The sequence below is a fragment of the Benincasa hispida genome, chromosome 11 (genome assembly GCF_027475165.1).
Source record: "Benincasa hispida cultivar pf3 chromosome 11, pf3_genome.v1.1, whole genome shotgun sequence".
Taxonomy (NCBI): Eukaryota; Viridiplantae; Streptophyta; class Magnoliopsida; order Cucurbitales; family Cucurbitaceae; genus Benincasa; species Benincasa hispida.
Window position 1 is genome coordinate 2277133 of NC_143488.1, and position 60948 is coordinate 2338080.

The window sequence follows — 60948 nt, forward strand, 5'->3', positions numbered from 1 at the left end:
GGAGTGCGACACACTAAAAAAATGTTGGGAATGCGACCTAATTCTCTCATTAATTAATTGGATAAGAAGAAAATATCGTGACTATATATAAGGGGTAGCCCCCATTTAAATTCTCGTCTACTTCACATTAAATAAAAGGAAAAATCCTTTTAAATAAAATAAAATCAAATTATGATTTGACAGCAAAATTTTCTCTATAAATAGCTTAATTTCGGCCTCTCATTTTCTATGTGGTATTCCCTCTCCCTTTTCTTTTCTTTTCTTTATTATTTTTTTTGCTTTCTTTATTATTCTCTGTTTAGCTAACTTCTTTGCTTTCTTCTTTATTATTATTTTTTTTAGAAATTTTGCTGTAGGTATTTTTTTAAAAAAAAATTTGTTAATCGTAACATCTTTCCCAATGTTTCTTTTTCATTTTTAAGAAGTTTAATTTCTCTGTTTTAAGTATATCTTCTCTCTTCTATAGAAAGATATAACCTTTCTCTCTTTTTGTTTAACATATGTCATATTTTTCAATTTTGTAATTGTTGAGGTTGATGCCGTAAATCTCAGTGGGTCTTGTAGTTTGTAATTATAATGTACAAACTATTTATTTATTTAATAAAGTGTGAGGTATTTTATTTGACATTTAGTAGCATTAACTCACAAAACTAATAAACTAAGATCGAAAGTTATTTTCTGTAACTTAAGCATGTATGTGGAGACATACAAGTGGATTATGTTCAAGTAATAACCTAACGATATGTAGTAGATGGATAAGGTTGGGTACCTTTCCCGGTTGTTACAATATAAAGAACACATGCAATAGCGGAAGTGGAGATTGATAACATTCTAATTACATTAAAAAAAAAAAAAAACAAGAATAAGCATCCATAAAGGGATGGAAATTACAACCTTTATAGAATCCACCACAATTTTCCTTTCCGTGCTCGATCGACACCACCAACGGAAAATCCTTGCTATTCTCCGGTTGAAGAATACGATGGTGGGACCATTTTGTTAGTGAACTATAGGGAAATTCACTTTAGAAAGATAGAGAGTAAAGGAGATTTTTTTGGAGGAATTTAGGTCAAAGGTCAAAGAAGCATTACAAAATTCAAAAACCAAACTATTTATAGACAAATTACATGCAAAATCCTATCTTGCATGTCTTCCACCTCAAACACCACTAGCATGTAATCTTTAGGTGTCAAGCTTTGGAAGTGTCACTTCAAAGTCCACTTAGTTACCGTCCTAAAACGATTGCCTTTGGGTTCCGAACTCCATATGGGGAAGGAGCGTTGTTGTTTGCGAGGTCTCGATCATTTATATGAACCCACTTCTCATTCCATTTGTGGTAATTCTAAAGGCCGCAGTCTCTTCCACATTCGACAAGGTAAGTCAAGTAGTTCATGAGGAATCATCATTAGCATTAGCAGTCGGTGAAGCTTTTTCTAATGTTGTTCTTGATCATGGCACATATGTATTTGGATGGGTGCAGCTGCTCAAGAAGGAAAAAGTGCTAAAGCTTTAGCTGCTTATAAAACATTGTCTGAATAGCTCACTGAAATGCGGTTTCTAGCTCGGAGAAGAATCTTTCAATATGAACTACTTGACTTACTTTGCCAAATAGCTTGGCTTGATCTTTCTAAAATTCAAAAAATAGGATTCCTAGGGAATGTTACTCTCAGTTCCTTCTTCAAAGGGATCCTCATTTGTGCTCAATTACATCGTTCATCCTCTTTCAGTCGAGCTGCTTTGCCCTTCTCCCTATCGGTCGAGCTGCTTCGCTTCTCTCCCGCTTATTTCTTAGGGCGAGCTGCTTCACTCCATCTTACTCGTTTCCTTAAGCACTTTCGCCTTGTACAAGCGCTTAAAGCTCCTTGGGGTCGTGGCCACAACTATTTATTATAGTTGGCAAGGCTTGGAAGCAAGCTACCAACGCCTATCGGCGAGAACTAGGCTTGGCTTGGTTAGTAGTGCCCACCCCCTTGTCTTGGAGGCTCGCCAGCCCATGAATTCTTCAGAGTGGGCCGGTAGGCCGGGCGGATGGGGACCATCGAAGAAGTGCCTTGACGCGCCGCAACCACTACTTCTCCTCCTTTTATGCAATTATGAACTCCACGGAACTTTATCGATTCCAATGCAACTTATCCTTTTGGAGCTGACGTAACGAACTACGAGAGCCTCCCAATGAAGTCAACAGAAATCCTATCCGAATAAAAAAGAAAAATAAGACAATTTCATTAAGCAGTCGCCTGTTCTGGAATTTACAGTTCCATTCGAAGCATATAGATCCGTAAATGGATTTGTATGTATAGCGACTTCAGTCGTTCTCTTCGTTTCTCGAAAGTATCTTTTTTTTTGGGAACATGAACCAGAAATTATTATGTTCGCGATTCGTCATCCACTGATGCAGAAAATGCTCCAGTTTTCCATTCTCATATAAGGTCAAAAAGATTGGCAACTGGTCGACACGAAGTGATTTATCATGCTCAAAGATGAGTCAATCGTTCGTTAGGGACAGTTTATAGATCATAAAATTACCATAAATGGAATGAGAAGTGGGTCCATGTAAATGATCGATACCTCGCAAACAACAACGCTCCTTCCCCATATGGGTTTTAGGACATACAACCCAACAAAGACACTACGAATACGACCCGCTTTGTAGTTGTTTCAATTGTTGTAAAGTACTACAAATGATCTAATCTTGGTCATTCATGGAGATATGTGAGCAGGGGTATTCTATACAAAATGTTATTATAAGACCAGACCATGAAATAAATAGTCTCTTTATATAATACCATTGATAGAAGAAACTTACATTTCACTAGGATGACCATAGGTGACTTGACCTAAATCCTGAGTGATTTGTGAATTCTAGCCAATGAAGACGGTCCTTTGATTTTCATGGGTGAGAGTGGCCAGTTTGTTGACTTAATATGCCTATCATTTTAGGGATTCATCTGATTGGGGAGTTAGGAACGTAGCTACACAAGAAGGAATTTACTCATTCTCTATAGTTAGAGTAATTAAGTAGAGAAATTGCTCCCTTAAAGGCTGATTTCGGGGCTTGAACAATGTGGTACCACACTCTCTCTTGGCCCAAAAGGGGAAGTCATAATTGGACTGTGACTTATTGTTCATTAGAGGGATAAGTGGTACTTGAGAAGTTAGATGTAACTAAAAGAGCAAAACGGTATTTTTGGCCCAACTATACTTACAAGCAATTTGTGAAGGTTCAATGCACCGTTGATTAGTTATATCCAATGGACATAAAAATATATCTATAATGTGAAGAGTGCAACTGTCAGTCTTTAGTAGAGTCACCGACAGTTAATGAAAGTTGGTTAATTTAATTACAGAGTTTAATTAATTAATCAAGTACCATTAGAGCTTCAATCTATAGGTCCATAACGTCCCCTCTATAGCTCAACTAGGATAATAAGAATCAAATTAATTTTGGATTAATTTGAATAGTTCAAATTAATTGAAGGAATTAATTATATATGATATAATTAATATAAATTAGTTATATGTGATATAATTAATATAATGTATTTGGTACATTATAATATAAAGTTTTATTTGAGAGAAAGTAATTATTTATATATGATTCTAATATTAAATTATATGAATGTGTTCATATAAATACTATAGGTTAAATTTAATCTCAATTTGATTCATATTAAATACTATAGGTTAAATGAGAGAATAATAATCTGTAGGTTATATTATATATGATATAATATAAACTATAGGTTATGTGTTATATTTGATATAACATAAGGTTTGTTATATATCTTAAATTAGTTAATATATATATAATTAAATTATTTTTTAATTTAATATTAAATAATGGGGAGGGAGTTATTTTAACTCTCTCAACCGCTTCTCTTGTTTAAATGTGTTAGAAGTAGAAAGACTTTGAGATTTATTCCTTTTCTTCTTCACATAAGTGATTCTCCTTACATTTTTTACATAGAAAGAACTCTTTGCAAACTCTCCTCTCAAGAAACCAAAAATCCCTCTTTTTCAAATTAAAGCGAAGCCCACCCCTCTCATCGATTCTCACCCTCTGAGAATACAGAGGTAACACGTTGGTGGTGTCCTGTTGCATAGTACGTGATCTTCAAGGAAGAGTACCTTTCGTTGTATCCGTGCAATGTGTATGGAAGAATCGTAAAGATTTTGAGTCTTCAAGGGTAAGTAAAAGACTCTCCCTTTGTTTCTCTCTTTGTACTATGTAAAAGCATGTTGTTGGATTGAATGTTTATTGCACATAAATTTCCGTCTTCTTTCATTTATTATTGTTCTGTAAAATTAAATTAAGAGACAAGATGTATATCACGCATTCGTTAGGGCTTCCAAGCCTTCAATTAGTATCAGAGTCAGGTTGAGTCTCTTAATTTGTTTTCTGAACACTAAAATAACATTTAAGGTGGGTGCATTTAGATCTGCATGGTTGATGTATGTTCTATTATGGATGTTTTCGAAATTGGTATAGTTAGGCTACTTTCTGCTTTAAATTCCTTGTTTTGTAAGGCCCCATTGTATTTTAAGGGCATTAATTCATGTTATCGAGTCTGTATTAATGTCTGTGTCATTTGGGTCGTGATGCTGACTTCAATTTGGTGGAAATCAAAGTTTTTATGCATTCGGAAGAGGGCAGTAACCTAGAGCATAGTTGCGCCCTTGCACAGCATCGCGATGCTTGGGGAAAACTGCGCGGAGCACAACAGCTCTCTTCACAGAGTGCCATGGCGCTTGTCGGCTTTCTACCGAGTGCCCATGTGCTATGGCCATAGTGTTGCGGTGCTCCGACAAATTAGACCAGAGTGCAACAGTGCTCTCCCTAAGCGCTGCTACGCTCTGACGACGTGCACACGAATTTGAAAAGTTCGTAAAGATGTGCGTTCGAGCCCTAAGGAAAGCAAATTCCAACAGTTTTTTCTTATTATTTTATTTATTAATTATTAATTGTAATTATGATTTTTTTAGTTATTATAATTGTTATAATAATTAAAGTTAGGTATGCCAATTTCGACCCACAATTGCTATTTTATTTAATTGTACATGTGAAGTATGATTTTATATTTTTATATGCCATATTGTATGTCATATAGTAAAATCTCACCTTAGGATAAACATTATTCATGCATCATATTTATTATAAATGTTATATATATAGTTGCATGAATTTTATTTCAAGCATGCTCATGCATCATATAATATAAGAGATATGATATATGAATGCATGCATTAATAACATTACCATGTATCATTTATATTATAAATGTTATAATATATAGTTAATATGTATGGATATATGTTGATTTTTCACTACTTTAATATATAATTGTTATGTATGTATGCAATGAAAAATGAGATTGCATGTTGCATGATACTACTTTAGGTTAATTAAAAATGTTATAATTTTTTCAAGTATGTCGTTAGATGCAATCTTAGGTTTTAATTTATTCTTTATAATTGATATAAATAAGTGAAATTAGAAACTAAAATCTATAACAAAGAATTGCATGCTAACATAGGTTAAAATCATTTTTTAAATAGTTCAAAATATGATTCTCTATAGACCTATGATCACTATAGACCTATTTCTAGAGAGATTATAGATAAGTTTAATCTTTTAATCGGTTTAATAGGATTAAGTTGATTTAGAATAAAAGATTAAATTTGTAGCAAATGTATCTATAAGGGACCTTTGTCTGAGGACAATTATGTCTAGGCTAGGGCATTTAAAATGAGGGAAACGGAACATCCATACCTGAGAACTGACCTGGAATGTAAATTAGATAGTTTTACTACAAGAATGCAATGATTCATTAAAGTTTATTAAAACATTTAATGAACAATAATCAATATTGTATAACTATCCAAAGTAAATTTTACTTTTGGGCAAATTAAACAATTGCTTAGTAAAATAAGTAGCTGTATTTTTTTAAGCTAATTAATCCTAGGTAAAACACTAAGTGAAAGGAAAATGGGGTATATGAAACTTCATTTTTTCCATCATGTTTCTCCTTAAAAGTTCATACCGTGAGACCTATACTCGGCCTCGAGACACATTTGCTTGTGTCCCCCTATAGGGTAGTGTTTGTATAGGTCAATAGCAAGGTGAATGAAGAAAGTGTTTATAGTAAGTGAGAGTAGGACATATCTCAACACATCCCACGGTCTCTCTCATTAGTTTGGAGTAAACTTTCATCCTCGTTCTCGAGGAACCTTTGCTTCTTGTTGGATTTTATGTCCTAAAACTCGTAGTTTGTAAGTTAATAAATATATTCTGTTTTGTTTTTCGATAAATTTATTATTGAAATTGTAATCTTGAATCCAATAAGCTAAGGTTCTGAGGCTATTTAATGTAATTTGAACTTTATGTAGTGACATAAATGTGGATCAAGTTCAAATATATAGCCAAAATGGTTTATAGTATATGAATAAGGTTGGGCGCCTTATTCTGGGGACACTATGGATGCGGCCCACTTTGTAAATAGTACAAACGATGTGATCCTGAATCGTTCATATAGAGATATGTGAGTGGGGGTATCCTATGTAAAGAGTTTACATAAGACTGAACCATGAAATAGTCATTTTTTACGTTCTAAATGTCGTTTTATGTATAAAACTAACTATTTCGTTAATTGATGACTTAGGTAACTTAATCTTAATCCTGAGCTAACTATGAACTCTTGTTCACTCAAAATTATTCTTAGATTTTCATAGGTGAGGGCAGCTTAATATCCCTGGCCCAATAAGCCTCCCATTTCAGGGGTAAGATCGGGTGGATAGCTGGGAACATAGGGTGCAAGACGGAATTCATTCTTACCCATTATAGGGATAGTAGATAGGTTGTTCCCTTTAGTACTGAATCCAGGTCTTGAACAAGGGGCCTCACCCTCTCCTTGGCCCGAGAGGGATTTGGTTTATAGGTTGGACCTTAAACCAATTATTCATTAGAGGATCAGTGGAACTTAAGGAACAAGATGTAGTCTTGGGGGTAAAACAATTTTTATGACCCAACTGAGATTACGAACAACCTGTGAAGGATTAACTTACTCATCATGGTTATATCAAATGGACACAAATATATCTATAGTGAGGGGAGTGCAACTACGGGACTTTAGTGGAATGACCCGTTAGTTAACGAATGTTGATTAGCTCCGTCTAAAGAGTTTAGCTAGCTAATCTTGGATCGTTGGAGCCCATAATCTATAGGTCCATTAGGTTCCCCTACTAGCTCATATGGAATAAACTTAGAACAGTATGATAGAATAATTCGAATTGTTCGAATTATGTAGAGAGAGAGAAACCGACAAGTATATGTGATATAGTGGTCGGGGTTTTCAGCTTAGAGATAAATCTTTAATATTTAAATGTGATTTAAATATCAAGAATATGAAAATCTTCATATTCGGAAGCTCGAAAATGATGGAAATGATCAAAGATGTAAAAAGTCAAAGAGTTAACTTTTGACTTTGAAAAATCAAACTTTGACCGACCTTATATCCAAATTTATTTGAATTTCGAGAAAATGAATGCGGATTCATGCTCGAGAGGTCAAAATTAATCAACACGGAAAAAATCATAAAAAGTCATAAATGTTGACTTTTTGGTCAAAGTTTGACTTTGACCAAATGACTATTTTGCCCTTTGACTATAGTTAGTTGGAAAATCCAAACTTTTGTTGGATAATTCCACTAACAAAATAGTGGGCTAGGTGTTGGCCTATAGTGGAGACATTAACCCCACTAAGATAGTGGAATATAGGTGTTGGGTTTTTATGCATTTAGTTCATGCAATTGTTGCATGGATTTTTCTATAAATTGGGCTTTTATTTTGAATGAAAAGAGTTTTTGCAATTTTAGAAATTGATTTTCATATTTGGGCTGGAAAAATCACAACTTAAAAAAAAAAGAGAAAAACCCAAACCCACTCAAATTCCATCTTATTTTCCATCTCTTTTCTCTCTCTCGATTTTCTTCATCCATCGGGTCCCACAACTCGGTTTTGAGTCCAGAAGATAGTAGGTCAACTCTAGTGGTGGTCCGTTCATGTTTGGGTCGAGATTCGACGAGGAAAAGCATAGTTCGGGAGCCTTAAAGGTAGCATCTCATCATTTTTAATCACTGTTTTTCCTTCAATTGTATGCTATTATCCTTTAATTTAGAAGCAATTAGAGTGTAATTAAGTCCCAATTTTGTTGCGTATGTCTTGTATTCCATCACTTCTATCCCTCTACAAATGGCATTTGCATGAGATTTTACTCAAACTCTAAAATGGATAGGATTGCTTTAGTTTTTGCCCCAATCGATTTTTTCCTACGGTTAGCTCATTGGGGTGGAACTCTAAAATAAAAAATGAGGGGTTACACTTACAAGAAAAATGCTAAGTTAGTTAACAATTTTCTGGACCAAACAATGGTAATTAATAATTATAGGAACAACAGTTGTTCTAGTGTAATTATTGGTTGAGATAGTCTCAATTCAATGAAGGGGTAATGGTTCACCTATGGTGACTTTTACCCTACCCCATTGAAGCATCATTGCAAAACATATGTCATATAGGATGCATTAAATTATTTTGCTAAATTGATTGTTTTCAAATTGGTGATGCTTGTTTAACTAATATAAATAATTGTATGTTTCAGCAATTATCAAAATGGCATCCGCTACATTAAACATGCTTCCAGCTGAAAAATGAAACGAAGATAACTACGCTACCTTAAAAAAACACAATCAATAAAATTCTAATCATCGATGACCTATGCTTTCACGATGTGCTTAAATACATCTTCAATGCCCGCATGCCAGTAAGGTTCTCTGTTCGAGAACATGTTCTGAACATGATGGTCCACTTTAATGTGGTGAAGATGAATGAGTCTGTCATTAATGAAGCCAGTCAAGTTAGCTTCATTTTGAAAACTTTACCTGAAAGTTTCCTACAATTCTGTAGCAATACTGTTAGGAATAGGATTGACTACAAGCTAACCACCTTACTCAACGAGCTATAGACATACCAATCATTGATGAAAGTCAAGGAATAGAAGGGTAAGGCAAATGTTGCCTCGTCCTCAAAGAAGTTCTACAGAGGTTCGAACTCTGAAACTAAGTTTGTACCCTCTTCTTTTGGCACCAAAAAGTGGAAGAAGAATAAAGGTGACCAAGGGAAGGCTAAGCCACCAGTTGCTGCCTAAAAGGGCAAGAAAGGCAAGGTTGCAAAGGGAATACATTTCCATTGCAACTAGCAGAGACATTGGAAGAGGAATCGTCTCAAATACTTGGCAGAAAAGAAAAAGGCCAAGTTAGGTAAATACGATTTACATGTATTGAAAACTTGCTTAGTGGAGAATGGTGATTCTGCTTGGATAATAGATTTAGGCACCACTAACCATATTTGTTCTTCATTTCAGGGAATTGATTCCTGGCGATGACTAGCGGCTGGTGAGATGACGATGTAAGTTAGAATTGGGCACGTCGTCTCAGCGAAAGTTGTGGGAGGACTCTGGCTGTAAAGGTTGTAGGAGGAATTTGGCTTACTTTACAGAAATCCTATATTTTACTAGAAAATGTATTTGTAGCTCCTAATTTGAAAAGGAACATAATTTCCATAAAGTATTTAATAGAACAAAATTATTCTGTACATTTCTCTATAAAAATGACTTAGAAATTTTTTCTGCGAAGTTGGATGATAATCTTTATGTGCTAAGGCCGTTAGCAACAAAGGCCTTCATAAATACTGAACTGTTTAAAACTGCGGTAACTCAGAATAAAAGATAGAAAATTTCTTCTATAGAAAATGCCAATCTTTGGCACCTACGATTAGGACACATAAATCTCAATAGAATTGAGAGATTAGTTAAGAATGGACTTCTAAGTGAGTTAGAAGGAAATTTTTTACCTGTATGTGAGTCATGCCTCGAAGGCAAAATGACTAAGAGATCTTTAACTCAAAAGGTCAGGAGCCAAAGAGCCCTTAGAATTTGTACATTTGGACCTCTGTGGTTCTTTGAATGTTAAGGTAAGAAGAAGGTTTGAATATTTCATCACTTTCACTGATGATTATTCAAGGTATGGGTACATTTATTTAATGTAACATAACTTTGAAGCCCTTGAAAAATTCAAGGAGTACAAGGCTGAAGTTGAAAATGCATTAAGTAAAACAATTAAAACATTTCGATCTAATCGAGGGGGAAAGTATATGGATTTGAAATTCCAAGATTATTTGATAGAACATGGAATTGTATCTCAACTCTCAGTATCTGGTACACCTCAGCAGAATGGTATATCAAAAAGGAGAAATCGAACTCTGTTGGACATGATTCGGTCTATGATGAGTTACGCTTCCTTACCTGCTCGTTTTGGGGTTATGCAGTACAGACTGGAGCTTATATTTTGATTTGTGTTCCTTCTAAAAGTTTTATTGGAACCCTTAGAGTTATGGAATGGTTGTAAAGGTAGTTTGTGCCATTTCAAGATTTGGGGATGCTAAATACATGTGCTTGTCGTTAATCCTAAAAAGTTGGAACCTCATTCAAAATTGTGTATATTTGTATGTTACCCTAAAGGAACAAGAGGTGGTTACTTCTAGATCCTAAAGATAAGAAAGCTTTTTCGTCGACAGACACTACATTTTTAGAAGAGAACCATATAAGGGAGCATAAACCACGCAGTAGGATAGTGTTAACTAAACTTTCCACCAAAATTATTGAACCTTCAATAAGAGTTGTTGAAGAGCCAAGTACGTCGACAAGAGTTGTAGATATCCATCTATTTCAACCATTGAGGGAGCCTTAAAGTAGTGAAAGGGTTGTAAACCCACCTATATGTTATATAGGTTTAACATAAACCTTAACTGTCATATCTGATGGCGAAGTTGAGAATCCATTGTCTTACAAGAAGGCAATGGAGGATGTTGACAGAGATGAATGGATCAAATTTTATGGATTTGATCAAAATGTTGATGAGCCTTGTGCATACAAGAAAATCATCAACAGTTCAATAGCTCTCCTAGTGCTATATGTAGATGATATCCTACTCATTGAAAATGATTTAGGCCTACTGACTAAAATTAAATATTGGCTGACAACCCAATTCCAAATGAAAGATCTGGGAGAGGCACAGTTTTTTCTGGGCATTTAAATCTTTAGGGATTGAAAGAACAAAATGTTGATCTTATCTCAGGCATCATGCATTAAAAAGATGCTTGTCAAGTATTCGATGCAAAACTCCAAGACAGGTTTGCTACTTTTCATGCATGCAGTTTCTCTGTTTAAGGAGCAATGTCTTAAGACAATTAAAAAAAGTTAAGGAGATGAGACGGATCCCCTATGCATCAGTTGTTGGTAACTTGATGTATGCAATATTATGTACTAAACCTGACATCTACTATGTAGTGGTAATAGTCAATAGATATCAGTTGAATCCAGGATTAGATCATTGGACTATTGTTAAAACTATCGTCCAGTATCTTTGAGTTTGAGTTTAAGGATTCAATCCTTATAGGATACACATACTCTGATTTCTAGAATGATAGGGATTCCAATAAAACTGCTTCAGGATCAGTGTTCGCTCTTAACAGATGAATTGTAGTCTGGAAAAGCACCAAGCAAGGGTGCATTGCTTACTCCACAATGGAGGCAGAGTATGTAGCCACTTGTGAAGCTACTAAGAAGGTTGTCTGGCTCAAGAAGTTCTTGACTGATCTAGAAGTAGTTCTAGACATGTCAAAGCCCATCACCCTTTATTGTGATAATAGTGATATTGTGGCTTATTTAAGGGAGCTTAGGAGTCAAAAGTGTAGAAAGTACATCAAGAGGAAGTATCATATGATACGGGATATATGTATCGAGAGGATGTGATTGTCATGCCGATAGCTTCGACGCACAACGTTGTTGATCCATTTACGAAGGCCTTTATAGCTAAGGTGTCTGAGGGTCACCTGCAGAGTATGGGTTTATAGGATATGTCACATTTAGTCTAGGGCAAATGGGAGATTTTGTACTGGGCACGTATTGTATGCCCAAGTTTCTTATTTTATGTGTACTTGACACATATTGTATGCCTTAGTTTTGTTGGGTTGTACGTTCTAAAACTCACAGTTTTAATATTAAACATTTTCTATTATCAATAAAGATGTTATTGACATTTTTCAATAAAACTATTGTTGAATATGTAAATTGCACTTGTAAAGACTAAATCTAATAAACTAAGATCCATGGCTATTACATGAATAATTGAACTTTATGTGGAGACATAAAGATGGATTAAGTTCGAGTAAATAGCCAAAACGGTCTATAGTATATGAATAAGGTTAGGTACCTTATTCTGGTAACATTATCGGATGCGGCCCACTTTGTAGATAGTACAAACGGTGTGATCTTGAATCGTTCACGTGGAGACATGAGAAGTGGGGGCATCCTATGCAATGAGTTTGTATAAGATCGGACCAAGAAATAAGTCACTCTTACTTTATAATATTGTTTACTATTTAAAACTGACTGTTTTGAATAGATAACTAGGTAACTCAACCTTAATCCTGAGCTAACTATGAACTTCTGTTTATTCGGGATTATCCTTAGATTTTCATAGGTGAGGGTTGGCTTAACAACACCAGCTTAATAAGCCTTCCATTTCAGGGGTAAGACCAGGTAGATAGCTGGAGACATAAGATGCAAGATGGAAATTCATACCTACCTGATTTAGGGATAATGGAAAGGTTGTTCTCTTAAGTGCTAAATCCAGGTCTTGAACAAGAAGCCCCACCCTCTCATTGGCCCGAGAGGGACTTGGTTTAGTGATTGGATCACAAACCAATTGTTTATTAGAGGATCAGTGGAACTTAAGGAATAAGATGTAATTTCGGGGTAAAACAGCATTTGACCCAGCCGTGTGAAGGGTCGACTAACTAATTATGGTTAAATCAAGTAGATAGAAATATATCTACAGTGAATAGAGTGCAACTATCGAGCTATACTGGTGTGTCTCGGTAGTTAACGAATATTGATTAATTCGGTCTAAAGAGTTTAGCCAATTAATCTCAAATCGTTGGAGCTCATGATTTGTAGGTCCATAAGGTCCCACTACTAGCTCGTAAAACTTTAACACCTTGGATTAGTGAATTGAGTGTTTTTGAAATGTTCAAAATCGAAATTAAGTTTTCAATTTGAAATGTTCAAATTGAATTTAAGGATTACAATTTGAAGTGTTCAAATTTTCAATTAGGGTTTGAATTTGAAATGTTCAATTTCAAATTAGGATTTGGATTATTATATTTGATATAATTAACGTTTGATTTTGTTAAACGAAATTGGAGAGTTAAAATATTTAAATATTGATTTAAATATTAATTGCATGATAGGATTCATGTATGAATTAGATGTTTAATTAATTTAATATTAAATTTGTTTAATTAGTTATTTAAATTAAATCAATTCCAAACTAAGAAAAATCAATTTTGAAAATTGAATTTTAATTTAATTTAATTGAAAATTTCCAAGTTTTGGAAATTTCAGTGGATTTATCCACAATCCAATACCTAGACCACTTACCTTATTACTCTTTGATGTGTCAATGAGCTAAATTTCTAAGGGTTTGCATGTATGCGTTGAATACAGTCTTCAATTTGAGCTGATGATGCTGAAAAGAACTTCAGAATTTCTGTAAAAAATAGTTTATGCTAAAACCCTCTCCATTTCCCTTCACAATTTCACTTGAATTCTGAGTTCCACTACTCAAATCCAAGGTTGAAAATAGTGGAGAAGACACTCTTGGTGGTCTACTACTGATTTGAAGATCAAATTCGTGAAGAGCAGTTTGGATTTGGAGGATTCATCAAAGGTATAAGTTCTCAAACCCTCTTCTTTGGTAAGTTGTTATCTCGCATGCTTTTGGAACTCAAATTAAGTGTAATTAGAATGTTTATTGATTTTGATTGCTTTCGTTGCATGCTTGTACGTTACATCAATTTTGACTTTTATTTCATACATTCCAAAAAAAAACATGATTAAATTTAACACACCATTCTTGAACATGCACACTCCTTAGAGGAGGATTGAATTAGCTAAAGAAGGCGTATATACTCTGAAGTTCTAAAAGAAAAAACTAATATGAAACGTCTCCATGATCCACAACGAATAGGCAGAAACATTGAGATCTACAAAGGACAGAAAATGACGTGAATCCATAAAAGAAAAAAAAATTCTTGGGTTTTTTTGGCTAAGAAATAATAAGAAAGTGATAAAAGAGGTTTTAGAAGAAAAATTCAAGTCATTCTCAACAAAAAGAAAAATACAAGGATGCAATTGATACGCCAAAGTGGAAGATATATATAATTATTTAATTGAGTGTAAATTTAAACTTGTCAATTGCAAATTGAGACAAGGAGATTGAAAGAGCATGACAAAGCTTAGGAAATATTGGTGACAGAATTTGAATTTAGAAAGCAGCCCAACCAAGTATGACAAAAACTTTTCACCAATCACTTTTGTCTTTAGATTTGTTTTCTTCAATTCCACATGGGTTAGCTAATTGGTTTAGGTTCAAGTACTAGTCAATTTTCTTCGTCTTTTATGTGCTTTTGTTTGAAAGATCTTTGGTGTGTTTTAGGTTCTATTTTTGTGTTCTTTCATATTAGTTTTATATAATCATGTCTTTTTTTCTTTTTTTCACCGATGAATGTCTTTGTGACGTCGGAATACAAAGGAGTTACATGAATAAACTGAAACTACATCTAAATGAGAGGGATCTCGAGAATATTAAAATATAATTAAGAAACTACATCTAAAAAAGACTTAATAGCTACTATTTATGCCAACAAGGTACAAATTCATTTTCGGTAGATCAATCAAAGGAATAACTCAAATTTAAACAAGCTTAACTTGGAGCATTTCTATATTGGGTGATCTCTTGGAATTTTTTTTAGAACACATGCAAATAAGGACAAAGTATTCTAAATGGACTAGTGTCTTGGTCTGTCGGGATAATCCAGGGTCTGGGGCATTATTAATTGTATCAGAACAAAACGTCTCCAAGTAGGATGTAGCTTTTTGGGATAAATTAAGGTGAAAGTTGGTGGAATTGTAACATCTAAATAGGTAGAAGAGAAGTATATAAATGAACCAAAACCACATCTGAATGAGAGAGACTCTGAGGATATAAAAATATGATTAAAAAAGGCTCAAAGGAATTTATAACAACTACCTATACAAATAAAGTGAACCTTCTTTTCCAATGGCTCAATCATTGGAACTTCAAAGTTAAACATGCTTAGTCTGGAACAATTCTATGTCAGGTGATCTCCTGGTAATTTTTCTAGAATGCATGTGAGTGAATATAAAACATATTGAAACGATTGTGTGTTGATATGTAGAGACAAATTTTCACACTTAAAAATAGTTCAAGAGATGTCAGGTCGCATGGGTTGACATTAACACATCAATATATGCCACTTGCCACATAGTCTCTAAAACTCATATGCTAGCATTCTCTTAGTGGCATTTACAAAAAATTAGCCCCAAGAACTATATATTTAGAATTATTTCTTGAAAGTCGAGTTATTAATTATTTGTTTTTAAAACTTGGGGACCAAAAGATAATTAGGCTCCATCTAGGGACCAATATTTTACCCTTAATTAATTAGAAAATTACCAACCTTCCTCAAAATTCATTGGTTCGAATTTTTAATTTGTACATTCTCATTTGGATTTCAACACTCTTTTAAAAATAATATGGTTAACAAATAATTTGTCCATAATAAATTTTTAAAAAAGTAATAATTTAGTCTTTATTTTACCAATTTTATTATCGTACTTTTAGTTTTGTAATAATATAGTCATTAAACTTTAACATGCAACTATTCAGTTTCTTTACTTTCAAATTTGTAAAAATTTAATTCCTAATGTGAAAATTTTCATCAAAATCAAAATGTCAACTTTTATTATGAAATGATGTGGTATTTTAGTTTATAATAAGATTTAATCCCAAATCAATTAATTAATCTACATAATTAAGAAATCGAAGAAATTTAAATACTAATACATGCAATAATATTTTCTTTCTCCTTAACCTAAATGGTTAGTTTTTCAAAATAAAGATGTCTTTCTAAGACTTTTTTTCCCAAAAAAAACTAAAAGTAATTAAACTAAATAATAAATCATTTGACTTTTCTTTTACAATTCAAGTCTTCTTCAACAACTACACTAGACTGACTTGAGATGCTATGAATTTGAATATTTGAACAATTCTTTGGTTGAAATTAAATCAATCTTTTCTCTAGTCAAAAGATGTAGTTTGTTTTTTTGTTTTTTTGTTTTTTTTTTTCTCAAATTGATATCATTTAAAATTGATACTTTTATTTAACAAGTTTTCTAGTGACATTAGGGGAAGTTTCAATCCCTATCTCTTTTTTTAAAAAATTAATTTGAATTCAAATTTTGAAATCCTTTTTGAATATTAGAGATAAAAAGTGATTTTAAAAAAAGAAAAGCCGTGGAATAGATATTACAAATAAAATGTGATTTAAAATTTTTTTTTCCCCTTTATTTAATGTGAAATAGTGTTATTAGAGATAAATGTGATTTTTTTTAAAAAAAATTCTCTTTAGTTAATGTAAAATAAATATTAGAGAGAATATATGAGTTTTCTTTAAAAAAATTCCTCTATATTTAACGTGAAGTAAATATTAGAGATAAAATATTAAAAATAAAACAAATTGTTTTACCTTTATAGACAAATATTAAAAAAAAAAAAAAACAAATTTCCTTTATTTAACTTGAAGTGGGTATTAGAGATAAAATAAATTCTCTTTAAAATGTGTTTTGTTGTAAGGATTTTTTTCAAATATAAAAAAATGAGCAAATTTATTTACAAATATAGCAAAATATCAATATCTATTATTAACCGACACTAATAGGTAAAATTAAAATAATATGGTAGTTTTAAAAACTCTTGATAAAAATATTGTACTTTTGAAACTATTTAGAAAAATATTGCTAGGTCGAATTTTGAACCCTCGACTTTTACTTTTTTTTTTTTTCTTTTTAATAATTTAGAGATCGAGTGTTGGAAATTCGACCTCTTTTCTTTCTTTCTTTTTTTTTAATTTTCTATTTTATAAAAATAATTTCTAAAAATATTTATTATTTTATTATTTTATTTAAACTCTAAAAAGAATAAATTAAAAAAAATAATATCTCATAAAAATAAAAAAGTGTAAATTAAAATATCTCATTTATATAAAAATAATTACAAAAATCAATGTGTCCCACAAGGCGGACGTCGTCGATTTCGAGCTAGTTTTCGTCGTTGACTTCGAATTTGAGGTTGCTCTGGTTCTTCTTGATATTGCTCTGGTACCTCTGCAAACGCTTCATGATATAAATATTCATTATGCTCTCCACGACCCCGACCATGTCCATGCACGTATGAAGACGAAGGACCAGCCTCTGAGTCATAATGTCCTGAACCAAATGCTGGCATCATCATCATCAGACTAACATAAACAGTTTGATTCTGCGTATGCATCACAGGGGGGCAACTCTTCCATATTATGGGCAACCTCATCAAACTCATCCTCTTCCCATACAGGTCCTCTACGTCTAGGAGTTGGTGGAGGAACAATAGGTATATCGTACATATAATGTATCTCCTCCATATAGCTTTGGTTGTCACTACATATAACAAGAACCTGGTTCGGATCATTCGCAACATCGCGGAATCTACTGTTATTCGATCTTTATGAATTATGAAACAATTAGATAATATTTAAATTAAAAATAATTAAATAATATTAATTCATTTACCAGATGACCCACAGCTGCTCCCGAACGAGTGACGTAACGCCTCGTGATATTATTATATCAATGAATGTAGTCTTGAGTGACATCCCTGTCAAACTGTTCAATAGAAATCCCCACTACAATAAACCTTGCACAATAGTGCCATCTCACTACCAAATGTGCAACTTTTTCGGACCAATTTACAATCTTTAAGTCGATATCAGGCAGTAGGGGTTCAGTATTACAAGGCGATGGGACATCCTACTGAAAACCGAATTGTCTCATCACCCTGTCGGGAAGATGCCACTCACCAATGTGAAAACATATGAGAGGACTCATCGTCCGCCATATGTTTTGACCATTTGTACAGAAATTGGGCAAAGTATGCATATTTGTACGACTCCCAAATAACCTGAAACACAAAATATTATATTGGAGAACATTAAAGACAAATATAATAAAAATGTGTATAAAATAATCAATTAGGTTCAGTGTAATGTACCTGATCAGGTTGAAACAGATCAAACATGTATCTGTATTGGCTGACTACATGTGTGGCTGTCCTAGTCACACAAAATTTGTCTCTCTACCTAAATTTTTAAATTGATAATTTAGAATCTAAATTAACTAGATCAGTGATATAAAAATTAAACTGAATTAAAACAACATAATGAGAACCGTAGGCTCTTCTAGCTAACTGAGCGTCATTAACATGTGTATCTGTGGAGCCATTATTAGAAATCGCTCCCAAGCACATAGTTGCAAAAGTATGAGAAACCCAACTATCTCTCGAACGTCAAATCTTGTTGCTTTGCATAGTTGTCTATACAACCATGCAAAACATACTCCACCCCACGAATACTGCCCCGTATCATAGAGGTTAGCTAATAGTGGCAGGAACATCAAGTAAACAAAATGACTTGATTTTTTAGAAAACAGACTTCCACCCATTATTTGTAGTGTATATGCTCGCGCATATCTTATGACAGTTTCCTCGTCTGCATCATCTGTGAGCTCACGGAATTGTGTTTCTAACCATATCAAACTTAACCTCGATCCTTTAATTTTGTCGACAGGTGGGGTCACACTAAGGTACAGTTGGCAAATTTGTGACCAGTCATCGTACATCACTCTGGTGACCTGCTCACCATCAACAGATAACCCCAACAACACTTCTATGTCTTGTAGAGTGATAGTGCACTCTCCAACAGACATATGAAATGTATGCATCTCAGGCCTCCATCTCTCGACCAAAGTTGTGATCAGATGTCAGTCCAACTGAATAAATCTCAATCTGGCAACCCCATAGAATCCAAATGTGCGCAGCAGCAGTAGTATTCGAGGGTGGAGTGGGATAGTGCGCTGGAAAACTGCCTCTCGACGCCTGCAAGATATTTCTCCAGTAATACGATCTCGCCATACAACAAATCATCGACGAATAGACTGGTCGTACAAAACATCAGGATCAACAGGTCCTGGGTTTAAAGCCATGATCTGAAAGAAAAAAATATATTTATTTCTTAATAAAAAATATTTATTTCTCAATTAAAAAAATATTTATTTCTCAATTAGAAGAATAATGTACAACTTAATTAACTTAATTAAATAATGTACTACTTAATTAAAAGAATAATGTATAACTTTATAAATTATAATAAAAAAATTGAATATACAATAAAAATATCTACACTTAATTAAATATACATGATAAAAAGATTATTTTTCTCAATTAAATAATGTACAACTTAATTAAAAGAATAATGTATAACTTTATAGATTACAATAAAAAAAAATTGAATATACAATAAAAGTGTCTACACTTAATTAAATATATATGATAAAAGAAGTATTTATTTCTCAATTAAAAGAATAATGTATAACTTTATATATTACAATAAAAAAAAATTGAATATACAATAAATTATAATAAAAAAAATTGAATCCTCTATTTGAGGACTCCATTTATGCACTCTGATAGATTTGTTGTCATCCACTCATATCTGAATCCTCCATCATGTGCTTAAGTCCATTGCTTTAAACTAATATTGTCAAAAAAACTTAGAGAGCTCCAATTTATTCTCTTGATATCTTCAATTGCTTTATTGAACTTCTTAATTTGAAACTGACATCCGGCACGATAAACATAATTTTTCAATGAATGAAATATGTACTTTTTATTAAAGTTGCTGACGATATGTCGTAAGCAGAAACGATGGTGACATTTTGGTCCCGTCCAACCATTTGTTGGATTGTTCACTACTGCGATTATACTAGCACGTCGATCTGAAATTAAACACACCTCTTTGTGTGTTACAATTTCTCTCAGGTGTTTCAGGAACCATCCCTATAAGTCTGCGGACTCTTCATCAACAACAACAAATGCAAGTGGAAGAAGATGATCGTTCGAGTCAACTGATGTAGCAATCAGCAATTTTTCTCTATATTTGCTATACAAGTGTGTACCATCTATTTGAATTATCGGCCGACATTTATTAAAAGCTTCTATACAAGGACTAAATGCCCAAAATACAGAAGTTAGGATAACATGGCCTTCAGTAAGCGTTTCTTTCACTCTCCACTCTACACGTGTTCCAGGATTGGTCTGCTTAACTATATACAACCACTTGGGTAACAATTTGTAAGACTCATCCCAATCACCAACACTTTAGCCAACGCTTTTCTTTTACCCTCCCATACCTTATGGTAAGGAACATGATATCCAAACTTTGATTTGATGTCGAACTGCAGTTGTGCCAAACTGATAGATGGTTTTTCTCTTACGGCATCATAGAACTCTAGTGCAATTATTGATGAATCCAATTGCACATGACTTTGACATAGTTGTGAATAAAAACGTGTATGCTGCTCATCGTACTTAGTGATCTCGAACAAGCCATGCGATTTTTTCTTTATTACACGAAGTCTCCACTTGCAACCTTCCTCCCACTTCTTACACCGAATTATCCAAATCGTCGGTGTCGATTCAACAACCTCATGAGGCAACGTACCCTCATCGTGTACTTCCACTATGCGATCGTGTAGTAAAGCTTAGCGATTGTTTAGAATTTGGTATACGATTGTATAGTAAAAGGTAGGCAATCGTATAGGATTTGAGAAGACGATCGTCTAATTGTAATAGCTAAGCGATCTTATAGGAGTTTTTGGGCGATCGTATAGTGAGGAAAGAGAGATCTCGAGAGTGGGAGTTCGGAAGACGCTATTGTGGAGAGGCCATCATAGTGTGCCACTCATCGTCTACTTCCACTAGGCAATCATGTAGTAAAGCTCAGCGATCGTGTAGCATTTGGTATTCAATCGTATAGTAAAAGGTATGCGATCGATAGGTTCTGAGAAGACAATCATGTAATAGTAATAGTTAAGCGATCGTGTAGGAATTTGTGGCCGATCACAGAAGATTTAGTAAGCGATCGTTTAGTCATACTGAGCGATCATGGAGAGATTGTAAGTGATTGTTTAGCTTCTAATAAAGAAGTTGTTCATCGTTCACTTGTTCTTTCCAAAAGTTTACACCTATTGTTACGTTAAAAAGAATTACTAAATGATCGTATAGTAATTTTACTAAACGATTGTGTGCTATCGTGTATATAATTACTAAACGATTCTTTGATTTCCTTTAGGTCGAGGGTTTGTTCTATAATTTTCCAGAGGTCGAGGATTGAACCCTCGACCTCTTTCAAATTTTCTTATCTTCCCTTCTCTTCTTTAATTTTCGACAAAATATTTTAAACTAAATCCCCGCCTTGAAATCTCCAAAATAACCATAGATTTCGAAATCGTTTCAGAACCACTATATTTCCCTAAATAATTTTCCTAATCACAATAAAAAAAAAAAAAAAAAAACTCCCTAATAGATATATATCAATGACATTTTGTTATATTTGAAAATATTTCCAACAATTTTGTCATTTAAAATAATTACCCTTATTTTAATTCTTTTTTCTTTTAATTTGAATTAGAGACAAAATGTGATGGATTTTGATTTTATTTTTAATTTCTTTTTCTTTTAACATGTGAATGCTAAAAATAGGGGAAATTGTTATTTTTATAAAGTTTTCCTTCTTTTATTTAATTTTAATTAGAGACAAAATTCGGTTTTTTTTTTTTAATTTTACGCGCGATTCTCAAAAAATAAGGATAAAATGATCTCATTTGATGTATGAATGCCAAAAATAGTAATAAAATGCAATCTCTTTTCAATTTTTTTAGATTTTTTTTCTAGGGAAAAATAGTTTATTTAATGCTTTTAAATGTAAAATTACCTCAAATATTACTATAACCATCTATTAAATTGGATAAAAGGTAGGGACGTTCAAAAAATCCGATATCAACTCAACTCAACCCAACCCTTACGGTTTGGGTTGGGTTATCAACTCATTTGGGTTGGGTTCAAATAAATGAAAATCTTATAGATTGAGTTAATTTATGAATTCATCTAATATAACCCAAACCAATTTGAATTAACACAAATTTATTATTAACTTTAAAATATATATTTTTATTACCTATAACACAAATACATATATTGATTTTAATTTTATTTAATATTTTTTGAATAATTTATTCTTCAACTTTTAAAAGTAGTTTCTTTATATTTTAGAAAGAAAATTTGCACTATATAAATTGAAATTTATCTTACTTTTTTTTATCAACAGGTAATTAATGGAATTACCAATGTAGTTAGCATTCTGAATTTTTTTTGTAGCAAAAAGTATTATATATGTAGGAGGTGGTTGAATCTCGTCTAATATCTTTTTGTATTTAGCTTATCTATTTATTTTTATGTTACATAATTACGTTTTGCTTCTTTTTAGAACAAAATTGTCAATAAATAACCCAATTATCCCGAATCAACTCAACCCAAATATTTCTAATTGATTGAGTTGGGCTTATTTTTTTAATAAGGATTATCTGGGTTGAAAAAATTTGCAACCTGAACAATTGGGTTGGATCTAAAAATTTTTTCAACCCAACTCAATCCAACCTAATCCAATCCGTGAACATCCCTTTAGTCAAATTTCTCACACCATTTTAGATAGGATAATTATGAGATTTTAACTGACTTGCATAGTTTCAATTAATACATATAATTAATCAAACTGCACAAATATTCTATGTTATTATCATATTTTTATTGTTATTATTTTTCATGATGCATTTTTTTAATGAAAGTTTTAGGATACAAGTCATAATATATTATTTTTTTTCCCATTTAAGAGAATATATATATTCTTTTGTTTGGCTACTTGTGTTAACGGATTATATTAGAGTTTATTTTCGTATAAAAACAAAATGAGAAATCAAGTGGCAAGATATTAAATTTTTGTCAACATATCGACATTTCAATTGATATTTTTACATAATCATGAGTTCGACCTCGACATAAATGATCAATCTCTCTATTATATCTTAAAAAAAACTTGATTAAATATAAAAAGAATATCATCATGCAATGTTTAATTTTTTTAATTCAAATATATTTTTAATTTTTATATTTTTTTCCAAAAATATCCATCAACATCAATGTTTATTGTTATTTCTATTACCACTTCCATGAAATCAAGACTATGATATTCAGAACCTTAACAATGAGTATAAGATCATAATCTTAGAATGATATCTATAAAGTTTATCAAACTATAAAATCGAATCAAAACATTTAATTAAAATTATAAAAACTAAACCGATACGAAATCTAATTGTTGGAGACTAAATCAAAACTTCAAAAATTATAAGGAAATAAAAATAAAATTAAGATCAAGTACAAAAACTATAGTAGAGGCAAAAAGTAGATTAATTAGATGGAAATAAATTTGGATATATAGATATAAATATGTGTGAGTGGAAGGGAAGTTAGAAAAAGAAAGTAGAGAGTAGGTGAAGAGATATGGGTCTAAAACCTTTTTTTTTTTTAGATGATGTAAGAAATTTATAAATGAGAGAGAAAAAAAGAAGTATTATTGTTTTGTCACTTTAACAAAATGGTGTAGTTGACTTTTAAAAAACACATTACGTGCCCTCATGGATTAGCAATGCAACCAGCACTAAATCCACTAATAATAAATGCACTTCCCACTTTTCTCTAATAATAATAATAAAAAAAAATCAATTTATACCGATTTTGAATTAATAATTCAACTAATCTAAAAAAAAAAGAAAAAAAAAGTGGTTTTTTATATTAATTAAACTCCTAAACTTTCATCAACAAATAAATTTGAATTCTTAATTAGGTATCTTTTATGCAGCAATTCTAATTGTTCGTTTTATCAAGTCTCACAATATTTTTTTAACGATATTTGAAAGAGGATGTAAATTGATATACTTACAAAATTTCTGAGTTTAAATCAATATCATAATTATTTTAGATCTAGATTTTTTTTTTTTTTGTCAATATGGAGGAAGAGAGAATCGAACCTCCAACTTCGAGATTGATAATATGTTTTATTCTGGTTAAGATATATTCATTTGAGCTCAATGGAATGGTTTAATCTACCATGTAATGGTTAAACATAAAAAAATTGAAATAAAATATTTAAAAATATAAAATACATAATTGAAGGAAAAACAAAAGAGGAGATGAATCAAATATGAAACTTGATATTAGTTTATATGGAACCCCACTTGACCTCATATCTTTCTTTATGTTCATATGTAATCTTAAAATTCATACTAAAACCAATAAAAAGAAAAACCACAACCTCATTATGCAAAAAGAGTGGTTGTCACTTTTTCTTAATCAATAGGGTTTAGAGTTTTATTAATTTGACTTTGGCTTCAAAATCCTAGTTTAGTGATGGTATCTAAATTTTATGATTTTGTGTTTGTGTGGCTATCAATTTGGTGGGTTTTTTTCCTAATAAATTATGATTAGGAAATTGAATCTTCAATTTGTTTTTCATGGATCATTATTTATTCACAATTTTATCATCAATTTCTAACTCAAATCAAGATTAAGAAAATAGTCTTTTTTTTCCCATCATTTTGGAATAACATATACATCACAAAATATTTTCAACCATACATTTTTTTTTTTGGGAAAGGTAAATTAGAAACAATCTTATTAAATTAAATTATAAAATTATTTTGATTAAAAATAAGCACTTTGGAATGAATAAAAAGTTCACCATATCTTAAAGGAATGAACACTTAATTTGATCATGATTTCACTTTGATTTTCCACTTTCCAAAGTTAAATGGATGATTAACAAATTCCTAGTCAATATATAATACCTTTTAGAGAAATCTCACTACATAGCATAATTAAATGTCAAACTTTCTTACAACTTTTTATTTTCAAATATAACGTAACCGTGATTTTTTTTTAATAATTAATCATACATTTAAATCAGAATTTGATTTGAATTATGTTGGTTCATAAATTTTTTAATATTTTGTACAACTTTATGCTCATTATGTATATGCTCCCACTTTTTAAATCCTTATACCAACTATGGACGCATTTTTAATTAAAAAAAATTTACCAAATAAAAATTTGCATATTCTTACAAGGAAAAAAAAAAGCAATTATGAAACTTACTATTTCAGGAGTGAGTTTAAACTTAAGGATAACTAGCATACACTCTCTCCCTTGAAGTTGGAAGTTCATTCTTCTATCCCTACAATTCTTGTACCAATTTTACTATTCTCACTTCTTCGGTTTGAAATGATTTTTTTAACCGTAAATGTACTTGAGATTTCAACATAAAAGACGGCTATATTACATTTATGTCTTGAACATTTTTTTTTAATTTATTTACAAAAACAATGCCTATTAAATTTTGTTTTTCCACTAATGCCAATGACTATCTACAATTTAGCTCTTAGTCCAACACACAAATAAATAAATAAATAAATAAATATAGATATATATATATATATATATTTATTCTTTTATGCCGAAATCCCAAGTACATTTACGATTAAAAAAAATAATTTCAAACTGAAGAAGTGAGAATATATATATATATATGTTCTCTTTCCTCCATGCACAAGCTTAGAATTTCACGGCCATTCATATTTCTTTTTAAAAAAGAAAAGTTATTGACTCCTCCACTACCCCTTTCTTCCTCCTCTCTCTCTTTTCTCCTTCCGACGATTTCACACTCCTCTACTGCTATTTGCCTGTTGGATTCAACTACTGCACGCCATTAGTCCTCATTCATTAATCATTTACCTGTCAGAATCGTCCGCTCGTCCTTGTTCATCAACCGTTTTCCATCATCATCAACTTTCAATCGCCGACCATAGGTCGTCGAGGTAAGCCGCTAGTCATCTTCTCGTTGATTTTCTCTCCCATTTTCAGTTTGCTCCCTTCATTTGTATCGCACACCAAGATCCAACCACCTATACAAATCCGTGGTGGTCATGGCGGAAGAAGAATAAGAGATAAAGATGCAGGATTATGTGTTAAACCCCCATATGAAGATGTAGAGATGAAGATAGACTTTGTTCGTACCACCTATACAAATCAGTCGCACCAAGACCGAGAACTTTTCTTTTTTTTTTTTTTTTTTCTTTTTTAAATACTAAATGTATGTTATAAACCCAAAGAAAATATGCATTCCTTTACTTGATATATGTGAATCATATACTATTGTAAATATCGTTGTTTATTTGATATATATTGTAATTTATGTTAATATGCGATTTATATACTATGCAATAACTAATAAAGAAATTCGATTAGACAATATATACTCTTAATTTTGTATTTGTTAGAATATATATATATATAAATGAAATTTATTATATATACTTCAATTTATGTCAAACATTAAGCCAATATTATTTATATATCGTAGCATATTTCATATATTAGATTATTCAGTGATTTATGTCAAACATTTAATCAATCTCTAATTTATATATTGTTGTATATTTCATATATTAGTTAGAATATTTTCAAATATCTAATAAAATGTTCTAATATTTTAAATAGTCATGAAACAAAAAAAAAATGAAACCAAGGAAAATAAAAAATAAAATAAGAGTTCATTAAATGCATTCTCTCTCCCCATGAAAAAAAAAATATATATATATATATATTTTGAAGAGGTATTGTAATTGAAATGTGGGGTGGGGGTATCAAAACTCAAACCATGAGATTGATAATTTGAACACTATGCCAGTTGAGCTACACTCATATTAAATACAATTTCCCTCTCATAATAAATGCAAATTCTCCCTCATATTAAGAAATTTTTGAAAATAGGAAAATATATATAAAAATTAAGAATAAAAATAATAAAAACGGTAAATTTATCTAAAAATAATACTAAAAGCCTTTCTTTAAAAAAAATTATGAACATTTTTTAAATAAATGACCAAAACTGGATGTTTTATGTAAAAATCTCAAAGTACTTTTATCCTATATAAAACATTGTTACCTTTTTCTAAAAAAATTCACCTACAAGAAGTACAAATTTTAAAAATCCAAAAAGTACTTAAAAAGTATGCGTAACTGCATATTACCGACGCATTTAATTAATAGTTCTTCCAACAGGAAGAAATCCCGAAATAAAGAATATGAAACAAGAAACGTCAAACATTACCAAACAAACCCGGATTAATCATACCTAATGCAACGAGGTGAAGTGTTGCCTGTTGCCAAAGGAAGCACTTCGGTCTGCCCTCTGCCATATACTGCAACAGAGTTTTGTCATAAGTCATCATAATTCATTAGAGGTCAACTGAATAGCCGTATCCTGTTGGGATATTTCCAAAACAAAAGAAAATCCCATCATTTGTTTTCTCCACTTCTAAATTTAGCATGCTCTTTGCTTCACAATACAAACAGATACCATCTAATTTGACAGCCAGAAGAAGAAACAATAATAATAATAATAATAATATTGGTCTTTCAAGAAACATATAACACAACACAAATGCCAACTTGCCTTCCACGATTTTTGATATCTATCAATCTCTCACATAATGTCCAATCAATCATATTAGAGAGAGAAACAAGGAGAGAGAAGGAGAGAGTCATCTCATTACTTCTGAAGATATATGGAGGTTCTATACATAGGAATGAAGAAAACACAACTTTCTCAGGAATCTTTTGTCCATTTCAAGTACAACATGAGGTATTGAAATATTAAGGTAATCAGAACTGACCCAACCGAACATCTCTATCGAGACGATCGGCATTCAGTGTCCCTGGAAGCTCTCTGAAACCTTCATTGAAGATGGAATATGCACTGGAAAAATTGGAGATTCAGAGGTTAGAATGATTTTTCAAAATATGGCATGGGCCTCAGTCGTAACTCAATAGGTAAGACACTACTGATGCTGGAGAACTACAAGACTGAATTCAATGTAGAAGCTACAATGATATTCAAAATATGGCATGGGTTCTCGATCATAACTCAATGAGTACAACACCAGTGTCTGGACAGTAACAAGACGGAATATGTGATGCAATTTACATACTACAATGAACATAAAGAGAGAACTCAATGTACAAGCTACCATGATAAGTTACTCAATAAGACAGAATATGTTACAAGCTATAATTTACATAAAGGGAATGATTAATGAATCCATATAGAGACATCCCAACAACATTTTTAATAGACTCGAAGCGGAAAAGTAAATGATAACTAGTCGAAAATTACCCAGATGATATGGAGAATTAAATAGAGCTCAATCGCTTCTAGAATCTGCGATCCAGTTACTTAACTATACGTGTTTGCATGTTAATGGCCTAACCAACCTTCTAGATTTAATCTAACTCAAGTCTCAAATCAGTCTACATCACAGCTCAATCTCATTTTCACCATTTAAGCCCATCCATTTCCCTAGCCTTGAATTGTGTATCGGTTGGATCAGGGCCTACCAATACCCCACAGTGCCTCAAGAAAGCAACCTTACCCTCAAGGTAAGAGAGAGGTTAGCTGGATACTATGAGATGGCTGGATCCCATGTGACATCATCAGCTCACATCCCTTCCACTGAATCAGTAATTAGGTGGTCTTGCCCATCACAAATGTTACGCACCCTTGAGAGCGTACAATCAGGTGACTCTGGTCAATAGCTTACTGTAACTGAAATAAGTTAGAATCTAACAATTCTTAGAGCAACACAAAAACTCGAAAAAGTCAAAGTTGGAAAGCCAACCTCTAAGACTCACAAGCTGCTATTGAAATTTAGCCTATAAAGGTGCAATTTGGGGTAGACGCAGCGTAGTCATCATTGTCATAACATCATTGTATCGTGGAGTGTGATTGGTCAACCCTTTTAAAAGAAAAATGGTCTAAGAAACAGAAAATTAAGATTTCTAAAGTAAGAAATCCCTGTTTCAAAATGTAATTTTTGCCAGCAAGAGTTTGAAAATAGAAACCGTTGTTCCTTTTCAAATAAATTTTTGAAATAAGAAATCTTTATATAAAGATCCAAATTTTGACAACAAAGTCTAGAAATAAAAAACTACCGTCCTTGTTTTAAATTTTGATTTTGACAATCATTTTTTTTATTATTATTAATATAACTAGAAAAGTAGAATTCTTTTTTTAGAATTTTCAAATTCCATAGATACATAAAAATTCTCTTAAATTGATTTTTTGTTAATTAAAATAAGTTATTTTTGAAACGTACTAGTGTTCCTTCTCCCGGGTTTTAAATCTTAGAAATAAATGATAAATTCTTAAAATTTTCTATGATAGAATGTTGGGAAATATGGTCTCTAAAATTTTTGAGTGAGGAATTTGTTTTGATAAGATAGAAATAAATTTCAAGATTTTTCTAATGGCTTTAAGCCAATCATAAATATTAAATGTAAAATAATATGATTAGGATATTGAATCTTAAAACAAAAAAAGCATTATCTTTTTCAGACCAAAAAGATAATGTGGAAATGTTTTTAAAATTTGAAATGGATATTGTAGGGATGCTAACAGCTTCCAGGGTGGCCAATCACACCCCACCCTAACGATCGACGATGGTGACTCCAAACCTCTCTTCCCAAAAGAGACTCCTAGGAGAGGACATGGGTCACTCCAATTTCTATTTCAAAACATTTTGGTAAATAAAATGAATCTTAAAACCAGAATTTCTTATTTCAAAATTTTATTTTCAATGGAACAACAGTTTTCATTTCAACACTTTGTTATGAAAAATTCAATTTTAAAACATGAATTTTGTAATTCAGAAAATGTTTTAAAAGGGACAACGATTTTTCTTTAAAAAATTAGTTGTCAAACATTGTATTAACAATCAGTGATTTCTTATTTTAAAATTTTGATTTGAAAAGGACAACAATTTTTGTTTGGAATAAATCCTATGTTTATTGATTAGTTTTCAATTACAAATCCAATATTCAATTTGAAATCAAATGATTTATCTGATGCCCCTTCAACACCCATAATGGAAAGCCAATAAATAATGCCGACCATTAATCTGAATTTCCTTCATACTCCCTCATGGTAGGTAGTCTCTAATTACAAACCTAGAAATCTCTCGAGAGGTATCCGGTATCCCACTTGCATTGACCCAAGTAGCCCTAGCAACTTTCCTCTTCCTAGCTACACACTTGAATTTTTGAAAGCACACCTCCCTCTTCCTGCTAAGACCATCTCAATGCTTCTCCATAACAGTGTTGCCATGCCACCCTCCTCTTATCTTCCTCAGCTTGGCATGAGTTTAGCACCATACTAATCATTCAAAAAAATTTCCACATTTGGGCGAATGCCTCATCTCTTTTAGCATTTCGTGCATTCCTTGCCCCAATGCACTCTACATGCCGACGAGTCTATTTGAACATTATAGATCTTCTCCTCAATTGCTTTCAAGTGATTCACTATTTTCCAATTTGCTACCATCAACCCCTAGGACTCAACTGTTCTAGTCTACTTAGTGGACATGTAATCGAAAACTAATCGAAAGTTGCACTGAGAAATTGAAAGCCCCAAACCCCTCCTATAGAATATTGTAAGAATACCTCCTACCATGAAAACTCAAGAAGAACCAGCAGGAAAATTAAAAGATAGAATTATATTATAATATCGTGAATAAATTACAGTATACCCAGCAAATGCTAGAGAGCTAAGAATCCTCTCCCAAATTCCCAATTAAAAAACCCTAAATAAAATTCTTCACCCTTTTCTCCCACTCCCACTCCTATTTATAGCAATTTTTGAAAATAGAGGGTTGTTATGTATTAGTCCTAAGGGCATTATAGTATTTTTACTTTGCCCTAGACTGTATTAAGGTTTCCTACGAGTCTATTTATACGTATGCTTTCTCTTGTATTTTGATAGGAAAAAGAATAATAAAAAATATTCTTCTATCGTGGTTTTTTCTCCCTATTTTAGGATTTTCCACGTAAATATTGTGTCTTCTTCTTTCAATATGGTATCAGGGCAAGGTGACAAAACCCTAGCCATTGTTGCCAAAAATCAACCTACGGTCTCTCAATCTTCACCAATAGAAGCAACCTCCACCACTGCCGATAAAGCCCATACCGCCGCCGTGCAAGCAATCGTCGATTGTTATCTCCAGACAACACTGCCTCTCCTTCTCAGCCAATCGACATTCCAACCACCTGCAGCTGCCAGAAATCCACCAGATCTTCCCTACCCGAGCGTCAGTCTACCAGATCCCGTTCGCCCAAGTGGGCTTCTGCCGAGCGCTAACCCATCGAGCATAGACCAGGCCGGAGACCACCAGACGTTGGATTTACACCAGCGACACACTACCCAAGCATTAGCGTCACCCAGCAGTGCCCTTCTGTCAATGTCGAGCGCTAGCCCATGTCGAGCATCGGACTTCCATCGATGGGTCTGTACCCGAGAGCTGGTGCTGGCAATCTCCACAATGGACAGCAGCCGTCTTTAGGAGAGTCCTCATTTTCTCATGGTGGATAGTAACCAGCCTTCTCGACCTCCAATGGTGCTTCGGGTTCGATGGGCTTATCTCCAATGGTGGTCCAACAACAATTGGCTAGTCTTAACAACAAATTGCCGCTCTTGGGGCAGCTCTTGGGCAACTACAAATCTCCAACCAAATCCCACAAATTCAGATTTATCCTCTGGTCTACCGATGTATTCAGAAAATCCGGTAACCACCTTTCCTACTTTGCCTATAACAAATGTTTTGTCTGGATCTATGGGAACTTCTGCAGGTTTTATTATAAGAGAGAAATTGAATGGCCATAACTACTTTACCTGATCTCAATCCATCAAGATGGCCCTTGAGGAGCGTCATAAGTTTGGATATTTAATGGGTGAGATACCAAGACCCAGACCAGGAGATCCACAAGAGCACATTTGAAAAGGAGAAGATTCTTTACTTCGTTCGTTGTTAGTTAACTGTATGGAACCACATATAGGAAAACCCTTACTTTAGGCTACGACTGCTCGAGATATTTGGGATGTTGTATAAAAGTTAAATTCTAAGAGCCAAAACGCATCACGATTGTACACGTTGCGTAAATAGGTCCATGAGTGCATGCAAGGAACGATGGATGTGACTTCCTATTTCAACAAATTGTCTCTACTCTGGCAAGAGATGGATCTGTATCGTGAAATTGTTTGAGGCTGTCCATGTGGTGGAGTTCAGTATTCGAAAATTGAGGAAACTGATCGGGTTTATGACTTTCTTGTTGGGTTGAATTCTAAGTTTGATATTGTATGCAGTCAGATACTGGGATAGAGACCAATACAGCCTCATGGAAGTTTGCTCTAAGGTTCGTCTAGAAGAGGATATATCGAGTGCCATGAACAATCCTATTATTTCTTCTACAGATTCCGCTGCATTTAGTGCAAAGTCATCTAGACTTGATGGTGACAAACAGAATAATCGACCTCCTCCAGTATGTGAACATTGCAAAAAGCCTTGGCATACTAAGGATCGGTGTTGGAAGTTACATGGTCGTCCTCCAAATTCATTCAAACGATAAGTCAAATTCTGGCCGAGCACTTGTGAGTGATTCAACAAATGGTACTTTTCAGCCTCAGGTGAATAACCATAATGACTTTAGTGTTGTCGGAGTTAGTGCTATTGCCCAGTCAGGAACATTTTAGTCCTTCGGCCTTCTTAGTATTAATGGTAAAAAACTATGGACTCTTGATTCACGAGCTACAGGTCACTTAACTGGCTCGTCTGATCAGTTTCTTTCATATTGTCCAAGTGCTGATAATGAAAGAATTTGAATTGCAGATGGATCCTATTGAGGGAAAGGGTCATCTCTCCTTTTGAGAGTTTAACTTTACAGGATGTGTTACACGTCCCGAAAATATCATACAACTTATTGTCTATCAGTAAGATTACTAGATATTTGGATTGTCAAGTTATATTCTCACCCGATACTGTTTCCTTTCAGGACTTGAGCTCGAGGACGACGATTGGCACTGCCTGACATGATATGGGGCTCTATTTCCCTAATGTTGATGCTTCCTCTAGGAACCGTTATAGGACTAGTTTAGTATCTTCTTGTTTTTCAACTTCTGAAAATGACTATTTGTTATGGCATTTTCATCTTGGTCACCCAAGTTTTCAATATATGAAATGTTTATTTCCTCATTTATTCCATAATGGATGTCTCTTCCTTATCTTGTGATGTGTGTATTCGTCCTAAACATCGGGTCTCTTTTCGATCCCAACCTTATAAACCACCTTAGCCTTTCACTCTTATCAATAGTGCCTCAAACATCAATACTTCTTCTGGGAAACGTTGGTTCGTGACCTTTATCGATGATCACACTCATCTTACTTGGGTGTTCCTCCTCATTGATAAATCGGAAGTATCATCGATATTTCAACAGTTTTATATGACTTTGGAGACTCAGTTTAACACTAAAATTGTCATCCTTCGCAGTGACAACGGTCGTGAGTTCTTTAACAACACCTTCCATGATTTCTTAGCATCCAAAGGTATTGTCCATCAAAGCTTTTGTGTGTATACTCCTCAACAGAATGGGGTGGTTGAACGGAAAAATCGTCACCTGATTGAGGTAGCACAGTCCCTTATGTTATCTACTTCCCTTCCTTCTTGTGGGGGGATGTTGTTTTGACTGCAGTGCATCTCATCAATCGAATGCCTTCCCTGTTCTCCAATTTCAAACTCCTCTTGAGTGTTTCAAAGAGTCATAACCAACCACACGTCTTATTCCCGATGTCCCTCTTCGGGTGTTTAGGTGTGTAGCCTTTGTCCATACTCATGGTCCTAAACGCACTAAATTTACCCTTCGTGCTAAAATATGTGTCTTTATCGAGTATCCTCTTCATCAGCGAGGGTATAAGTGTTACCATCCATCCTCACGGAAGTATTGTCTCTATGAATGTCACATTTCTTAAGGATAAACCTTTCTTTTCCATTAGTCCTCTTCGGGGGAGAGTACTAGTGAAGAGACTAATTAGTCCACATCTTCAATTCCTACATACTTGCTTCCTGAACTTATCTTGAATGCGAACGATACTGTTCTTCAGACTAAACAGGTTCCTTGGATAACGTACTACAGGAAGAATCTCAGAAAGGAAATAGTGTCACCTGTTGCATCTCCAGCTACGGTCCATGAATCGGACAGAACCAGCACCAGCTCAAGGTATTCCTATTTCTGATAACATTGATGTTTGTGACGTGGATGAGAATGACAACTTCTGGTAATATCGATGCTTGTATCGAGGGTGACATGTGTGATGTGGATGTGGTTGGGAGTGACAAAATTGAGGTGACGACTCCAGATAATGACAAAGTTATAGGTAGGGATGAGTCTTTGGAAGAAGCACCAGAGGATGAGACTTTGCCGCAGGGAACTGAATGTGATCATTATCCTCTTTTTGATGAAAGGTAGGACAAAATAAAGAGTTATGATGCCTCTCTTGATCTACCCATTGCATTAAAAAAGGGTACTAGATCTTGCACTAAATATCCCATGCATAGCTTTCTATCTTACTGTAATTTATCTTCTGCGTTTAGGGTTTTCACTACGAATCTGGATACAGTAACGATACCGAACAATATATATGTAGCAACGGAGATTCCTTAATGGAAAGCTGCAGTCATGGATGAGATGAGAGCTTTTGAAAAGAACAATACATGGGACTGTGTTGCTCTTCCTAAAGGGCATAAGACAGTTGGGTGCAAGTGGGTGTTCACCGTAAAGTATAAGTCTAATGGAACCCTTGACAGGTAAAAGGCCAGATTGGTTGCTAAAGGGTTTACTCAGACTTTTGGAATAGACCACTCAGAGACTTTTTCTCCTATAACGAAGCTAAACACAGTTTGAGTTCTTTTTTCAGTGGCAGTTAACAAAGATTGGTCGCTCCGTCAACTCAATGTAAAAAATGCATTTCTAAATGGTGAGTCAAAGGAAGAGGTTTGTATGAGCCCTTTTCCTGGCTTTGAAACTCAGTTTGATCATCAGTTGTGAACTCAGGAAGTCTCTGTATGGTTTGAAATAGTCTCCGAGAGCTTGGTTTGATAGGTTCACTACCTTTGTAAAGTCCCAAAATTATACTCAGGGGCACTCTGAACACACCTTGTTCACAAAAAGATCGATATCAGGGAAGATTGTTGTTCTTATTGTGTACGTAGATGATATTGTTCTGTCAGGAGATGATGTTGCTAAGATTATCAAGCTTAAAAGGAAAATGGCTGAGGAGTTTGAGATTAAAGACCTTGGAAGGTTGAGGTATTTTCTAGGAATGGAAGTGGCACGATCAAAAGAAGGGATTTTTGTTTCTCAACGAAAATATACACTTCACTTATTGAAAGAAACAGGTATGACTGGATGTAAACCTGTGGATACTCCTGTAGAATTCAATGCTAAGTTGGGTGATTCTGTTAACAAAGTTCCTATCAATAAAGAGAGATACCAGCGTCTAGTGGGAAAATTGATTTACTTAGCCCACACTAGACCAGATATATCCTACGCTGTCAGCGTTGTTAGTCAGTTTATGCAAGCTCCTTACGAAGAACATATGAAGGTTGTAAATCATATCCTAAGATATTTGAAAAATACTCTGGGTAAGGGTTTGATGTTAAGGAGAACCGACAGACGTTGTATTGAGGCATACATCGACTCTGATTGGGCACGATCTGTTATAGACAGAAGATCAAAGTCTGAGTACTGTACTTTTGTGGGGTAATCTTGTTACTTGGAGAAGTAAGAAATAAGGTGTGGTTGCTAGAAGCAGTCCTGAAGCGGAATACATGGCTATGAGTCTAGGGATATGTGAAGAAATCTGGTTGAAGAAAGTTTTGTCTAATCTCCATCAAGACAGTGATCTGCCTATGAAGCTCTATTGTGACAACAAAACAGTGATAAGCATAGCCAATAATCCGATTCAACATGATAGGACAAAACACATGGAAATCGATAGACATTTCATCAAAGAAAGCAGTGGCAGTGTCTGTATCCTGTACATTCCTTCTAGTCAACAGGTTGCTGATATTCTCATCAAAGGGTTACTCAGGTAAAGCTTTGATTCTTGTGTTAGCAAGTTGGGTCTTATTGATATCCACGCCCTAACTTGAGGGGGACGGTTGAAAATAGAGGATTGTTATGTATTAGCCCTATGGGCATTTTAGTATTTTTCTTTTACCCTAGACTGTATTAGGGTTTCCTACAAGTCTATTTATACCAATTCCTTCTCCAATGTTTCAAAAATCGGTTGAGGCACACGCCTTGAGGCGAGGCGATTTCCTCATGCCTCAAGGCGTGCGATTACATCAAGAAAAAAAAGGCTTACACCTCTTTCAGTGAAGGCGTACGCCTTTTGGTTTGGCATTGAGGCGTTTGAGGGTAAAGCCTCAAGGTATTTGAAGGAAAATTAAATGGGTTGGGCCCACCCACCGAGAACAATAAATATTGTTCTTTGCATGTGCCTTCAAAATTGCAAATTGGGAAGTGGAACCGGCAGACCACATTAATTTAAAACCACTCTAAGTCCAAGATTTGGGTTAAACATAATTGGGAGAGTTTTCTTTGGTTTTCTTCTACAAAAAATTATAGTAAAACACAATTCAATCAAACCACTTAAAGACCATAATTGGAAGATCCTAGTACTGATAATGATAATGATATTGAAGATGAGATTTAGATGGAACACTGAGTTTTTTTCCTTTGTCATGATTAATTAATGGAATTATTTTCTCTCTCATGATGAATTTTGAGTATGTTAGGTATTTTTAAGCAATATTATAACATTATAAATATATAATAGAATATATTTTCTGATTTAATTATGTCTTATTAATTTAAAATAAGGCTTACGCCTCATACCACCTCGAGGCTTACACCTCGCCTCTCTAAGGAAAACGCCTCGAGGTAGCCTTTAGCCTTTTAAAACATTAGCCCTCTCTTGTATTTGGATAAGAAAAAGAATAATAAAAAGTACTCTTCTATCGTGGTTTTTTCTCTCTGTTCTAGGGTTTTCCATGTAAATATTGTGTCTTCTTCTTTCAATAGCAATATTTAGTAACAAACTTCCTATCTAATTACTCATATACCCCTTACTAATACCATACTAATATTCTCCTAATAGTCCTACTATTTCTATACTAGGGGCCTTACAAATATACAACTCTATTGGATGACATTTTCTCTTTTGACTCCTTAGTTATACTTCATTCTGCTGATAGTTCATACTCACTTTCTAGGTTCTTATTTTTGACTTCTAATTAATTTACATTGCCACCCCTTCTTATTTTGACATAAAACTCCATCCTTTTCCTTTTCCACACGTACGGATTCAGGGTCCTAACACATTTAAGAACATTTCCAAAGAATGTTAACGTGTTTTGTCTTCCATCTCTCTTTATTTTTCTTTACGCTGGAAGATTTAAATCCCAAAGAAGTTTAAGGTGTTTGTGTGGCAGATTGTACATCGGAGAGTTACATCATGGGTCACATTCAAAGACACTCTTCCTTTGTCTAGTTCTCGGAGTGGTGCATTCTCTCCAGGAGGGATGAGGATCTAGATCATCAGTTTCAAAATTGTCAGTTTGCCCACTACCTTAGGAGTTGCTGGATGAGATGGTTTGGTATTTGTTGACCTTGGCATAGCCACGACAGGGCTCAAGTGGAGGAGGTGCTTTACATTCTCCATTTAGAGAATGACTAAGTTTTGTGGCTGGCTAGTTTCTTTGCAACTTTGTGGGGGTATTTGGAGTGAGAATAGGGAGGTTGAGAGATCAAGTGAGGAAGTTTGGGAGGTTACTAGATTTAATGCCTCCTTATGGGCATTAGTTACTTAGGCCTTCTGGTAATTATGAGCTTGGTCTAGTAGATAGTTAGCACTAGATTCCATTTTTTTTTTTAGTGTGGGGCTTGGTATTTTGTATTTTTGTATGGACTTGTATATTCTTTCATTTATATCAAAGAAGACATGGTTTCTTACCAAAAAAGAAAAGCAAAACACATTTAAGAACAATGAGATAGGAAAATTTATAAACACGCAATCATGCATTGTCTTAGTTTATCTAATGCAGTCAAAAGTTCTGCTACAAATGAGGTCTACATGAATGGAATGAGAGTTTTCTCAAGTACCTCATTTCCCCAGATTGTCGATGTCCAAGATTCAGTAGAATGATGCAAAAACCAGTTCCAAGTATCTGGAAAAAGGACTCAAACATAGTAAATCTTGCTAATTAGGTGATCATAAAACTTTTACTCATGTAAGAAAGCACATATTTTGATGTTGTGGCATGAAAATTTAAAAGAAAAACAGACTTGTTTTCCATGCTATGCATATATTCTTCACAATATACTGGACCAAGTTACTTCAGCTTAATAAAGATATGGAGAATATAGATTTTTCCACTAGCTGAGAAAAAGACCCTACTCGAAGTTGTAGCAGTATCAATATTTACCAGAGTTGCTAAGAGAGAGAGAGAGAGAGAGAGAGAGGGGGGGGGGGGGGGGGGGGGGGGGGGGGGTGTGTGCCTTTTAAGAATTGAGATAAAAACAACTAGGTTTCAGATCAAAACCCTAAGTTGAAAAATCAAGCAATTATTTTCTAAATTTGTTTCTTCTTGATTTATTCTCTAGAACAGGAGTTTTTTTAAAGACAATTGAAATAGTTTTTCCAACAACAGAATTGGACAACAATGACTGCATAGTAATTTAGTAAACCAAATCCTTGATGGCACTGGTTAATTATATTACAGAACTCTAAATAAATTTTTTTATTACCAATGCCGATGTGCTACTGCAGCTCTAAATAAAATTTTTGAAAAACTAATTTGCAGAATAGTTTATGAAACAGCTCCCAAGGTTGGCATGAAAATATCAACTACTGAAAATAACGGCACCAATATTCAAAATCTAACCAACAGAACACCACTACTTACATATATAGGTCCAAGGTCCCAGCTATGGGCAACAGGTGCCATGATAAACCAGATGAGTATTGCAGCCCAAGCCTTCAGACTGAGAGAGAAAATCACCATCAAAAGGATATCTATTCACAGAACAGAGAACCCAAAATGCAATTAGCCAATTCATACGTTGAACCTCTTTGCATAATTTAGTATGACTATTACCAGGAAACTTCAACTTCTCACGCAGAAAAGTGTAGACTTTCTTCTTCAACCAATTTGAAGATTCTGGAAGCCGAAACTTCTGAAAATGCAAGCATCCATGGGAAACAAACAATTAAAAAAGCTTCAAGCTAAGCTTCCTGTCCAAAATCAACAATTGAGTTTTAATGGTTCATACCAGGTCATCCTCATCTTCATCAAATTCATCACGAAGATGTTCTGCTGGGGCCTTTGGTTTCACAGCAACAGTCAATGAATCTACAGAATAAAAGGAGCTGTTCAATTACTCATTTCAAAGTGAATTGTGAAATGAAAAGGTCATTGAAACTCGAAACATTTAAAATACTATAGAAAAACATGTATGAAATAACAAAGAAACAGATGTTGTGCAACAAGCACCCAAAGTTACCAACACCAACATGAAACAATCCAAGACAACAAACATGGCCAGTAAGCAAGAACTATGATTTGCGCACTAATACTCAATAACAGAACCAAATCTTTATTTGGTAATACAATTGAATAATAATGTTTAGCAGTGGAGAAATTTGCTCTCTTTCTTTTATAGTTTTATTTGTAATAGCTAAGAAGAGCCTCAGTTGATACCAGACAGTTCAAACATTAAAACCATTGAGATTGAGTCTTTCAATCAGAATTGTTATCCTAGTGTTCCAACTGTAAAAAAGAAACTTGATTTGAAAAGTCAAGGACTAACCAAGAATAGCTATAAAGTTGAATTACAAAAATACAAGCATCTCAAAAATGGAAGTCCAAAAACCCAATGATGAGCGAATAATATATAATATTGAGAAACTTGAAACACAACTGCATTATCGAACCATAAGCACGTGACGAAACCTAACGTTCAATAATGCATTACTCATCTGGTTTATCAGTTAATCGTCAAGCCAATTCGAGTATCAGTAATCACAACTGCATTATCAAACCATTAAAACATTTACCATCACCATCACCATCACCATGAGAAGTCCCAAAAATTGTAAAACTAGAACCCCATAACCATCTAGTTCTTGAAAATTAAGTTTGTAACCCCTACTTTCACCTCCAAAATTTTCTTTTGTTATGTTGTCTTTCTGCCAATGTTTTCAAAAACTAAGAAAGTTTTAAGAAGTGAATCATGATATGGAAATTGAAAAGAGACAAGCATAAGTTTCAAAAACAGAAAACAAAAAACTGAGCCTAAGTTGTAAGTTGTGGGATTTGCTCTTAGGTATCCCGAACCCCAAAAAGACTTCATTTTTTTTTTTTTTATTAAACAATCAGAATGAAAACTTCAAATACTTTTGTAATCCCAAACAAAAAAATAGTGATTCGTACGAAAAATGATACAACAGAACGAAAATTCACGCAATCAGCAGAATACCGCAATTATACCGCCATGATTGAGCCGCACATAAACATCATCTTCATTCTTACAGTCATCCAAAATTTTTCCTCGTAAAATAAGCTTCAAATTCCCAATCGGCAATCGACTACTCTCCGCAATCAGCTTCCGCAAGTCGCGCACCTAATGAACAAAACCAATAGAGATACATAGACCAGCAGGCTCATTCAAATTTATAAACAAGCCTCGGAAAAGGGATAATCACATGCATTGACGATTCCGCATCAAGATTCTTCGGAGATTAATTTGAAAGACGAAGAAGAAGAAAAGTTTCTGTACCTTAATCGGCGAAGGGGCGAGAAGGCGAGAGGGACGCGCTGGGCCGATAGTTCGAACAATGATCTCGACCGTGTCTTGTGGAGAATTGCCATTACCGATGCTCGAATTGGCTCCTCCGCCGATATTCCGATTGAAATTGGACTCCTCGACGATCTCCGCCATGACACGGACAAAGATTTCGCTGTCTTCCACCGATTTGCGTGCACTGCGAGGGAGCTTTCGTCCTTTCTCATCAGAGTCTGCAATCCCCTTCAACGCTGATCTATGGAAATTCCGATTTTTGACCGAGAAGTTCTTGAGTAGTGAAAATTGACCGGATAGAAAGACATTTTTGCCCCCAAATTTTGGGCTTAATTTCGATTTTATCATTAGATTACAAAATGTTACATTTCCCTCCTTGAAAAATACTTACATACATCATTTTTCTTATCCTATGTTTCAAATTTGATCTTGGGGTGTTTGGGTCTCTAACTCAAAATTGGTAGAGTGAACTATATACATATTATAAAAAAAATTATAGGTATAATAAAATTTAGATTTATCTCTTGTTTATAGTGATAGACTATATCATTCTATTTCTCGTTTATAGAGATAGATTATATCATTCTATCACTCTTAAGTTTCAAAATCGCATTTTTTTCTCCTTGAATTTTGAGTTTGTTTCAAAATTTACCTTTTAAACATTTTATCCATTAAATATTCATATTAATGTCTATTAATTATAATCAAATTAGTTTTAACTAATTTTTTACTATTAAAATTAATAAAGATAAAATTTACATTAATTAAGTAAAAATTTACTTCAAATACTAATTTGAATGTTAAAAATTCAAGCGTAGAAGTGTAAGATATTGAAAACCTATAAACCAAATGAAGAGCGCACTCAAAATTAAAGGTAAAATTACAATATTTTGAACCTTAAAAAGATTAAAGGAAAAAGGTAAAAATCACTCGTGAATCATGAGGTTTGTTACCATTATACCTTCACAACTTTTAATTTGATGAATTAACCTTTATAGTTTATTAAGTGTTAGCAATAAACTCTGGGTTAGTTGATGTTCAATTAGAAAAGGATAAACATGTCAATTCACACCTATGGGAAAGTAAAAAGAAAAAAAATGGTTCATCGCCAAATGCAGCCCAATCCTCGCCCTCCCCCATCAACCTCCACCTCGCCATCTTCATCGCCGGCCACTCCATTGCCGACAAAGCCTTTGTCCTAAACGATGTAAGCTTGCCGTTTCACGTTGATGCGGAGGATGAAAACTGAAAAGGGGACATGGGATTGGAAGCAAAAAAAAGGATTTGATCCAAAGGCCATGGAACGTTCAAGTCGATATCGAAATCCATAAGTGGGATTCAATCGTCGGAATTGGAATGGTGGGCGGTGGATTTGGGGAAAAGGGGAAATGGGTGATCAGAATCCGGCTCGTTCATGACGAGGGGTTCGTTAATTTACACTGGTTTTGGCTGTGTGCAAGCTTCCTCAAATGGCGAAGGAGGCCGATAGGAGGGTGAGGACTGAGCTGTATTTGGCGATCAATTTTTTTTCTTTCCCATATGTGTGAATTTGACAAGTTTATTCTTTTCTAATTCAACATCAACTTGCACCATGCGTTTATTGCAACACTTAATAAACTATGATTAATTAAAGGTTGGGTGTAATTGTAACAAACCTCTTAGGATGGTTTGTGCAATTTCTCTAAAATTAAATAAAATTAAACTAAAAAATGTAACAACTTGAAATACGAAAATCAAATTGAAAGCTAAATAAAAAAAATTGGGGACCAAGATAGTATTTTTTTTTTTTCCTTAAACTTAAAACTCGAGTGTCTAATTTTAACAATTTGTAATTTAATTGAAAAACATTTTTGGATCCTTGCATCTCTTCTTTATTTTACTTATTTACACAATATGCATTGTCAATTAAAAATAAGAAGTAAATTAATTAATTAATTAATTCTTAATTATCAACCATAAATATATAATTAATATTATAATGTAAAAAGTTAATTCCTTCTACCATAATTTTTTTTTACTTTAATTATAATTAAAATTTAGAAGTTGTAGGATTCAAAAAGTTTTTGTATTCTCTTTAAAAAAAAGTTGTTGTAACTCTAACTCCAACTATTCTAAGAGGATTTTTTTTCAACATTTTCATTTTTGTTCTCTCAATTCATTACTTTCTAAACCTTTTCAATTTCTTATGCATCTCAATTTTTTTTTTCTTAAGACATTAAGATGTTGATGTTATATTAAAGTTACAAGAGATGCATATGTTGAATCAAGATCTTAAATCTTAGACTATTTTAATTTATTTTACAACTCTACTTTGATGAAGTTTGAATATTTTGCTACTTTATTTTACAACTCCACTTTGATGAAGTTAAATATTTTTTTTCTCAACTATGTCTTACATAGATGGGAGATCTTCGTTGTATTTTTAGGTTATTTAAGTGGGAAATACCAAGTTATTGAGTACATTATCTATTTCCTACCATTTTGAAAGCCATTAGAAAACGTTTGTGTGAGTTGTTTGATTGTAGACAACTTTGTGTTTGTTGCTACCATTGGAATATAATAATTCTTAAGATCTTAGACTTTAGATTCAATAAAAAGTTGCTCAATTATACTTTACATTTGTATATTAATTGAGGAATTGAAGCAAATAATGAGAAGGTTTCTTAGTTCTTAATTATAAATTTTGGCAACTACAAAAAGTTCAAACATTATTCTCTTTAAGTTGTTTAGAAGGCTCAAAATAAGAGGTTAAACCGACTTAGAATAGAAAAATGGATAGAACATGAGATGGTTGATGGTCTTCTTTTCCTAATAAACTAGTGTCTATGATTATATTCATTTGTTTGTTTTATCACGTTAATGACTTTTCACTCTCAATATAAAAAAGATTAATATTATTTGTAAATATAATTTATCGGGACGAGTCTTGCTCTTCCATTGAGATTTTTTTTATTGCAAATCCAAAGAATAGTAATACTTCTATGTTGTGATAGTGATAATTTAATAAGTTGGGAGAGTTCAAAAAAAATTATTTATATGTATAATATTTTTTTTGAAATTATTTATGTAGGTGGATGGAATAAGGCTTTGTATGTTGATGAAGAATGAAGATGACAACCCACTTAACCCTTAAATTTTATACTCATTATGGAAATATTCAAAAGTTGGTGAATCTTGTATTTTGCTAATCACTTTGTAGGAATTACTTTGTAACTTCTTTCATTGTATTACACTAATTAAATGTATTATGTAAGGGATTAAAAAATGTCAATTATGAGATGAGACTTGTGATATTTTACATGTCATGATACTTTATTATATATATTCCATGTATATTTTCTAGCTATCATTTACATGAAATTTGATGAATATTAGTGAAATGGTTTGCTATATTGTTATAAATAATGAAAATTGGCTAAAAATAGCCATTATGGCAATTGGTAATTTATCATTGACGATTAAAGGCATTTTTTTTTTAATAACATTAAGAAAAGGCTATAAAATCTTCATAACTGTGCATACAAAAGACTTCTAAAAACTTATAATAATATAAATAAAATACTATTACAAAGTTATAATAGCTCCCTTTATAAGCTATAGAAACTTATTATAACTTTAATTAGTAATACTATAATATATTTTCATAGCAAGATAAATATGCTATAATTTTTAGATTTTTAATAGCATTTACATAGCTAACAAAAAAAATGCTATCAAAAGTCCTAGATTTTTAATAACATGGGTCGTTGGACCTTCGAAAAAGGGTATGAAAGATCTATTATAGCATTTTGTTAGCTATCGTGTCTATTATTTCTTGTAGTGAAATATCCATCAAAATCAATATTTTATCGATATTTTCATCGATATATCTGTAAAATTAAGATCTCGATATTTTTGTCGACATCGACATTTTACACTTGGATAGTTATTCAACTTTATGCACTCTTGCCAAGCACTTGTCTTTGAGATGTGGAAATGGCAAACAAGTCCTCTGACATTTTGGATTAAGTTGTTCCACCCTGCGTATATTATTGCAAAAATGATTATTTGCAGTTAAGAAAATGTTTATATGCTTAAATTTTGTGTTAAAAGTTGATAAAATTAACTGATGAAAAAGATTTAAAAGCAAAACTCACTTGTAACTGAGGAGAAAATAATGAAGAAATATTGAGATTTCAAGCTTGGCAAGATCACTTCCTGGGCAATACCTATTTCCTAATCCAAATGGAGTGAAAGCTCCTGGTGTGGCTACAAAATTCTTTAAAAAGAGAAACAAGCAAAATTCCATTTAATATACCATGAGATCAAAGGGGGAAAAACATTAAAAAAGAGGGTTGCTAAATTCACTATCAAATCCAAAAAGCATGTGAATAAAAACAATATTCAAAGCAAAATACTTCCAATTCAAAGTGGATATTATCATATTAAAAAAAAGAGATAATAATGACATTATATATTTAATTTCAGAGCAAATGTCAATTTATATTCTTGAACTTTGAGGGTTGTATCATTTTAAAAAGTAATTGTTTTAAATGAAAAACTGCTGAAAATATTTTTAAATATAGCAAAATGTCACTGTCTATCAGTGAAAGATACCGATGAACAAGTGGCATATATCTTGCTATATTTGTAAATAAGTTCACTTATTTTACTATATTTGAAAACAACTCTACAACCCCTAAATTTTTAAATTGATATACTTATGAAAGTATAAGAATTAAATTTATACAATTATTAGTTTATGGTATAAATTGATACGACTCTAAAGTTTTGAGGTATAAATTGATATTTGTTCTTAATTTTAACACTTAATTTTGGCTCACTAGACCTAATACAACTTGTAATTAATACAAAATTTGAGGAATAAAAGATTTCAACAAATATATATATATTGTAAATAATCATTGGTTAAAGTTATTAAATTATGCTAAATTAGCATAATGTTGTTGAGATTAGTGTCCGAAATCTCTGTTGTATTTTTGTTGTTTGTAAATACTGTATAAACAAATAGTTATTATTAAAATAATTGTTATTTTATAAGCATACACTCAATCCAATAAATAAAGATCATAGGTTATTTTATGTAATATAAACATATATGTGGAGATATACAGGTAGATCATGTTTAAATGATAACCTAAATGGTCTGTAATAGACGGATAAGGCTAGGTACCTCATCGTGATGACACTACAAATACGATATGCTTTGTAGATGTTACAAATGTTATAAGATGCTACAAATGATCTAATCCTGATAATTCATGTGGAGACATGTGAGCGGGGGTATCCCATACAAAGAGTTTGTATAAGACCGGACTATGATATGACTGGTCTCATTATATAACATCGTTACTAGTAGAGACTTATGTTTCACCAGGATGATCATAGGTGACATGACCTGAATCCTAAGTGAGTTATGAACTTCTGCCTATGAAGGTGGTCTTTTTATTTGCATGGGTGAGAGTGACCAGATTGCTAACTCAATATGCCTACCATTTTGGGGATTCGTCTGATTCAGGAACTAGGAATACAGCTACACAAGACGAAATTTACTCCTTCTCTGATGTCGGGGTAAGTAGATAAATTGCGTCCTTAAGAGCTGATTCCGGGGCTTGAACAATGTGGCCACACTTTCTCTTGGCCCGAGAAGGATTTGGTCATAGCTGGACTATGACTTATTGTTCATTAAAGGGATCATTGGTACTTAAGAAGTTAGATGTAACTATAGGGGCAAAACGGTGATTTTGGCCCAGCTATACTTATGAACAATTTGTGAAGAGTCACTACACTGTTGATTGGTTATATCCAATGGACATAGAAATATATCTATAGTGCAAAGAATGCAGCCATCGTTCTTTAGTGGAGTGGCCGGTGTCACAATCGCACTTTTCAAAGCTTCACTTAGCGATTATGCGACACTTGTTCCTGCTCACGAACAAGTCAGCCAATTCGAATACGGAACATCGATGGCACATCAAGTGTCTCTCGCAACCTCCACCCCGTTTTAGAGAAAACGGTTTTAGAAAACGGGTTTGGAGAAAAGGTTTTTGCAAACAGTTTGAATGTAAGAATAGAGAAGAGAAAGATTGTAGTAGGCTAGAAAGCAATAAGCAACAACAACAGCTTTATAACATACTACTCCGGGTTTGAGGAAGTGATGGTTAATCTTATCCCCATATAGTGCATTCTGAACAAAAAAAACATCCACTACCCTGGCATATAGAAATGAGCGAGCAGTCACTCACTAAGTAAAGTATATATAAACCTAACTACTAAGCAAAATGAAATACGTAGGATGAAAGAATAGTAAAAGGAGATGGAGGTAGTCATGCGGCCATGGGCAACACGTCCTAGACAAGCATGACCGTGACATTCTCCTCCATTCAATTGGTTGACATCCCCGTCAACTGACTCTGCTCGAACACAGCATATTATTGAGCAGCTGCCTTTGAGGCCTTCCATGCGCTCCCAACGAACTTCTCTATCTTGGAGGCTTCTCCATTTCTCGAGAAACTCTTCCCCAGCTTGGTTCTGGTCTTTCCACTCTGTCGCTTCTTCCCGCAAGTCTCTCGTTGGCTTCTTCTCCTGCTATTCTCTTCGTTGTGGCCTGCGGACGGACCACCTCCGTATATCTCTCTTCGGCATGGTTGGGATGATAGGGTTTCAGTCTACTTTCATGGATGACAGGATGAATCTCTATTCACGATGGTAACTACACCTTATAAGAGGTTTTCCCAACCTTTTCGATGACTTCCACCGGTCCTCTAAAGCTGCTCACGAAGCAATGTTCTCTTTGCCCTCGACTTCGAAATCGTCCCAGGCACAAATTTACTCTCGGTGTCTAGGCTTTCTTCCTCTCTTCTTCTTCTCTTTGGAGCCAGGGACTTATGTAAATTGTCCGGCTCAACAACACGACACTGTTCCAAGACACACAAAATGTCTTGGGGGGCCTTCTCTTCCGCGGTTTCAACTAACTCGTGGGTAAAGTCCTTCTCCAACTGGAGGGCCAAGATCATCCTTATCCCCTTCAGCCATCTGATCTCGGCATGCACAACGGTGGCGTAGATCCGATGATCACTAAACACTTGGTGAGGGGTATCAGTATTACCTATGCTCAAGCAAGAACTTCATTCCCAACACCACATCAAAGTCATCTATCTTGACGATCACGAAATCGGCAGTGTCATTCCAGTCCCCCAACTTTACGACTGTCCTTTTTGCCATTCCTATAATCGGCAAGGCCTCAAAGTTCACTGCTTTCATTTTACTTACATCTCCTTCCCAACGGGGATTCAGCCGTCTGGCTTCTATTTCAAACATAAATTATGGTTGGCCCTTGAATCGACCATGGTATTTTTGGCCGATCTATGGTTGACCCAAGAATCAACATACATCAGTCCACCTCCATGGGATCCATTTTCTTCTCATACATCCTTTTGAAGGGCAGCTAAAAATCTTAGGGCCCAACCTGTGGGGTTCTATCTTCCTCTGCTTGCACATTCTCGTCTTCTACCTGAACAACTTTGCCTTTCCAGTCCGAAGCTAATGAGGCTTGGAAAGCATTAAATGTTGCTCGTTTCGGACATTCGCTCGCCTTGTGCGGTCTCTTGCATATATAACAGGATAAGAACTAATAAAAATTCTTCTGATTCTGCCCCTGCTACGTATTTCCAGTCATCTGCTAAGGGGGTCTACTATCCCCATTATTATCTTTATCTCCCCAACTGTTTCTCGATGGGCTCGAGCTGTTGCTCTTTCTCCCCCTATTAGGGGATCTCGAGTGTTGCCTCATCTCTTGAGATTCATCAATTGAGTCAAATAACCATTCGGCCACTGAATATACGGCTGGGAGATCCTGTATTCTCTATGCATACAGTTTTGTTTTTGTCCATGGTTTCAAGCCTTCAACAAAACAAAAAACTTTGTCTTTTTCAGACATATATCTTATGTCCAACATTAATCTGAAAAATTGTTTCACGTAGTCCCTAATAGTATCAGTATGTTTCAATTCCCATAGCTTGCATCTTGCCAAAATCTCAACATTTTCGGTAAAGAATTGAAACACAACTTTTGTTTTAGTCTCTCCCACGTGTCAATGGTACACCGACCCTCTTGGACATCTATAAAACGAGACCTCCACCATAACTTGGCATCCTCTGCTAGGTGCATCGTCGCTAGGGTGATCTTCGACTCTTCAGTCGCTGTGTTCATAGCCCTAAAGTACTGTTCCATGTCAAAGATAAAATTTTCTAATGCCTTTGCGTTCCGAGCCCCAAAGAAGGGCTTAGGCTCAAGTACTTTTACCTTATTGAATTGGGCTACACCCCCGACTGAGGCTTGATTTCCCGCTACTCTCATGGTGAGGTTAACTCTTACACTAATGTCTGCAGTCTCTACCTGGATGACATCGATGGTGGCTCGAAATTCCTCGAACATTTCAGTCACCATCTGAATGATCGTTCTCTGCAAGCTGTCTAATTCTTTGACACGCTTTTCTATCAGGGCAACAGAGCCTGATAAACTATCCCCATGCTTGAGAGGCCCACCCATCATAGTTTTTGCCTCTAGGGTCTCAACCCTTGTCAACAATTCTCTGACGGGCATCTCGTTTAAGCGGCCAGCCTGATCAAGGACTTCTATTAAATTGAGCATTTGCTCTTCAATCTCGACCAATCGGTCAACATGGGACTTGCTCAACTGCTTCGTAGCAGACATGATCACAGCTTCTCAACTCTACGAGTCGACTTGGCTCTGATACTAACTGTCATAATCGCACTTTCCGAAGCTTCACTTAGGTATTGTGCGGCACTTGTTCCCGCTCACGAACAAGTCAGTCAATTCGAATACGGAACACCAATGGCACACCGGCTGCCTCTCGCAACCTCCACCCCCGTTTTAGAGAAAACGGGTTTGGAGAAAAGGTTTTTGCAAATAGTTTGAATGTAAGAATAGAGAAGAGAATGATTGTAGTAGGCTAGAAAGTAATAAGCAACAACAACAACTTTATAACATACTACTCCGGGTATGAGGAAGTGATGGTTAGTCTTATCCCCATATAGTACAATCTGAACAAAAACACATCCACTACCCTTGCATATGGAAATAGATGAGCGATCACTCACTAAGAAAAGTACATATAAACCTAACTACCTAGCAAAAGGAAATACATAGGATGAAAACATAGTAAAAAGAGGTGGGGGTCGTCATGCGGCTATGGGCAACACGCCTTGGACAAGCATGACCGTGACAACCAACAATTAATGGATGTTGAATAATTTAATTAAAAAAGTTTAATTAATTGTTCAAGTACCACTAGAACTTCAACTACAGGTCCATAAGGTCCCCTCTGTAACTCAACAAAGATTATTGAAAATTAATTTTAGATTAATTTAAATTGTTCAAATTAATTGAGGGAATTAATTATACATGATATAATTAATATAATATATTTGATACGTTATAGTATGAAGTTAAGTTTCTTTTGAGAGGAATTAAGTATCTGAATATGATTCAAATACTAATTATATGAATGAGATTCATATAATTAAATTTAGTATAAATGTGATTTATATTAAATATCATGTATTATTGAGAGAAATAAAACTATAGGTTATATTGTATTTGATACAATATAAAAACTATAGATTATGTATTATATTTGATATAACATATAGTTATATATACATATAATAAGTTAGTTATTGTATGTAAATATCTATATATTTATATATATTAAATTTAATTTAATTTTTGAATTAAATTAATTGAGAGAGTTATCCATCCCTATTTTTCTTTTAATCCATCGTGTGGCGTGATGTAGTTATGGGGGATCTTCTTCCTCTTGCTTCTTACGCAGAGGGATGAACTGAAAGAAAAAATTCTCTCTTTTGGTTTCTCTCCCAAGACCACACAAAAGAAAAATTGTTTACTTCTTCCTCTCAAATTGCTCTCCCTCTTCCTAAAAATATACAGAGCCTACACCTCCTGTAATTCTCATCCCCTATAGAGACGGAGGTTGACCTCTTGGTGGTAGCCACTTGGTTTTGTTGGATTATTTTGGAAGATCGAGTTTCGAGGAGAGTTCGTGACCAGTTCAAGGGATTACGTGAAAAAGTGTTTCTTCAAGAGTAAGTTAATCCCTAACCCTAATTCTTAATTCTTAAAAGCATTTTGTAATTTTATTGTTATGTATAATTTTTTTTTGTTCTATAAATTTTCATTTTATGAAAATCGAAATTGGGACGATCCTGCTTCCACATTCAAACTTCACCTTCCATCAAATGTTAGCTCTGTTGTGAATTTGTGAAACCCGGATTTCTATTTTCCTTACTTAAGCAAGTGATAAAAGGAATTAACTAAGTGAAAGTTAAATCCTAACTTAAGGGGAAGGAAATTTCTAAGTGTTAAGTAAACTTTTCTTTAAATAATAAGTAGGTTGAGCTAGTGTGGAATAATATGGAAATTAAGTTTGGAAAATTTGGGGAAAATTTTGGTTAAGTATGGAGAAATTAGGTGAAGTGCATTATGGCTGAAGGACTGAGGAAAATATGGAATTTATGTGAAATGCGTGTTGTGCACAAAGCACTGGAAGGCAAGTGACTAGTGGCACAATCGTGTAGAAATTGCACGGAGACGAACAATGTTTGCAGTAGCTAAGAGCGAGATCGTTGAGAGTGAGATCGGCGAAATCGTTGAGAACGAGATCATTGAGATCGAGACTAGTGGGATTGGAGAGAAAATGGGAGAGAGCGAGATTGGATAGAAGATTGGAGAGAGCAAGACCAGCGAGAAAGAGGGAGAGAGCGAGAGTAAAGAGAACAAGATTTTAAGCGAGAAAGTTGGAGAGAGCGAGAATGGAGAGAGCAGAATTTTGAGCGAGAAAAGGGGAGAGAACGAGAGTGGAGAGAGCGAGACTAGCGAGAAAGTGGGAGAGAACGACACTGCCGAGAGTGGAGAGAGTGACACTGCCGAGAGCGAAAAGAGCGAGAGTGCCTATGCGTTAGCCTTGCTTTGTCCGATTCGAACGTCACGCCCACGCCTCGCCTATGCATTGAACGGCCAAGCAAGCTTCTAGGCAATGTATTTGGACGCGTTAGGGTAGATTATGCATTTAAAAACCCTAATTTGAATACAAACAAAGCTTGAAGACGTAAGGAAAAATGTCAATTAAAATTTAGGTGTCCGATTAAGAGAAATTCTTAAACCCTAAGAAATTGTGTTGGATGCAGTTGGGAAGAACACATTAAACCAAGGTGAAGTCAGCTTACGTTGATAAAGGGAGGATTAAACATTTGGCCATACAGCCAAGTAGGTGTTGTCAACCCCACGATCAATTTGAACGTCTATAAATAGGGAGTTTTGATTTCATTTACAAATCACACAAAAATCATAAATTTCGTAGAGAAAGTAGAGGGCAGTGAGGGTTCAGAGGAATGTGCCAATTTTGGACGAGGAGATCTTCCAATCTACTCGTGCGTTTAGAGTGATTTCAAAGCCATCTGAAAGCTCTAGAAGTCTAGTTTTCAGAGTAGGACTGCTGGAGGAAAAGGCTCAAAGGAATTGGGCTGGAGGTTGAGAAGAAGGCAGAAGGGTCAGATTGTCAGATCAGTCTGAGCCAGTCTTGAAGATTTTGAGATTACAGCCAAACCACGAGAAATTCTGAGCTGAAAGTTTAGGGGTAAGATTTCTAAGACATTTTAGAATAAGTTTGTAGAAGGAAGTATTTCCAAATAAGGTTCGAAATTATGAGTAATCTAAGTTGAAAGTTGAATTTAGATTCTAGGGGTGAAAAAGGGACCCGAGGAGCTACTAGAGTGAAAAGTTCCTAAGAAATCAAGGTGAATGGCTAAAATGTTTTCGAACTAAAATGTTTTTAAACTGTTTTGATTACAAACGTTTTACAGAAAGCATGTTTGTGAAAATAATTCTCATGCCTACTAGTTTTATAAAGTAGTTTCCGAGCAAGATCTGAATTGTGTTGTGAACGCATGCATATTGTTGAAAAACTATTTACATATGTATATGTATTGATTTTATCCAGCATGCATTACCATCTTTAAAGTCATGTTGTATATGTGCTATACTGTACATACTTTAAAGAGAAAAGTTATTTATAAATAGTTTTGGTAAAATACGACAAAGTACAAGGAGAAGACATCCACCCAACTAGATACTGAAGTACAAGGAGAAGGTATCTATTGGTACTGAAGTACGTTTGAGAAGGTACCAAGCCAACGGGATAGTGAAGTACGTTGGAAAAGGTATCCTAGTAGCTCGACACTGAAGTACAAGGAGAAGGTATCTGAGCAGTAGTACCTAATGTGGCCACAGGTGAATAAAGTCAGAGATTGAGCAAAAGGGTTCTCTCTGGACTAGCAGTTGGTGTTGGGATTATTTTACCAGTTATAAAGTACTTTGATTTGAGAAATGCTTTTATTGTTTTATGTTTAAAACAACTTTACATGTTTTACGCTTGGAAAACGTTTATGCTGCAGTACAAATACTGTAAAAGTTTATGTTTCAGTTAAAAACTCATTACTGAAATCATGCGTGAGAATTTACTATGTTTTCTCGGTCACTCACTGGGCGTAAGCTCACCCCGTTTTCAAATGTTTTTGTTCCCCCCCCCCTCCCCCCTCCCACAGGTAGCGGTCAAATCCTCTGAAGACACCTCAGTATCTGCTCTACCACTAAAGGACGAAAAGACTTGTAACCGTTTGCTAGGTGGTTACTGTTAATATTGTACACATGTTACTATTGTTCATATAGGGACTAGGGTTTGTGGGTTTTGGGACTTGTAAATCTAATGTTGTAAATACTCTAAACATATTAAGTTTCTAAGTTAATAAATTGTGGGCCTACAGCCATCCCATTGCATATAATTTGTATTTGGTATCAGAGTTATTCCGCAAGAGTTTTTAGGTAGTAAGTGTCAGCCTAAGGGTTGATAACTGTTGCAGTCACGCCCTTCTCTAGGCTAAGAAGGTGGTCTGGGATGGGGTGTGACAGAATTTGAGGAGCACAACATGAACAGAGATGCTAATAAAATATAATATTAAAATAAATAAATATAATCTAAATATATGGAATAAATAAATATTAAAATAAATTAAATATAATATATATAAATATATAAAATAAAATAAATAATAAAAGTAAATAAAATAACAAATTATTGATTTCTTCACTTTCTCCAAACTTTTTGGAATTTGTTAAATGTGTATCTTTCAAAACCCATTGAGTGTCACTATTTATAGGCAATTTGGCAAGTAGGAGTTGGATTATTGGCTAGTAGGAACTGGATTATATGAACACTAATAATGAGTATTTACAAGTCTCATCGACAATACTTTAGAAAAATGGGGACATGATAGATGATCAATAGATACTGAACGTCTAATGGGTATTTATTTTCTATAGTATTTATAATAACCTCATATATATTGCATAAAAAAAAATGGTTAATCCAATAACTTTGGTTCAAGAAAGAAAAGGCTTGTAAATAATATATAGATAATTTATACATACATCCCATCTTGAAGGGTTGAACTCCCGTGGGGAAGGAAATTGTTTTTCATCCATGTAAAGCTCTCCAAACCAAGGAATGACTTTCCATCCCTTTGGTATAATTTTACCTAAATAAAAAAAGGAACCCAATATTATTGAAATAATAATAACAATAATAATAATAAATTATTATCATTTCCTCCTAGAATAAGATAAAAATATAATCTAACCATTGATTTCAACATCAACTACTGCTTCACGAAAAACCATAAAAGTGATACCACTAACACGAAGTGTCTCATCTATTACCTGAATATGAAAATTAATATCATCGTTAATTACGTACATTTTCTTTGTAATCAATTAAAACATTTTTTAAAACAAAAATATGTACCTGGTAAAGAAATTTCATCTGTTTAACCTCTGAGAGAGTTATCCCTTTTTGAGTGGTGGGTCTTCTTTTAATGATATCCTCTTGTTCTTCCTAAAACAAATGACCTTTTTTTGATGTGTATATATATTTTCATGATACTATATTACTGTATAAGTCCAACGACTGTAGAATGGAGATTGAAACTCCGAATCTTTAAGGATGGAGGTGATACTAATACCATTAAACCAAACTCATTTTACCAATCAAATTTCGAATAAAATACCGACAACATTTATTAGATAAACATAAAGTTTTAAGGGGGAAAAAAAAAAGAAACACTAACCTTGGCTTTTTGAAATATATGTGGATGATTTGTAAGAAACAAAATTGCCCACATAGCTGTATAAGCTGAAGTTTCATGGCCTGCAAATAACTTACCAAAAATCAAATCTTTAATGGTTTCATCATCTAACTCTTCACCTTCTTCATCTTTCAATTCCATCAGCAAATCCATCATATCTTTTGCTTCCCATTTTTTCCCTTCCCTTTCCTTCACCAATCTCTTTTGGTTGATGATGGATTGAAGTATGGTTAGCAACTGTTTTCTACCCTATATTTAAAATATGTATTCTTGTTATGGGCTAAGGTAAGAAAAAAAAGATATCCTTACAACTTAGTGACACGATTGTACTACCCATAGAACCAATCATGTTCAAGTAAGATTGTAAAAATAGTAATATAATTCAAAGCTATAATTTAGCTCAACATTTATCAATGCAACTAGATGTTTTAACCAATATCGGATAAATTTAAGGTTAAATTGTAAAAAGGAAAATATCTTCTTGGTCTTTAGATTTTGAATTGTTTTTATTCAGTCGGTTTCAGAATGTCACACACACTTAGTCTTAAGTTTTGAGTTTGGTTTTAATTTAGTTCTTAGGTTTCAAAATGTCACAATTTTATCATTGAGATTTGAGTTTTGTTTCAATTTGATCTATAAATTTCAAGATTTACTTATTTAACCTTGATTTTTCACTAATACTCACTTTTAATCTTTAGTGTAATGTCTATTAATTAATTTAAAAGAATTATAATTACTTAAGTTTCACTATTTTTCACCACTATTAAAATCTCAAATCTTAATTATTTTAAATTAATTAACAGACACTAATAGCAATGAGACTGAAAATAAGTATTTAATGAAAAATTGAGCTTAAAAGTGTAAATTTTGAAACATAGATACTAAATTGAAACAAAACTCAAATCTCAAGAATAAAATTGTAACATTTTTTAAACTTAGGGACTAAATTTAAACTAAACTCAAAACTTAAGAACTTAGGGACCAAATGAAAACAAGACCTAAAACCTATTGACCAAGAATGCATTTTTTCTCTTAAGTTAATGAATAAACATTAATACTAAACACATAAAGTGAGTATTTAATAAAAAATTGAAGTTAATTAAAATGTGTAAATTGTGAAACTCGGGAACTAGAATATTATAATATTTGAAAATTTATGGACTAAGAAATTAAAACGAACTCAAAACTTAAGAATTAAAATTGTAACATTTTAAAATCTGGGGATAAAAGAGAAACTAGGCCTAAAACTTAAGTATCAAAAGTATATTTTCTCCTTAAAACTACTATTATATTCTTTCTAACTTGCAAATATTGATGTTAACTTTTTATAAATATTTCAAAACGAGTAAAAATTCGTTAGCTAGAATTTTTTATGACAAATCAGAATGGTGTGGTGGTGACATGATGGACAAAACTCAGATGTACAAACAAATAGGGTAATCACATTGGTAGCACTTTTAAGAATTATAATTAAGTGTATAACAACATTTTTCTAAAAAATTGTAAATATAACAAAATCTATCAATGTTATACTTTATGGTTGATATGCTTCTACTAACGATATGGTCTATCACTGATAGACCCATACTAAGGATATGTTTGATCACGGATAGACTTTGCAAGTAGAATCTAAATTTTATTATATCTATAAATTCTTTTATATTATATTATATCTATAAATACTTAGGCCTAATTGTTATATTTACAATTATATGAAACAAATAATTTGTTAAACTTTGGATTCTCCGGAGTTTGAATTTTGCTTGAATCAATAGATCCAATGCAAACTATATTTAATTATAATAAGAAAAAGTATTATATTTTGCATCGATCAAATTAGGGAGAGATAAAGCAAGGATTTGGTAATGGGGTCTAGTTTAATAATATAATAAGTCCAACCTAACATAAAAGTTGAATTAGTTTAAAATATTATAATTTCTTTAGGAATTTAAATATAATAATTTAAATCTCTCTTCTCTTTCATCAGATAAATTTTTAGAATATTAAAAATAGTGGGTAGGCATAGTGGAATACAAAAAGTAGTCATTCTCCTTTGAGAAATTTATAACTTAAGATGGTTAGGAAAATTGTTGTCATTTTTGCAAATTGATTATATGAAAAAATTATTCATATTGTTTTGTTAAACACTACACTAATCATTATTTAAAAACAGAAAAGAAAAAAAAATATAAATTTATACCCCTAAACTTTAGTGTTGTATCAATTTAAACTTTAAACTAATAATTATATCAATTCATATTTTGAAATAATAATTATATCAATTTAAATCCTCAATTTTGTAAGTGTAACAATTTATGCCATCCATTACATTTCATTTGAAAAAAACTCATATGAAACTTATAATTATATCAATTAAATCTTTAAACTTCCATAAAATGGTCAATTTATACTTTCAGACAAAATTTTCCTTTAGACATCATCCACACGTTCATTCTAATAGTCCATTTTGTAAAATCAACATTCAAAGAAGTTTACACATATTTAAAAATTAATGCATAGATGATTTTCAAAGATAATCGTAATGAAGGGTCTAAATAAAAAATTTAGGATTCTACTTGACTCAAATTATTAAGTTTTCACGAGATATTAGTCTAAAAATCTTGAAGAGGGTGTAAATTGATTCCCTTACTTTTTTTTTTTAAAAAGATTCTCATACAAAAATTCAATGTCTAAATTAAGACTATTATTAGTTAAAGACCATTTTATATTATATAGAAATGAAGATGCTCTTGATTCGACATCAAAGTTTATAGGTATAAATTGATATTCATCGAAAAGTTAAAAGGAAAGAATAATATAGAAGAGAAGGGTTACCTTGAGTGATTTATGGAAGATGAAGCCAGGAAAGTTGATGGGCAAAGATATAAACCCTAATGCAGTTTTAGTAAACAAAGGCTCAATTTCTCCAATGGAAGAATCTATAGAAGAAGAACCCATGAAAATATTCCAAATAATTTTGAAGGTAAGCTTCTTTATCTCTGTCAATAGCTCAATTGGCTTCTTCATGCTTGCCCATTCCTCTAAACCATTTATCACCGTGTGTTGAATATAATTGATGTACATCTCTAGTACCATGTGGCCGCTGATCAGCCCCGTCGTGAGCCGTCGGAGCCGCCTGTGCTCCGCCTTGAACACTTGCATTAGTGACTTTCTACCAGATAAAAGGGTGATGCTTCTTGGTAAACTAGGTTTGAATTTGTCTTCATCACATAAAACTTGACGACAAAGTTCTGATGTACAAACAATTATACTTGCTCTACCAAGTAGATGAGCTTTGTACATATCACTTTTCCCATATCTGCTCAAAAAAAAAAAAAAGAATTGTGAAATAGGTGTTCTATATATTATCCATCATTAATTTTTGATCGAGAATATAATATTTTAATAGACAATTAGTCGGCGTTCAATGGAATTTGAATGCTTAACCCCTCTATTTAAGAGTGTTATCAAATCAAAATAGACTATAGAGAAATTGACATAGAGATTTATATGGTTCACTAACAATGTGTTAGCTACGTTCAAAAGTAGATGCATTGATAAGATTTTATTAGAAAGAAAGTGAAATAATATAGATTATAAAGGTACTAGTAGGGTTTAAGGATTTATATGTAGTGCTCACACAAAAAATTTCATTCGATGCACCTAAGTTTTTTCCATATTCCAACGTTATTTATTAATCATAAACTTGAATCAAATTTCATGATGAAGAAAAGATTTACCTAATGGAAAGGTTGTGAATGACATTTCTTGGGTGACCAGAGGTGAAATGCTTGAGGTAAGATAGAGTAGAACCAAGAAGAGGCCAACCCATATCACCTGGTGGAAGTTTAGGCCATAATTTCCCCAACTTGGCTTCATAATACCAACCATTCAATCTCTTCAAAACTCCAAAAACAAAAACTAAGGCTGCAATAATCCAAACCAACCAATTCTTCAACTCCATTTCTTCTGTCTTCACACCTTTAATATATATTTTGGGCAGTTGCAAATTTAGCAATCAAATTTAAAATATTAACAGATGTAGTATAATAATGTAAAAGAAATTACAAATATGGTAAAATTTAGATAGTCTATTTATTGAGTCTAACAGTGATAAACCATATCGCTAATAAAAGTCTTAATAGACTTTGCTATATTTGCAAGTTTTTAAAATGTTGTTATACATTTTATTAGTATCTCTAAAAATGCGATCTATAGTAATTACCCTATATATTTTAGTCCAAAAATCCAAGACATGGAAAAAATAAATAAAAAAAAAAAAATTAAAGAGAGAAAAATAGAGATTTGGGGAATAAATTATGGTGAAAACATCAAGATCCTAACTTAAATTTACCTTAATAATAGTTAAGGTTGAATTTGGTAACTATTTAATTTTTACTTTTTGTTTTAGAAAATTCAATATATAAACAATCTTTTCACCTTTAAATTTATTATTTTGTCATATACTTTCTACCAATATTTTAAAAAAATAAATTAATTTTTGAAATTAAAAAATAATTTTTAAAAACTTATATTATTTTTGAAATTTAGCTAAGAATTAAAAATACTTTTAACTAAGAAATATAAAAAAATCATACTAAAAAATTAAGAGAGAATGAACTTATTTTTCAAAAACCAACAAAACAATAAGTAAAATAGTTACTAAACGGGCTAAATTATATATCTAGTGGAATGATTCTTTAAATAAATAAATAAATAAATAAAAGTAGTGGCTTATAAAAAAAACATCTTCTCAGAGGCCAGAGTACATCACACTAACGATTTTTTTTTATTATTATTATTTATTAAACGTTAACTCAAATATGAAATAAAATAAAACACTTGTCAGATTCCTCTCAACATCACAGAAAATAACACAAATAAAAACAAATTGAAAATACGTACACAACACAACAGGGATCAGAGGCCGGCCGATGGATGATGGTCTTGAGTAAAGTGTATACGGTTGAGTTGGATTGTAGGCTAGAGATGTTTTCTCAACTAATTTGAGATATAAGATGATCTAATTTCACTAATGAAAAAAAAAACGTTCAATTGAATTGAGTTGACGGATTCGATTGCTAAAATTCTGAACTTCCGAAGAATGAAAGAGTATTGCAATGGATTGAGATACAAATAAGATCAAACATCAACACAAATAGCAAGTAAAACATGAGAAACATAAACACGAACACGAACAATGAGATCGGGAGAAGAGAAGATCAGAAAAGAGAAATAATTAAAGACTGAAACATTACCTTGTGTGTGGGCAAGAGATCAACTCTTCCAAGCAAAATAACACTTGAATAATAGTTAGTTCTTGAATTAGGGGTATGAATTTTGGTTTCATCCAAATCCAGATGGAGACATTGAAAAATGAAGGGAATTTGGATTTTATCTCAGCCAAAATGTGAATGAAAGAGAATGTGCAGGATGTACATAATGTCTATGTCCCACAAACAGTGCTTTATGTTTGGTAAATTATAACTTTTTCCCCTCAAAAGAAAAAAAGAATCAATTATAACTTTTTCAATTTTTAATTATTTAAATATGGGATGTTGCTAAATAATGGATCGATACCCTATAAATTTTAGAGTTGTTTTCAAATAAAGGAAATTGAGTTAACTTATTTACAAATATAACAAAATTTCTCTATCTATCAGTGATAGACTACGATAGACATCTATTACTAATATTGATAGACAGTCTATTGCAGTTTATCATG

General features: G+C 33.2%; 2 protein-coding genes across 4 annotated transcripts; both read right to left on the bottom strand.

The window, feature by feature from the left end:
• Nucleotides 1-27619: 27619 nt before the first annotated feature.
• Nucleotides 27620-41239, bottom strand: LOC120091406 (ubiquitin family protein). 2 transcript variants are annotated; one of them, XR_005485711.2, is made up of 8 exons: nt 40963-41239; nt 40674-40806; nt 39457-39536; nt 39282-39360; nt 39090-39199; nt 38287-38351; nt 28916-29032; nt 28135-28836 (listed from the first exon to the last, which is right to left on the bottom strand). XR_005485711.2 is itself a non-coding variant. In XM_039049413.2 (7 exons), the coding sequence occupies exons 1-7, from the start codon at nt 41122-41124 to the stop codon at nt 27903-27905; spliced, it is 723 nt and encodes a 240-aa protein (XP_038905341.2). In that variant the 5' UTR covers nt 41125-41239; the 3' UTR covers nt 27620-27902. The 2 variants fall into 2 exon arrangements, 1 of the variants encoding a protein (XP_038905341.2); XM_039049413.2 differs by lacking the exons at nt 28135-28836; nt 28916-29032 and adding an exon at nt 27620-27996.
• A 3273-nt stretch (nt 41240-44512) lies between these two features.
• LOC120091820 (beta-amyrin 11-oxidase-like) lies at nt 44513-60720 on the bottom strand. 2 transcript variants are annotated; one of them, XM_039049962.2, is made up of 9 exons: nt 60482-60720; nt 58964-59204; nt 58059-58542; nt 55206-55472; nt 54884-54973; nt 54720-54798; nt 54511-54617; nt 45120-45241; nt 44513-45002 (listed from the first exon to the last, which is right to left on the bottom strand). In XM_039049962.2, the coding sequence occupies exons 2-9, from the start codon at nt 59185-59187 to the stop codon at nt 44909-44911; spliced, it is 1467 nt and encodes a 488-aa protein (XP_038905890.1). In that variant the 5' UTR covers nt 59188-59204; nt 60482-60720; the 3' UTR covers nt 44513-44908. The 2 variants fall into 2 exon arrangements, with proteins under 2 accessions (XP_038905890.1, XP_090163349.1); XM_090307223.1 differs by lacking the exon at nt 58964-59204 and having other exon boundaries at nt 60482-60668.
• Between the last annotated feature and the right edge of the window lie 228 nt (nt 60721-60948).

Coding starts and splice junctions, on each gene's coding strand:
- LOC120091406 (XM_039049413.2), bottom strand. CDS start 41,124: ATGGCGGAGATCGTCGAGGAGTCCAATTTCAATCGGAATATCGGCGGA. Junction 39,361..39,456: donor ATGAAGATGAGGATGACCTG/GTATGAACCATT, acceptor TTGCATTTTCAG/AAGTTTCGGCTTCCAGAATC. Junction 27,997..38,286: donor CGACAATCTGGGGAAATGAG/GTACTTGAGAAA, acceptor CAATTTTTCCAG/TGCATATTCCATCTTCAATG.
- LOC120091820 (XM_039049962.2), bottom strand. CDS start 59,187: ATGGAGTTGAAGAATTGGTTGGTTTGGATTATTGCAGCCTTAGTTTTT. Junction 58,543..58,963: donor ATTCACAACCTTTCCATTAG/GTAAATCTTTTC, acceptor TTTTTTGAGCAG/ATATGGGAAAAGTGATATGT. Junction 45,003..45,119: donor TATTTTCTCCTCAGTTACAA/GTGAGTTTTGCT, acceptor TAATATACGCAG/GGTGGAACAACTTAATCCAA.